The sequence below is a fragment of the Magnolia sinica genome, chromosome 9, assembly GCF_029962835.1.
Source record: "Magnolia sinica isolate HGM2019 chromosome 9, MsV1, whole genome shotgun sequence".
Lineage (NCBI taxonomy): Eukaryota > Viridiplantae > Streptophyta > Magnoliopsida > Magnoliales > Magnoliaceae > Magnolia > Magnolia sinica.
This window is the reverse complement of record NC_080581.1, coordinates 17,187,098-17,259,186: the sequence shown is the minus strand read 5'-3', so window position 1 is coordinate 17,259,186 and position 72,089 is coordinate 17,187,098. Positions and strand designations below refer to the sequence as shown.

The 72,089-nt window shown below is 38.9% G+C and overlaps 1 protein-coding gene across 7 annotated transcripts; it reads right to left on the bottom strand.

The window, feature by feature from the left end:
• Window positions 1–29,623: 29,623 nt before the first annotated feature.
• LOC131256985 (uncharacterized) lies at window positions 29,624–45,154 on the bottom strand. 7 transcript variants are annotated; one of them, XR_009177034.1, is made up of 3 exons: window positions 43,905–45,154; window positions 32,142–32,359; window positions 29,624–29,901 (listed from the first exon to the last, which is right to left on the bottom strand). XR_009177034.1 is itself a non-coding variant. In XM_058258124.1 (2 exons), exon 1 carries the CDS (start codon window positions 45,071–45,073, stop codon window positions 43,913–43,915), a length of 1,161 nt encoding a protein of 386 aa, XP_058114107.1. In that variant the 5' UTR covers window positions 45,074–45,154; the 3' UTR covers window positions 29,624–29,910; window positions 43,905–43,912. The 7 variants fall into 7 exon arrangements, 5 of the variants coding, with proteins under 5 accessions (XP_058114107.1, XP_058114105.1, XP_058114106.1 ...); XR_009177033.1 differs by having other exon boundaries at window positions 43,911–45,153; XM_058258124.1 differs by lacking the exon at window positions 32,142–32,359 and having other exon boundaries at window positions 29,624–29,910.
• Between the last annotated feature and the right edge of the window lie 26,935 nt (window positions 45,155–72,089).

The window sequence follows — 72,089 nt, the reverse complement described above, 5'->3', positions numbered from 1 at the left end:
TTTAAAAGAAAGACTTTTGATACTACAGCTACGTACTACCATGTCAGACTCATTGCCTGTTTCTGTAAGATTAGCCTGCAGTTTATCTTTATTTTTCTTAAGCCTGCAGGTTTTAACATGATGCTCAGGCTTTCCACAGTTGTAGAATTTCCCTTTTTCTTGAATTGATTGTTTGCATTCTTCTTTTTGAGCCTGCATTTATTTGCGTAATGTCCAGGTTTGCCACGGTTATAACATTTACCCTTTTTCTTATTGTTTTCCCTACTTGATTCCACAAGATTCGCCTTTGAATCTATCTCATTTCTATTTTCTTTTTGGTCCCTGATTCTTTTGACTTTCTCTATTCGTATGTGTACGATAATGGTTTCTAAAGAAATACCGTTCTTTTTATGTTTCATTCTATTCTTATATTCTTTCCAAGAGAGCGGTAACTTTTCTATTAGCGCTCCTAATATAAACACTTCATCCAACTTAATTCCTTCAGTTGATAGTTCGTGAACTAGATTTTGAAAATCATGAATCTATTTTGTGACAGGTTTATCTTCTGTCATTTCATAACGAAGGAAATTAGCGATTGGATGTTTCTTAGCGCCTGCATCTTCCAATATATATTTCTTTTCCAAAGCAGTCCATATATCTTTAGCAGACACGTAAGAAGCATATACATCATATAGTTCATTAGATAAAGAGTTTAGAATATAGTTTTTACAATTATTTTCATCTGTTACTTTAGTTTGATTTGCTGGATCTATAGTAAATGATTAAGATAAAATGCATAAAACTTTAAGGGTGGTCAGTACAAACATCAGTTTCTGTTTCCACCGTTTAAAGTATTGTCCAACGAACGGTTCGATTTTGGTTAACTCAGTAGAAGCATTTACTATTACTGTAGTCATAGTCTATGTAATTTAACAATTCGATTTCAAGATTGTTGGAATATTTGGTTGAATTAAATAGATTATTAAAATCAAGAACCAAAAAAGAAAATAAATTTTTTGAGAAAGAGGTCTTATTGAATTGAGTCGAGGTGTGATTGAGTCACTCGGCTTGAAATCGAATTTGCTCCCCTTAGATAACGTCCTAAGTGCAACAGGTTTCCAGAGCAATCGACCTCCAGGACATAACGACTATGACCCGCTCCCAGCGGTGCACTCACTGTACACGAGCTCGAACCACTTGCAGTTTAATCTGAAAGTACTGAGTTGACTCAGCGATGAACTTAGTAAAATTCTTAAACCAGAATATCAGAGAGAGTTTTATAAAAGAGAAGGATTTTCGTATTCTCAAACATAAATCAGAAATCTTTATATAGACTTCGAAGTGGTGCATAAGCACCCGTTACAAAGGATTAGGTCCATTGGGTTTAAACCTAACAGGTGCGACCAACCGGAACGGATGCATCTCTCTGATTTAAAATGAAAAGGAGCAAGTGCGAGTACACTCTCGCAAATAAAGTCTCGCGAGTATTCATATACATCACCCAAGCGAGTATACTCACACCACGCCCACTTCTAGCCCAGTCCGTCCCGTCCCGTCGCGTCGCACACGTGCACGTGCACACGGACTCGGACTCTGCTCGGCGCGAGCGCGTGTGGTCAATGACATAGATTAGAGCTATTGGCATAGCCCTCCCACAGGACCAAATTCACATGCCCTCTGAAAGGGGTTCAAGCTCAAGGCAAAAAGCCTATCTTATATACAAAAGGATTTCTTTGTCAAATCCGATGTGGGACAAAAACCCACAACTCAAAAATACCAACAATTCCAAAAGTGGAGGGAAACCAAAAATTTGAAAATCAAATTTTAGTATTATTTTAAAACAAAATACAACAAGTATCATACTATATCTTCAACCTGTAGTGAGATTTTTTGGTTTCATGGACTTCTTTCAGATTTTAGAATTACTCTTGTAACCCAACTCCTCTTCATGTTGATAACATCAGTGCCATTCATATTGCTTCTAATTCAGTATTTCATGAACGGACAAAACACATTAAAGTGGATTATCACTTTATTTGAGAAAATTTTCAATTTGGGATCATTTTACTTTCACACATGGGCTCTCAGGATCAGATTGCTAATATTCTCACCAATACTATGACGACTGCTCGCCATTATTTCCTAATTAATAAACTATTTTTGGTAAATCCCCCATAAAGCTAGGCATTGGACCAAGTCGGACTGGATTCGGTCCAACTTGATTCGGTCCGAAATCTGCATATTGCAGATTCGAACCCGATCGGATCCGGGACCGAGTCTGAAACATCTTACTCGAACCGATCTGATGCACGTTTGGCCTAACCTGAACCGAGCCCGACTCGGTCAGGAAAACCGAGTCGGATCGGATTGGGTACAATCCTTATCGAATTTTTTAATGGTGAAAATCAGTATCCTCATTGCTATTTTCGGTGTGGTGCATTCGAGCTTTAGATATGATTCATTTTTTTCCAAATGCTCTAAAATGATCATGAAAAATGGAAAACCAGTATGGATATAATAAATACATCATTGTGGGACCCATGTTGATCTCATTTGAGCCGTTCATATAAATCGGATCTCGAGGCGCATACAGCTGTTTACGTGTTGTGAACGGCGTGCACCGTGACGTGTTGTGCACGAAAGTGCCGTGCGCACTGGTGGTGTATAATGTATTAATGTTAGCAAGTTACGTGGGTCTAATCATGGTGTATGTGTTATAGTAAAACCATCCATCCATTTAGCGAGCTTGTTTTAAGGCTTGAGACAAAAAATAAGATAGATCTAACTATCAAGTGGGCCACACTGAAAAAAGCAGTAGGGATTGAACGTCTATCATTGAAACCCTTTTTGGGGTCACAGTCTCACAGAAAATTTGGATCGATTTCAAATTTGTTTTTCCTCTTAACTCAAGTCTTTGCGACCTTATGAACAAATTGGATGAAAAATAAACGTTATGGTGGGCCCTACGAATTGTTTAAAGGTGAAAATCATTTTATGTTTCTATTTGTGGTGTGGTCCAGATGATCTTTGGATATGATCCATTTTTTTGGATAATGCTCTAGAATGATCTCTAAATATATATGAACGGTGTAGATATAATAAATATATCGCTGTTGGGCCATATAACTTTGATCTCCTTTGCATCGTTCGTACAACTCGCAGATCGAGGAGCGTCAGTGCTCGTCTTGGCACGAAATCGGATTGTGTATTGAGTTACTCAGTGCGCTCTTATCGTACTGAGTAAACTCAGTTGGCCTCACCATGAATGTATGCAGTCTATCCACGCCGTCCATTCGTTTTTCCATATAATTTAAGGCGTTGAGCCCAAAATTGAAGAACATCCAAAGATCATGCATATCATACTACAGGAAACAGTGGGAATAATGATTTCCACTGTTGAAACCTTGTTAGGCCCCACAATGATGTTTGTTTGTCATCCAAACTGTTCAAAAACTCTTACAGACATGGATGAAGGGAAAACATAAAAATAAGCTTGATCCAAAACTTCTGTGGCTCCCAAGAAATTTTCAACCGTAGATCTTCAATTCACACTGTTTCCTGTGGTGTGGCCCATTTGAGCATTGGATATACTTTATTTTTGGGCTAGAACTCTAAAATTATTCCATAAAATGGATGAACTGAGTGGATAAAATATATAAGTCATGATGAACCTCACAAAGTTTACTGTAACGACCTTAGAATTTTTGTGCTAATCTTTCCTTAAGTAGTTGTTTTGGGGTAATTAGCGCTTTACTCAATTGCTTGTGAAATTCGCATCAATCACTTTAAATTGTATCTGCATGGCTCTAATCGTGTAGATTAGTGAGCGTTACGTTACTCTGAAATCTGGGATCCATCGCTAAATCCAGTTGTTCTGGGAAATTTTTGGAAGATCTGGATCGGACCTGGACCGTCCGTCGAAAGTCCGATGGCGATGATCTTAGGCTGTTGCGGTCACCGAGTTGGGCTTGATCTTCACCTCAAAAATCAAGTCGATCCGATGTTCTGGGTCGATTTGATTGAGTTCGGAGTGAAGAGTGTGAGAACGGTTGGAATTTATTAAGCTTTTAATGAAATCTGAGTCGTTCGCGATGATTTTAAGCTATCGACCGTTGGATTCGACCCAATTTCACCCTCCGATCGGATAGTTGGCCCAGGCATATCCTAAGTGCTTGTGGACCTGATCAGTTTCAGTGACCGTTGAATGGAGTGTGGTCCGCCACGGTTGATCCAGAGCTGGTCGGTATGAAAACTCGCTTAACCTGGATCCATGGTCAAGGAGCTTAAGTCCGACCTTTCGTGGTTATAGGCCCACCAGAAGGGCTTCGTTGGATCGAGAAAGGCTTACTTTGGTTATAACCTAAGTATACCTTGTCCCTAGGGTTATTTTCATCAAGAAAAGGCCTATTTATAGTCCTTAAACCCTAGCCCTCTTTTCCATACGATTTTCTCTAACCCTAGCTTGGAAAGAGAGTGGAAAAGAGAGAGAAAGTGAGAGAGATAAGTTGGTGAATCATCTTGATTTCTTCCTTGTTTTTCTTCATCTTCGAACCTTCACTTTGAATCGTTCTTCTGACGATTCTGAGTTCCTTTGGGGTAAGTTAACCTAACCCTAACCTGTGTTAGAGCTTAGATTAGACTTGGTGTTGTTGTATCTCATTTCTATCCTTATTTTAGGGTATTCTAGCGCCGTTGACGAAGACAACTCGTCTAAATCAGCTCGGCGGTTCTTTCTTTGCTTAAGGTGCGGACTTTAAGTGTATAGGTTATGGTTTTCAAGGCTTTCAATCCCAGTTAGTGATTTATTCTTGTTATGGATGACATTTCACATGCCAAATGTTGTGTTTATATTGCTTTCCTGATATGCATGTGCTAGATTGAGATTTGTGTATTCTAAGTGTATTTATAAAGTACCGTATACATATAAAATACGCACTTATGGTTGCCATGATTATTTGTCATGTATGTATGCTAGATGCATGTATGACAACTCCTTGGTAAAAGGAATTGTCTAAGTGCATGTATTCCAACATACGTCATGTATGATGTTCCATGTATGCTAAGTGTTTGTAGAAATGCATGAATGATCTCAGTGTAACTGATTACACTTATTGTGGGCGTTGAGAAGTGATTCTCAATACTCCTATTGATGCGCATGATTTCCTCTATGCAGTTACATTCCAAGTTATTTAAATTCAAGCATTACCTATGCTTACATGTATGTTAAGTTGTTATTTCTTCAAGTGATGATGTACCATGATTTGAGTTATTGTTCCATTACTGTTTTACATTCCATATGAATATCTGTAGTAGTGTAGGATGTTTGGGACTATGCCTTAGTCTAGGAGATCGGTAATTGACCCTATATTCGTGGTTGAGATTGCTTTCGCCACGTAGGACGTATTAGACGAACCCGAGCCGTATTAGAGTTGGCGGCAGTGGTTTGGCCACGGGGAGTGTTTGCGCACTCTATGTCGTTCAATTCAACGTGCGCTCGTGCTAGTCGAGTTCGTTAAATAACCCGATTATCCGATGTATGTTAACCATGTATGGACGCTACTGCTTGAATCTAGGGTACCGAACTTACCAGTGAAATCTTAATAACTATGGTACCTGATCTGCTAAGACTCATGAGCCGGACATGGTGGTATGGGACACCGTGGTCGAGCTGTCGGCCTACGCTGGGGTGACAAGCCTCCCCGTAGTGACCAGTGAGCAACTAAACTCGTGAGCCGATTATGGTGGTATGGGACACTATATTCGTGCTGTCGGCCTACATTGATTGGTGACGAGCCCTTTGCTATGACCTCAAATATAAAATCGTATGAGATGTCTAGGATTGACGACCCTAGTATGGATCATCGTTTGGATAGTGATATGAGGAAGGTATCTTAGCTTCCCAATCCTGTTGTGTGAAATGGACTAATAACAACTTGGTAATCATATCCATGCACCGCATTTGCATGTGCTTTGTAGATGTGGCGCACTTTGAGGCGATGTCATGCGTAACGTAAGATGAAGATGCTGAGGGTGTACGCGTGAGGGCATGCATCATGTTGCATTCATACCTGCATTAACAAGAGTACTTAGGATTTATTTAATTATTCTGCTTTATCATTACTGTTTGATTGAACTGATAACATGTTAACCAGTGCCTTATTGTTCCACTGAGTTGATCACTCACTCCCACGTTTCTGGGACGGTGTTACACACCCACCAGACTCTGTCTTAGGCCCTGATGTTGCAGATGTGGATGCGACGTCTGAGGCAGAGCGGGAGCTGGATGACGACGAGGCTACCTTCTCCTATATGCAGTTTTTAGACGGGTTCTAGTGAGCCTCGGTCTGTTGCGCGGGATCTCTGGGATTATTTTTGGGAACTGAAATGATGTAATTTGATACTTATAATTTTGTTAAATAACACTTTTACACGATCTGGTTGTATATGTAATTCAGGGATTTACACTTGTACACATTTTACTATAAGTCTTCCGCTTGCTTTATTCACTTATCCCTGAATCATATCTGTGTTTTTGGGCTTAATCTGTTCCATGTTTTATGTACTAATACAGTCAACATACATTCATCATTAAATATGTTGCATAAGTGATGTTTTGGAACTCGGGAGCTGAGTTATGCTCGACCCCCGAATTTCAGGGCGTTACATTTACTTAGTATCCTAATCGTACCGAGTTACTCAGTACGCAATCCACTTCCCCTTGGCACAACACGTACCTACAGCTAGGCTCCTACAGCCAGCTACATAGCTATGTGTGGTACACCAGCAAATCCTCTTCTTATGGTACACCCTAAACTATATTGGGGCCCACCTTGAATGAATGTAGTTTATCCACGCCGTCCATTCGTTTTTGCATATCATTTTAGTGGTTGAACCCAAAATTGATGCATGTCCAAAGCTCAAGCAGACTATACCACAGGAAAAAGTAGAAGCATCGATAAGAACTACTCTGAATCGGGTAGGATCGGATCGGTCCGGATCTATTTGGATCGAGTTTTCGGATTGGGTGGGATCGGATCAGGGCCAATCCGAACTCGACCTGAAAAGATTTCGGATCTGAATGGGGTTACTCGATCCGCACCGATCCAGACCGTCGGTTCGATTCTGATCGGGTCGGATCCATCGGATCGGGTCTGTTTTGCTTAGCTCTAATCCCCCACATCAACTTGAGGGGAGTGATAGCGTATCATTTCCTTTTATGTATAGTTAGATATTACATTTATTTTTTGTCTATGTATAAAGTAGTTCTTTTCTAGATATAGGATGTGCATCTTTATAAATGCCCCCTTATGACTAAAATAATATATAAAAAAACTCAGAAAAATTCTTCAAATATTCTAAAATGATCACACATCATGAGATGGTCTAGTGATTTTGAACCGTCCAAATCTTCGTTCCTATCATGAATAAGTTAATATCCCATAATCACTCCCTGTGATAATCCTACCTTTTGATTTTTAGAGTTGAATGAGAGCCATTGAAAATCTTCTCATTGTTCTAAATTCAGCTACATACGGCAATGATCACAATAATTTGTTCATTGCACATGGCATCCCGTTTACACTACATGCCTCCGTATGTCCCAGGGTAGCATGTCGGAGCAAGATCCAAGTCATCCATCAGATGGATCTGACCATGTAGACCATCTGGCCCAAAAATCATATCAGTCTACTCTTCAGATGTTTTTCAAGTTCAAAAACAGGCAGACAGCCGAGGGAATCTTTTTCCAACATTATTACCAGCTACTGATTTGTCTCGGACTGGCCTTATAGGTGGGACCCACGATGTTAGAGGAAGAAGAAATGGGACTTAGGAATCGTACCTGATTAGATTGATGACCCCATCCAAACATCCCCTCAATCTTTTGTACAAGAGTGGCGTGGGATTGGAAACGGATTGGCTACTCCCCCTGCCACTGGCCCGGTGGCTTATGGTCGGTGCTCTGTGGGCCCTACCATGATGTATGCGTTTCATCCACGCCGTTCATCCATTTTTACATATCATTTTAGGGCTGTATCCCAAAAATGAGAGGGATATAGATTTCAGTTGGACCACAACACAGGAAAACAATATTGATTGGATATCCACAATTAAAATCCTCTTAAGGAACACTACTGTTTATTTGACATCCAATCTTTTGATTAGGTTATACAGACCTAGATGAAGGGAAAAAAATAGATCAGCTCGATCCAAAACTTTTATGGCCCCCAAAAAGTTTTTAATGGTTGAGGTTCAATCAACACTGTTTCCTGTAATGTGGTCCACTTGAGATTGGTATATAACTCATTTTTGGTATCATTCCATAAAATGATCTATAAAAATAGATGGACGGCATGGATGAAACACATACAACATGGTAGGCCCACAGAGCACCGACCATTAACCATTGGCCGGTGGCAGGGGGAGTAGCCAATCCGTTCCCCGTGGGAATCCATCTTTCACCATGTTACACGTATCATATATTTATATTAGTCCAAACGGATCAAATCATAGGGCCCACTATCAGTTGAAAATAACCCAGAAATTGAACTTATCAAATAATTTTAACTGCCCAATTGGGTAAAAATGAAATGGTCCATGATCAAATCCAATGTAGGAAATCATAAGGCTGAGATCATTTGATAAATGTGAACCTGGGCCATGCTCCCATCCATAATGGGGCATTGATTTGGAAGTTTTGATTAGGACCCCATTGTGCTATGAAAATATCCTATGTAAAAATCAAGCCGGTGCACTCATGAGGTGGGTCACAATATAAAATATAGTGACGGTTGATGGCCTGGTTTGAGGTGATTTTTTTTTTCACTATCCTAATGGGTTGATCGTCCTGATTTTTCAACACGATAACCTTCATGATGGGCCCCAACTTTTGAACGGCTCAGATTCCTACATAGGTCACACGTGAGTGGAAAAATACGCATGCATGATGGGTCCTCACTAAAAAAAAGCTCCTATTATTTTAATATCTTTCGCCTCTTATACCAGCTGATTATTCTTGTGTAGTATTTGTGGATATCCAAGCCATCCAAACAGTGAGCTGAGGTAGAGCGGTCGTGGACCATTTCATAGCCAAGATAGACTAGAAAAGACCTGGTCAGCGATAGAATTGATTTGGACCGTTAGAACCTTAAAACGGGCATATCTTGCAAATTGGAATGAGTTATCCCGACGTGCCATGTATGATTTTGGGGCAGGAGAAGCTACTTTAGCCACCCAACCCGGTATGCCAGCTGGTTGACTGCTCCGAATTTGCGAGATTCTATCAAATCTATGGTTGAAAATCAATTTTAGTTCCATTTTTACTATTTATATTTGATGGTAACTCTTCATCAGTTGGGCTTTCGGAATTGTATTCAACATGAAAAGTGATTAAAAAATTGAGTAGAATAATATGGTTGAGCCAAATAAGATACTACTTTTGACCGAAAACCATGAGGTCAAGTGGAAAGCATGACCATCTATAAATAATAAGTTTAGTACTATTTATAATAAGTCACAATTTATGGGAGTTTTAGTTGTATTTTGGTTCCAGAACTTCTCCTTGGAGTTGATGTCTTTATTTAAGAGGTTGTAAACTTGTTTTTGATCATCTCCATGAGGAGTCTAGAGAAGCTCTCTTCATTGGGAGTAGTTATCACCCCGTGGAAGATTGTGCTCGACCGCATCACATGTATCTCTCCTCATGAACCCCATCTTAAAATTAATCTTTGTAAAAAATTAAGCCAGCTCACTCATAGGGTGGGCTCCACTCCTTAAAAGATGTGAATGCCGGTGGTTTGATCTGGTGTATGCATTTTCGGCCCATCTAACGACATGGTCGGTGTTGATTTTTCAGACAGATGATTTTCATGGTGCCCAACATTTGAATGATTTAGATGTTTTACACCGGCCAAACATGGGTGGGAAAATACATGTGCATGACGGCTCCCCACCGGCCAAAATGCTTTGTTTAGTATTTAATTTGCAGTTTTTTTTTTTTTAAAATGTTGTATTTTGTCGACAGCCGAGCCATTCAAACAGTGGGCCCCACCATTATCAAGATTATTTGCATAAAAAATCAAGCTGGTCCAGAGTTTCCAAAAGAAGTGATGGCCACCGTATATGATCGGATGTACATTTTGCCGATCTAATGGCTTCATCTCACTGATTTTTTGGGCGAATGGACTACATGATGAGGCCCAGCTTTTGAACGGTTCAGATGACCTACAATAGCCGCATGGGAGTTGGAAAACACATGTACATGGTGGATCCCATCTCAACAAAGGCTCTGGGTATTATTCAATTCTGAAAAACTCTTGACCAGGATGTCACCGAGGATAAAAAATACTGTGAGAAATGCTCCAGTGATCTTGAAGCAGTGCAAGTTCTAGTGCTCATTATGGCATTGTGGCACTAGGACATTCCAATCAATTAATCTAGACTGCTCATCCGGTCCAGCGCATATTTCATAGGCCAGCATGCAAATATCATGTCAATCCAGCTAATATAACCATTTGATCAACAGTCTTTAATATAAATGGTTAAGATTGCTGAAGTTTAATCTATATGTTTATTACGCCAATCATGGATTGGTCATGGTTCTAATGAATCACGATCATTAGGTGACTGTAGCCATCCCATCCATGGATTTGAAAAAAGAATGGATATAACAAAAGGAAGGTGAAATCAAGGATGGATTGAATCATTTTGTTGTTCTTCAATTAGACATAAGGCTATGATGAACGGTTTGTATTTGATTAAAAGTATGTAATTAAAATTAGTATTGGGTGTGCCAGAGTCGTAATTGAATTGATTTGTAAATCTCAGGTGCCAAATTAAGTAGATTAAGATTAGACATGTGAAGGTTGGTTTAATTGTTCAACCATCGATGTTATAGCGGTTAGGCAATTTACAATGGGAAGGTTGGTACTTCAATGGGATCGCCAATGGGAACCTTTTGCCTTATGCTAAGAAATTTTCTTTCAACAGTGATGACTGTGGCTATCAGGTTTTTCAATAAGGTGATGATGGACAATTAAGATTAAAAAACTAAAAGTTGGATTGTCAATTTTATTAATTTGCATAGGATAGTACAATCAGCAAATAAAATAAAATTAAGTAGAGAAAATGAAAAAATAAAAACCTATAAATGCCTATTCGTAAAGAATAACCTAAGTGTAAAATTTGCGGGATGTCACTGATATAATTTACTTAGTAAAGACTTGTCACTGATATAATCTACTTAGTAAAGACTCGGATATCGGTGGGATTCAACGAAGGAGGTCGTGGATATTTATTTACTTCTAAGGCGTACTACAACAATGGTGCTAGAATATAGCATATTTAAACTAACTTAAAGATTTTGGACTTTCTACAACTGGTTGGACAAAAGTAGAATGTCTAAGTTAAAATTAAGAAATACAGTGCTGTGATGTAGGGATTCATTGGTTGTGTGTGGGTAGGGCCTAGAGCTCTTCATCAAGTGCTATTTATATAGATTTGAAAAGGCAGTGGTTGAGTTGATATTTCCTTACTAATCCTCAAAAGTTTCCCCGCCATGTCCCAACGGAATTCAAATTCTTTATGCCATCACGTCCTGATCTTATTCTAATGCTAGAAGAAATTGTTTCTTAACTTTTTGTAGTCTTCTTGAAAGCATCAATCATATATGGAAAGTTTTCCTTTTAGGTATGGTTATGCGAGATGGCTTTGCCATGCGTATCCTGGATTGCAAAATATCTGGTATTGATAGGTCTTTATGTAGCTGATTGTGTATGCTGCTGCTTAGTCGCACATATATATCCTCCACATAGGGTCCATTTCTCGGCTGTAGACTTTTTGGTAAGCTACGTGTCACCGATAATATAGATTAAAGATTTCTTAAAGCGTAAGTATGATATACCTATGTCACTCGCTCTTACGATAGTGTTGACATATGGTGACGTCTCATGGGACATGGTGCCATGCTAGGTGTAAACACATTTTATTAGTGTAATTTTGCTTGGTACCCCATGAAATGTGCTTCGGACTTAATGGATAGTTTAGATGGACTGATTTTACTGTTCAACCAAACCAATGCAACTAGGAGCACTATAACTTACCTTAGTAATGAAAGATAGACAGCACTTCTGAATTATTTAGAAATGCAAGCTTCATATACAAGTAGTTCATATTGAACCGTCCGAATTATGGGTCTTAATTTAGATATATCATTATTCAATTGTTTAGATTACGTGATCATTACAATATAAGATTGGTGGATATTTATTGGACACTTAAAACGAAAGCGTACAAGGGTTCTATTTTAATTGAAAAATGTTCTCAAATCACTGTCCAGGATAGTTTAATCAATCTGATTTTGGATTTGTGACTTGGCAAGTGCTTTACATAATTTAGCTGATTTAGTTCAAACTGATGTATGACATGTGTACAACTTCTAGCCCTTGGCATATCAAGCCTCACTGATCATGTCAAAGTATATCAAATGACTACTAATTTAAATTAATTTTTTTTGTCTTGCATAATCTGATTTTTTTGGTTGTATTTCTTGTAATCTGAGCATTCAAACAGTGGGCCCCACCATCAGAAGGGCCTATGCAAAAAAACAGTCCCGTCCACTCATCAGAACAACAAAACTTTCTAAAAGAAGTGATGGCCGAAAGTCTGATCAGTATCGACCTGGAGGGGTTACTACCGAATCCGAATTTCCCCAGTTACATGTGGATTCTGACGACATCCCATCACCAATTTGGACCGTCCATTAGCTACAGTAGCCTTCTTCCACTATTGTGCAAAAGTCATGACAATAAGATGGTCCTGAACATCCGTGACTGGACTTATCTTCTGCGGCTATCTTAACCATCCAAATTTTCGTGCCATTGATAGGATGGTTTTAATCCTCCAATTCGCAGTAAGCATTTTGAATTTTAGCACATAAATGCTGTTGGAATATTTAAGAAGTAAAGAAGAGAAAAAGAAACTCATAAAAAATAGGTTTTTTTTTTCTTCATCTTTTCAAGTATAGTCGACCGAGTTGACCGAGCTAGTACGGTTTATGTTTGTGTCCAGCTTTACTTGTAATAAGCTAGCCAATTATATCATAGGGATAGCGAATTGGGAGTTTGATGTACCAGAATATCTTACCAAGAGATGAGAACTATGAACTATCTTAAAAAGAGTGATTGACTCTGCACCTCGTACTAATTAGAAAACAGATTTGTTAACGATTGTGTCATTGTGTTTGCAATCGACTGATGTTCCATATTTCTCTAATTTATTATTATTCAAATATTTCCCATACCCTTGTTTATAACAAAAGTAAATGGAGAGTAAATGAGTTTATTTTATAAATTGAAAATGTTCAAATCTGAGCATTAAAATGTACAAACCAAAAATTAAGAATCACATTACAGCCTGCATCAATAATAGTCATCCTAGTACTAACAAGCTAACACTGAGGTCTTGGTATGGATCGCTAGTGGGGGTGGCTAACAGTGAAGTGTGAGCTAACCGTGGGGTGTACCAACCAGCTAACAAAAAAATAAAATAAAAATCCTAGTACCATACACTTGCATGAAAGTATTAGTGTTAACCATTGTTCAAAAATTAGGAACATGAGTCAAGACTCAGACAAGTTAACTGAGTGATTTGGACGGGTTTCATGAATTTTGATTAGGTCTAACATATCTTTAATTCTGGCAATATAATTTTGGCACTTGCTTGAACCCTCATGTCCAAGTTCTATAAAAATGTTACATTGACCGGTTAAGAAAAGGTGAGGATTAACCAGTTGAGAGAATAATGGAATGGGTCCAAACCTATGATTTTTTATTTTTAATTTCTTCTATAAGAATGTCAATTAGTTAAAAAGCTCAATAAGGTACATATCTCTTTGAATATCCATTATCCAAATAATACACATGGCATATATGCATTAGATTTGAAATAATCATTAGGGGTGGATCCTACTATAGAGTGGCCATAGCTCAGAAACTCAAACTCACACTAATTAAATGATCCTAACTATTTGATTGACGACCTACCAATTAATACAGAAAAGGAATAAAAACCATTCACATTCACATTCACATTCAGTAGGAAAAGAAAAAGTTCTTTTTGAACAGAAAATCAACTATTCACACTATCTTTTATTTTTCTTTTTCTCTCAAAATATTGCAAGAACTCCATTTCTCTAAGCCAAAAGTCATTTTCCTCTCATTTTTAACTTAAAAAAACGAAAGAAAATAAAGCCCAAAAAATCAGAACACCCTTAAACACTTGGTAAAAAAGATCACTTAAGCAGACGTACACATATGTGGGTCCCACCTCCACATGAGGAGGGACCCCCAACAAAAATTTCTTTGGCGTATGTGGAGGCTTTTCTAGCTAACAGTAATCATATATCTCATGGCATCCTTATTAAAATGGGCCACTAGGTAAATTAATGCTACGCGGTAGTTCCAATGCATAAAAATATAGTAAATGCGTCGTGTACAGGTATACTTGCTTATTTTTTGTTTTGACCAGTTCCACCTTATCCAATGGTGAAAACATTTTATTTTCCACCTTGGTGTAAACTCCAAAGAAAAGATAGAAAGGCACTTGATAATAATTGGCTTATTTAAAGGCTAGACTCCCATGATAGTCCAACACCATTTAAAAATTGGCATTGACTCTTTGGCCGCCACATGGCCTAGTTGTATGGCTATACGGGCCGTCCAAATCTCTGTGGATGGATCACAATCCAAAAATTTGCACAAATAACATGATGATGACCATATGAATTTTCTCTTTTAATTTGGACCCCTCCCTATTTTGGTTTTCACGGTTCAAAGGATATCTAAAGGTTTCGGATTTCCTGATCACTTTAATTTTAGAGACATGCTCCTTCCAACAGTGTGCCCCACAATTTCGATGATATGGATAGCAGTACATGAGTCTCACATATGAGGATGACAAGTCACCACCATTTTAAAAATGTTGGTAAACTATCATAAGAAGTCAAGCCCCTTATTTAAAAAATAAAATAATAATAACATTATTATATTGTATGTTCTTGAATATTTTAAATGTTCTCCTTGTTTCATGCAAGTGACAAGTCAATTAATGCTCTCAAATGTGCACAAAACATGCCAAGTACCACATTACCATTGAAATAATTAATGGATGACCAATTTCCTTGTTGGGTCGTGTTATTTTGTATACGTTGTCATTATTTGACTGGCTAAGATGGTCCTACCGGCCCCAGCCAATTCAATTGACATGACTGCAATCATGGGGACAATTATGGTCGAGATCTTGAAAATATTGCGATATTTTCTTGAGAAGTGAGCTATTAATGTCACGAGATTTTCAAAATATCTGTAGTTTTGATTTTTTCACAATATTATTCAAATATAAAAAAGTATTTCCAAGTTTAAGTAACTCATCACACACACATATATAGCGAGAGAGAGCCACACTCGCCTACACACCTTTGCACACATGTCTTGGGCACAAAATCTGAATTTGGTCTATGTGATATGGCTTTGCCAAGGCCCACCAGAGTTTTGGATTAGAGTGAAAGTTCGGGTTCAAATTTTATGCTCATATAATGTGAAATGAGTTTTCAAAAATTTTTCACAAGTTCTCGTGTGCATGTGAGCATTTCAATAAACACACACACACACACACACATATACATATACATATATATATATAATTTAATTTAGAATTATTTTATTAATTTATAAGAAACATTTTAAATTTTTAACAAGATTTTTTTGATGATATAGTAAGGAAAATCTCAAAACTAAATAATCTCCTAAAAGAGAAATGACCAGCTAAGAGTTTTCCCACAAGGAGATTTGTTGTTATGATTGGAATGTCAATGCAGGCCCAGGGACTTTACTCCATTCAATGGCTTTGGATGAAGAGAGTCTTTAAAATTATGTCGTGCAGGAAAGATTAAAGTTAGACTCTTTGTCCTCTTTCTCTATTAATAATTTAAAAAAACTATACGATGGCATGCACGACCAGCCAAGTCCATGTACTCACACACTCCAGTTTCAATGGGATGGTACATGCAATGCAAGTGGATGATTGTCCTTACTGGCACATGATTGTATGGCATGTGCCTTGCACTTGGAGAGGGAAAGAGAACATAGAAAAAGGTACAGGCTCATATACGGAGTGAGAGAGAGAAGGTGAGGGAGAGAGAGAGGAGAAGAGGAAGAGGACGAGAAGAGGCGGTATACAAACAAGAAGAGGGTTGTGGGTGAGAGAGAGAGAGAGAGAGAGAGAGAGAGAGGCCTATTTGTATTAAAAAAAAAAGAAAAAAAAGAGTAAAATCAACATTACTCATGGAGCAAAGCGGGTAAAATTTGAACCATTGTTTATTAAACGGCCACAAACCTCTAAATTATCTTTATTTGGAATCTCTTTCCGTACCCTTTGAAAATCCAAAATTTAGTGCTTTGCAGAAACTAATTGTAACGATGAAATTATCCCGGCTGCTAGCCATATGTATATTAGTGATGAGGCAATTCCTTTGCAATGCTTTGTAAAATAAGCTTATTCTTAAAGTGTTTCACGTGTGACCAACAGATAGTGTGTAGTAGTGTTACCCCACCATTAAGGTTGGACGCCTAAAAAATGAGGACAATCCAACCATCATTTGGGACACCACTTGAATTCAAAGGTTTTTGGATGGTTGTCCGTAGTTTTTTTTTAATGGTTCACATAAATAGCCATCTAAAAACCCTTGAATTCACATGGGGGCCTAATGATGGACAGATTAGAAAAAGCTTATGGGGAGTCTGATTTTCACCGTTGGATGATGTTGTAGATGGGTTGGATGCTAGAAATGTTAACTCAATTTGCAGAATAAATGATCACAGTATGCATCAATCATAGAGATTATATGTACTTAATTAGAATCATATAAAAATATTCTCAATTTGTGGAATAAAGAATTGCACTGTGCATCAATCATGAAGATTTTATGTATTTAATCATAATCATATAAAAAATATTAACTCAATTTGTGAAATAAAGAATCACGCTATGTATCAATCAAGAAGATTATATGTACTTAATTAAAATCTCATACTTGAATGGGAAGCCATTCTTGTTGATGAGGATGTACCTTGATCTTCCACACCTTCCCCCCTGCTAGAACATGCAATGGGGATGATTGATTTTTTCTTATGTGTAAGGGAATTAAGGGACTAAGACTTTGTTATAAGAATTAAGGTTGGAGTAGTTTAATACATCACAACTGCTCCTCTGAAAGTCTTTCCACCGTAAGAATTCATATTTTTCTAAAAAACCGTGCATACTAGTATAATCTTAATGCACTGCCCTTTGCATATTTAAATTGATCACAACTAATATGGGCCCATCGATATGCTAAATCCAAATAATCCAACAATAAAAATCCAAACTATTGATTATGTAGGGCCCACCTAATAGAAGAGTTACATTTTCTTACTTGAGCCACATTGATCAATTTTTTTTGTATATGTCTACAAAAATGCTTTCATGGGAACCGGTTCTCATGGAAACCTCATAAGAACTTTTGACACGTGATATGGGTACAAAATCTAGACAGTCCAATAAATGAGTCACTTTATAAACTAAAGGCTAACTTTTTACCCCGATCCCAAAATTTGGTGGGTTATAGCAAAGTAAATACCCCCTAGGCCCTTAATTTGCGTTTCACTTTGTTATAGCCCACCATATTTTTAGACCAGGTCATGTAACACCCCAAAATTTTCGCAGCCCAAGTGCATACTTGTGCCCGAAAATTTCTAGTGTTAATAATGTATAAATTGAATGCTTTAAAAATTATACTACATATATATATATATATATATATATCATATCCAGTTACCTTGAAGGTAACCATTCACGAGAATAAAATCGATTGTATTTATTATTTCATTAGAATAAAAGAGTTCAACAAATTATCAAATGTCCTCTCAATGGAGATTATCACATTATCGAGTTTGCAGCAGAAATATAAAACTAAATTATAAAACTATCTTCTTATTCATTCAGTATAAGCTTTCATAGGGAGATGGTCCTCTGGGTCTTCAATCTGTATATCATCTGCATCATATGTACGGTTGGAGAAGGTCAACGCCCTACTCATAGTGATGGTTATCCTTTAAGATTATCATTAATTCAAGAGATTCATAAAAGTAATGCAAGGGTTTTGATACGTCCCTTACTCCACCACTACGAGGGGTATCACTATGCGCAACAATTTTATATATGGATGCATGCCTAGTAAAGTATGTGCGGCTCATCATACGTAGTGATCATTATCATAATGTGGAAAATAGTTCAAAATATCCAACTCGCCCCGCATTCTCACACTACGGAGATTTATCGGCATGTCCAACATTAAAGTGGATTTATGCAAACATCTCAAGGTGACATAACAACGCGATTAAGAGATTTACGTAACATGATGTGTTCATGGAGCGGCTATTTGCGACATCCAATCTCGAAAAGTGAGGTAACATGCATGACGATTTACTTACATCGATTGTGCACCACGTCAACTAACCGACGGAATTACGTGCCGACCAAGAGGGCCGCTACTCGTAATTCATTACGTCCACGATAAATATTTGAATCACTAGTTGTGATATCTCTAACACATCACTTGCATTGATAAAGAAATAATTCAAATCATGAGGGTTTTGAAATTCCAAGGTACATACTCAAGCCATAAGGTTAGATAGCACACGACTAATAAAATAAGAAGGGAGTAGCAATGACTAACTTAACAAAGAAGAGAGTGGCAATGGCCAACTCAACAAAGAAGAGAGTAGCGATGACTAACTCAAGAAAGATGAGAGTAGCAATGACTAACTCAACAAAGAGAAGAGTGACAATGGCCAACTCAATAAAGAGGAGAGTAGCAATGACCAACTCAATAAAGAGAAGAGTAGCAAGGGCTAACTCAACAAAGTTGGTAAAGGCTAGGGCAAAGCTTGTATCCATCGCCCTACATAAAATAATGAAAATCACTCATAATTAACATCATAACATAATCCCAAAGGGTAAATAATTATTGACGGTAAATTAAACAATTACAGAGAGAGAATCATAATAACATGAGAACAGGTAAAAGATAAGATAATTCGTATCAACTTAAATTAAAGTAAGCTTAAAGAAAAAATCCTCACCTCGGGTAGTGGTGTAGTCTATTACTTAGTTAAATGATTAGGGGCGTATAATTAGGTTCTATTATAATTTGCCTATTTTGAATTAATTTAGATGCCAGATTAGAGTTGAGGAAAACTCGACCAAAACCATTCATAAGTTGATAAGTTTTCAACTTATCGTGTTTAGGCCCTTCATATCATTGATTTGATTTGGTTTTAATGTAAACGGAATTTCATTGTGGAGGGATAGATTATATTTGGGAAAGGGAAGATAATGATAGAAAGGAAAGGAAGTTAGGAGTCGACCTAGGCCTTGGTGGTAGCTCGGCATGCAACTATCATCTGCCTTCATGTCTTCTTCTCTCTCCCATTTCCTTTCTTTCTCTCTTTCTTGTTTTCTTTTTATTTATTTCTCTCTCTCTCTCTCTCTCTCTCTCTCTCTCTCCTTGGATGTTTGAGAGGTGAGCGTGTAAGTGGAGAGGGGAACGCACGCCCCCTTTTTAAAATGGAGTGGGCGTATGAGAGGGGCGTGTTTTACATCACGTTTGGATTGAGTTTTCATAATTTTTCATTTTCCTACGATTTTTCTTTAAATCTAATTTATTCATTGTATCAGGTTCGTCAAATAGAGCCGAGGTATATAATTTTCTTGGTGATTTGAAATTTAAATAGGCCAATCTTGAAAATTCTTCTAACGGGTGCCAAAATGAACTTGATCATAATTAACGGTCCACACTTAATGATCAGGGTCCAATTTTGGAGAAAATGTGTAGTCAAGATAGGCAAATAGTTGAAAAAATTTTGGTGGTTGATCGATGGTGAAAAATGCATAGATCTAAAATATCACTTTTTGCATAAAAAACAAGGAACTGACTTTAGCGTTCAACAGTGCAGGATCATAAATCAAGGTATAAATTTTGTAAAACCTCGTAGTCATATGAGACCAGAGTATGGTCCAAATTTGAGTTGCGATGAATGGAAGGAAGTGGTTAAATCAGAAGATCCAGATTTATAAGGAATTGATAGGCCCTGAAAGAATAATTTTACGCATAAGGAAAATCCTACCAAAGTGGGATCTTCATATTTCACATTTGGTCCATATTATGGACAATCTAAGTCGTTCATATGATGGAAAATATCCTACTACGACTGCTCATGGGGTTTTTTCACTCGATGGACACCAAAATCAACGGTTAAGGGGCTGATTTGTCAATTGGGTCACTTTTACAATGATATAAGGGCTAAAATTTGACATGTATGGTTAATTTATGATACATATGCATGACATAAAATTTTACATCAAACGGATCATGTGAACCATGTGATCTAGAATTCAAGGGTCTAGGTTAATGACATTTTCGTAATTATTACTGATATGAGAGTTTTGGAAAATCTAATAGTTTTACATTGTTATAGGCACGTTTCTAAGTAATTCTTATAAAAGGACTTATATCTAAATTATTATGAATAAATAGTTATTCACCAAATTAATTAAGGAATGTAGATATATCAAACCATACAATAGATGGACATATGACATGTTTAAAATAGAAAAACTTGACGGTTGGTACTTTAACAGTGTATATAAGAATATGTATGACCAATTTTGTAAATGAAAGAACATAAGGTCGGTTTCTGGAGTGATTAGGTGGTAGGACATGTGCATCGTTAGATTCGAGTGTCCTGTTCACATGTGTAAGTTTTTCAGATTGTAGTTCTAATGGTGAGTTAAGCATATTTATAGGTGATGAAAAAGATGAATGGATTGGAATGTCAACTTGATGTGTGTACGAGTAAATGTAAAGATCAAGTAGCTAGTTTACTATGATCGGGTGGTCCAAAATTAAAGTGAACGGTTAGATGTCGCTATCTAGCAGTGCATACTTGACTGAGTGGTTGGTTATGATGAACAAGTAATAATATTTAGGTATATAATGATTCTATCTTAAAATCAACGGTCAGATAGCTTGATCTATGAATGGAGATTATTCTCAATGGTCAGATTCGTGTTGAAAAATAGATGTAAGGTTAGGATAGCTAGACTGGTATTATACATATGTACATAATAAGTTAAATTTCATGATAACACTCAAGAACTTTCAATACAAGGGTATTGAAAAGTTCGGGGTGTTACTGGCCAAAAATTTTGAGGTTTCATAAAGTGACTCATTTAGTGACCGCCTACATTTTGTGCCCAAATCACATGTCAAAAGCTCTCATGAAGGTCCCATAAGAATCGGTTCTTGGGAGAGCAATTTTTTTTTTCCTCAAGAACTGAAAATTCATTATAATAAACAGAATTTACAACGCAGGAGACTTTCGGGCTCGCCCAGAAGAAAAAGGACCTGGGCGAAGCCTATCATAACAATCTACAAAAGGAATACAAAACAACAGGGAAAACAGAAGAAGTTATATCACACTCCAGCGGGGCTCACTGGGAGAGCATTACTATATATATATATATATATATATATATATATATATATATATATATATATATATATATATATATAACCCTTAGTGTGGTCCACTTGAATCACAAATGGGCTTGATTTTTGGGCTCTAGGCCAATACGTTGGTATGAAATGTAATAGTTGGAATATATTTCATATAATCATCATAGTGGGTGTTATAAAAATCAAGGGTGGACATTTCTCTCCCAACTATTTCCTTTAATATGGTCCACTTGAATAAGAGGTCAACCTTGATTATTTTTTTTTGTCCTTAGGCATAACGTGTGATTACACATTAAATGTTTGTAATGAATTTCACACATCACGATGGGCCTCCTAAAAATCAATGGTACATGTCTGTCACCTAGTTGTTTAAAAAATGGACTTGGATTGCGCAATGTACCACACAACACTATATCGATATTATGTGATGTTGGAAAAACTCCATGGGCCCCACCATGATGTATGCATTTTATCCATGCCATCTTCCATTTTTCCAGCTCATTTTAGGGCTTGAGTAAAAAAATAGGGAAAATCCAAATCTCAAGTGGACCACACCATAGGAAATAGTGGTGATTGAATGCCCACTACTAAAAACTTCTTGGGGCTTGCTAAAGTTTTGGATCTAGATAATATTTGTATTTTCCCTTCATTTAGGTCTATGTGACCTAATCAAAATCTTAGATGAAAAATGAACATTACATTGGGCCATAGGAAGTTTTTAATGGTGGGCGTTCCATCTCCGATCTTTCTCGTGGCATGGTTTACTTAAGATTTGGATTTGCCTCATGTTTGTGCTCATGCCCTCAAATGAAATGGGAAAAAGTGGAAGGATGGTGTGGATAAAATACACACTTCTTGGTGGGATCCATAGAGCTTTTCCAACAGCACACGTGACCAAATTTCAAAGTTATGTGCTACGCTACATAATTTGAGTCCTAAAAAGAAAATTTAGGGGACGCCAACCCTTATATTTGACAGTGCTTACTGTGATGTATATGTGAAATTCACTCCGACCATTAAATATGCAATCCCACCTTAGAGCCAATGACAAAAATTAGGCCAACGTGTTATTTAATACCACATTAAGGATGAGAGTTTAGATAGTGACATCCACCCTTAATTTTTATAGGGTGCACCATGATAACTATATGAAATCCACTCCAACCATTAGATGTCATATCAAAATATAGGCATAAAACCCAAAAATCAAGCCCATCTGTGATTCAAGTGGGCCACATTAAGGGTTAAAGTTTTGAGTATGTAGACTCTTTCCAATCACGTGGTCCATGTGAATTACAATTGAGGTTGATTTTTGTACCTTAACCCTAACATGGAGTGATACACGTAGTGAACAGGGTATATTTCATATAAACACTATGGTGGGCCTACTTTAGCCACCGACCCTTTTTCCTTCCATTCCCTTATTTATTATCACATTAATTATCACCTATTACTAAAGTAGAATTGTATAGTTAACTAGTTAGACTCACATGTTTATATGTATAATATTTATAAAATATATTTATTTAAAACATTTTAATGAGTATTTATTAAAATTTAAAATTACTACCATTAGATAATATCAACAACACTTCTTAGATCTTATTCTTTAAGACCATCAATAATGAATCATGATAGTCATCATAACATTTAAATTTTTAAAGTGAGATGAATTGTAGTCACAAATACTAGTAATCTCAATGACTTAGATGTATAGAAGTATGCTATGGAGATTGTAAGCCTAATTCGATCACATGTTTTTATTTCTAAGTAATTCTACTATATTTATTAAGAGCTTTATGTTTCTAATGAGATTTAAAAATTCCACTTACTTATAATATATGTATATACTAAAAGTTAATCAAGACATAAACTATATAACAGAATCGTCAATAATAAATAAATAAGATTTTTAGATATCTGTATATAAACCAAATAAAACTAGCCTCTCACTAAATAAATACATCCTTAGAATCGATAAATCTTATAAAAATCACATCTCTTAAATTACATAATAGGTAGGCTTTAGTGAGTGCATCCGTTATCACCTGCTTTATGTTGATAAATCTTATAGATACTTAATGATTTTGTACTCTTTCCATTACGAAAAGGTACTTTATTTCAATATGCTTTGATATAAATGAGTGCTTCTTGTTATTGAAGAAGTTAATTGTAGCTGAATGATCACATAGCTCCACCAACCATTATAAAAATGTAGATAGATGTAGATAGATGTAGACTTCTTATTATTGAAGCAACTAGGAAAATCTATGTTTGTATATCTAATAAATTTTAAATGGTTGAATCTTCAATATGTGAGATCGAAGACCTTTGTTCATTATAAATAACATAACACATTTTATTTTGTTCATCGTAAATAAAATAATACATTTTTCGTGACTATCTAATTTCTTAGATTTTTTTTTTTTTTAAAAAAAACTACCCAATATTCTAATTATTAAAGTAATATCTAAATATATACAGATTTGAGCATATATGATGTTCCTTACTATTGACGTGTAAGGAATATCTTTCATTTGATTTTTCCTATGTCATTTTTAGGGCACTGAAATTGAACCAAGTTATCCCCTTTTATAACATGTGCTTAACCAGGAGCACAATCTTATATGTTGAACTTTTCGAGAATCTTATTGATATAGGTTATCTGTGATAAGCCAAGAAGTCCACACGATTTGTCATGGTGTATCTCAATATCGATGACAAATGAGGCATTAATAAGATTTTTCATCTCAAAATTTTGAGATATATATATATATATATATATATATATATATATAGTTTCGTGAAACACTCTAATGTCATTACTGGCCACCAAAATTTCATCAATGTACAAGACCAATACTATAAGTTTGTTCCCACTGATTATTTTTTTATTTTATTTTTTTAAAATACATTCATTAACAATGTTTTCTACAGAACTAAATAAGAAAATTACTTTAATTTTAGGTACTATTGTTGTGGTGCCTGTTTCATCGCATAAATGAACTTCTTAATATTATAGACTAGAAGTTTTGAGCCATTGGGTGTAAAAATTTTTGGTTTCTTTATTATACACTCTTATTTAGGTTCCATTAAGAAACAAACTTTTAACGTTCATTTCAGGTAGCACTAAGTCTGTATGAGCCACAAAGGCTATTATAATATTTAAGGAGTCTTTATTTGATACTGAAAAAAAAGTCAGTTTCCTTAAAAAACAATATTTTCTTATTAGTTTAAATCTTTAACAAATAATCTAGCTTTGTATCTTTCATTATTACTCTTAAAATTCTGCTTGATTTAAAATACACATTTATAATTAATTAGCTTATTATCCTTTAGGCAATTTAACAATATTTCGAAATTTGTAGTCCTCTGGATTTTAACTCATCTTTCATAATATTAATCCATTAAGGAGAATTAGAACTTTTTTTTTTTTTGACTTATAAAAATGATACAAAATCTTTTTTTATACCCCAATGTCTGTAATAACATAACTTTTTTTACTATGTTTATGATAACCTTTTTTTTTTTTTTCGCCCACGTGTGACCATCTGACCGTATACTTATTGATTTCCCATACTCGATCATCTAACTCACATGTGATCACTCACTCATTCATTCATTTTATAATTTACGTGATCGTCCAACAAAATACATGTCACTCATCCATCTACTTGACCACGCATTCCACGTATGGTATAACTCACTAATGCATTACATCTTAAACGTGCATAGCATAGGCAATATTTAAATTTTAACATTTTTTAAAGAGTTAATAGCATATGTTAAATGCAAAATTTTTAATTATAAAAATATTGAAGTATATATATATTAATTAGTAGTAAAATTATTATTACGTGAGTGTTGGATTTTAGGAAACAAAAGGTGCATGACTATGATTAGAGATCAATAATCTTGACAATCCATTATAATTAGAAACTTGACCATTTCAAATCGTCCAAATTTTATTACAGATTGACCAAGTTTTATTACAAGATTAGCCAATCACTCATTCATTAACTTAAACCAACTGCATGTAACCATTAAAATTATATACAAAACCAATTGTGCCCATGAAACTTCTCAACTTGCCTTCAAAATCTATCTGTTACCCAAATTCTTACATCCATTTGATCCATCAACCCACCTACTTGATCTACCATCCATCGTACATCCATGATGGTACATATACGTAAGCACCATGCATACGCTATTGTGCACCATAAGCATTACTTCATACACACGTGAGGCATTTTTATAATAAAGTAAACTAATGCATGGTAGGTGTTTCATTTACATGAGATGTCATTTAAAAAAAATATTTTGATTATATGTGTGTGTGTGCGCGCGCATTATGGATTGTAGGACCCCCTCTATTATAAATAGGGTAGTGGGTTTGGGAAATGAAGCGTGAGGAAAAAAGAAAAAAAGAAAGAGAAAAATGAATAAAATTAAAATTAAAAAGAGAGAAAAAATGAAAGTAAAAAGAAAAAAATCATGAATCTTTTGTCAATATAGGTGTTCTCAACCTTATGTTTAAAATTTTTAGATTATTATTTATGTTATTCAAAATTTAATAATGGTATTGCTTAAATTAATTTAAGATTATTTATAAGAATTTTTATATGGTTAATCCTTTTCAATTGAAAATTTTATAATTGTTTAGTTTAAATTTATAATTGTTTTAAAATAATTACTGAATTCTATAGGTTTTGTTCATATTATAATCCTGAATTAATATTCAAAAATATTAATTAATCTTATTTAGTTTAGAATATAACATGTTTTTATCAATTAATTATTGAGAGTAGTTGTAGTTAAGATGATATCTGAATTAAATGTTAAAATAATAATAAATTGAAAGTTTGATTTTAATTATGAATTTTTAGAAATTTAAAAAAATAAATTATTATAATTTAATTTAATTTTTGCATTAGAATATTTTATTGATTGATTTAATCAATTTCGCCAAAATTTAAATTTAAATATGATTTAATTCCTTAATTGTATAAATGCTTGGTTTATGTAAATTTGTTAAATTTAGATTTGATGTCCGAATATTCGTGAATATATTTGTTAAGTTTATATTATAATTTAAAATTTTAAAATTTAATAAAATAAAAAATAATTTTGTTAATGGTAATATGAATTATAATTATTTTTTATTTTTTAAAATTATTAATGACAAAATGAATTTTATGAAAAGATGATTTAATCAGAAATAGAATTAAAATCAAACTATTCTTATACATTTTCAAAGTATATATTTTTTTAAATCTTATATTTTTAATTTTTTTAATTAAATAAAAATATTATATTTAAGATTTTTTTCATTAAAGTTTAAATAAAATTACCTCTAGAATTATTAATTAGAAATAAAATTTTATGTTATTAATATTTTGAGAAATTTGGTTAAGTAATTATTAATACTTATGATAAAGTGAGAGTATTATTTTAACTGTAACTAAAGCATGCAATTAAATTTATGATAACTTTGTATTTATATTTGGAATTTTTTATTACTAAATAACAATTTATCTTACATGCATGTTAATATTTATTGAGCTTCGAGATTAATATGTTGGGTGTATTATAAGTTAGTAAGGTATTCGTGTCCCTTGGATGAAAGACCATTAAGCTAGTGAATAGAGCGATCATGTCCCTAGGGTAAAAGACCTTAAAATTTACTAATCCTTTGGAGTTTTCTTTATGTACAATGTAAAAGTGAAAGTGTGCATATGGACATACATCAGAAGTACAACTAGAGTAGTAGTCTAATTAATTAATGTCTAAATTAGTACTTCAACTCGAGGTATAGGTGCGTGGGTGTTAATGTAACGTGGCCATCTAATTAGATACAGTGTTGTAAGATATGATGGATATTGTTTATGAGAATTTATAAAAGATATCACATTCATAACATATTTTTATAATATTTAAATTAATGTTATTTTACTTTCCGTATTTAAATTCCATTATCTCTTTAAAATTTTTGATATAATTTAAACACTTCAAATTTTAAGTAAAAAATTATCCCACTTGGCTGTTATGCTCACACTATTACAGCAATCCATAGTTAGGATTTACTTGAATAATGTTGATGAACCATCAATTTTTTGATGCGGTTGAAGGTCACGCATTTTGGGAACACGCTTCAATGATCCAAACCACTCAATTGGTGTGACCCACTATGGATGGAGAAGCCTGGATGATCTTGATAATCTGGAGATCCTAAGCCAATGATCATTGGACTATTTTCCATTGATTGTGGATCATTGCTTTACTTTTACTTCTTCTTATTTCTCTCACTTTAACCATTTATATGTGGCCATTGGTTGAGGGTTAAGGTCATCTCCAATCATTTCAAGGCATCTCTCATTCATGGATGGTTCCATCAGGTCAATGACTTTGAATAATGAAGCATAGGTCCACATGCTCCAAATGGAGCATAACAATATAAATGCATGACTAATAGTTTACCGTTCTCATGGTTGAGATGAGGACTGGCCTATTTCAAAGTGGGCTGTGTTTTCAACTCCATCTCAAAGAAATGAATGTTGAGAGGAACGACCGATCAAAATTGGCCTAACATGACGACCCATTCATTTACAAGCATTAATAAAATAAGATTGTTAGCATCATCGGGTCAAACTAATTATTTAGAGGCATTATTAATCAAAGGTAGGCCAACATGTTGGGCAATCCAGATCAATAATTGAAAAATATCTTAACAGAGATTTATAGGGTTAAAAGAAATAAAATTGTATTTTTGAAAAACATTTATTTTCCATTATATTTCGAAAATCCCAACAATAATATCAGTGGCAGATATTCATGTCACGCATCAGATCCGATAATTCATAATCGATGACAAGTTGGGGCCACATCTTATTCACCATCACGCATTAGAATCTGTAATTCCTCAACCATGGCCTGATGGGGCCCACATCTTGTTAGCCATTGCACCAAATTGCATACTAAATGTAATTTGTTTTTAATTTTTAATTATTATTATTTTTCATGATAAGATTTCTATCCCGAGGAATATTTATTTCAAAGCAACTTAAGTGAAAAAGAGCTTTTCTGAGCCCGCACGAGATGTGCAAGCCGCATCATGTACACACCGTACATGTGCAAGATCCAATCCATCCATCAGAGGTGTACCACAATCATACATGGCCTAGACCAAGAATTAGGTTAGCTCCATGAGTTGGCCATATTTCCAAAACAAATGCACAGCTGAAAGAAATTAGCCAAAATTTTCTAGCCCATCCACCTGCTTAGTGGGCCACCTTTAGTTTTTGGCAAAGACATCTACACGTTCGAACCCACATGATGGACGGCTTGGATGGCATATCACTTCATGGAAACGCCTAAGCAGATGTTATACACATCCATGCTGCCAAAACTTGGGCTCAATCACACCTAATGAATGGTTCAGATCTATCAATGCACACACCAGTTGGCAGTGCTGAGAATCATGTTTCCAAATATGCTAAATTTTTTATAATAAAACATTTGGCCTGTTTGGTAGACACCTAAATATGGGTTGATCTCATTTTGGTTAACACTAATTATGTATTAGAGATCTTGATCTAATACATGATAATTATTAATATGAATTTATTGTGTATTAGAGAATATGCAATTACTCTTAATTCTTTCATTGCGAAAATTATTTTTCATATCCACAATTAAGTATTGTGAGGCACCACATGCAAGGTCTTTTGACTTCTAGAAAGTCAGAATGAGAAAACGAGGTGGTCCACATTCATTGCATTCATATACTCACGACCGATGCGTACTTGATTCTCTTTCCGATAGAGTCCTGAAAAGAGAAGGCTGGAATGCCAACAGACGTGGAATGAAATCAACTCAATTTTAAGCCTCCACCAGACAGGCCTTGAGAACATAAATTACAACAATTATATATATAAAAGAGATTTGTGAATGAGGGAGGATGTTTTTATGCACCTCAAATGGATGGACCTAATGTCGTGTGTGTGTGTATTTAGAGAGATTGTTATATGTATATGTCATTGCAGTCATGGAAAAATCAATGGAAATAAATATCAGGCCAATATTCCACTGAATATACAACATTTGCTGCTTCTTTTTTTTTTTATACATGACCAAACATTCCATGTGAAACAAGCAGCCCAGAAATGTTCTGAATTCCTGTCCGTCAACATATGCTCTTCATTCACAACTGGAAGCAAACCAATGATTCCAACCATACCATCAAACGGTTCCAATCCAAACCTAAATGAGCATGTCCTCCGCCAATCACATGAATTCCAGCATATCTCAACCTGCAAAAACTATATCAAAATCAAATTCCCAATCCTAAACCTCATTTAACAAGTACTATGAGCAAATCTCCATTTTAAACTCCATATTTAAAAAAAAACATAATAATCACGCAATTGATTCAACATTTAAAACTCCGTATTAAAAAAATTCATTTTTTGGGGCAAGCTGAATTAAACATGTTTTATTTTTAAAAAAAAAAACACTTTTCAGAGCAATTTCTTCATTTATATGTCAATTACTTGAAAAGAAAATATTAGAAAGAGGCAATGAACACCATTCATTAATCTATGTCAATGATAATTTATCAATATAGAAATTCTAATTATTTTAATTAAAGTTTTCTATTTTAACCTCATTTATATAATATGGACTAATTATTGTTATTGTTATTATTATCATCTTTTAAAAGTTTTATTGACAAGCCAAAAGGCCAAAAGTTTTAAGGGCCTGTTTGGCTTTTGCTAAAAAGAGTTTTTTATTTTTATTTTTATTTTTATTTTCATTTTTTAATATTCTGAAAATATTTTTTTTTGAGGCTTTATGTGTGCTTGGTTAGCCAATTAATTAATCAATTTTAGAAGAAAAAAAAAACAATCCCCCACTGTGCTAGCCCCTGTTTCCTACAGATGTTTCCGCCTATACAAAATTGCCAAAAGATCTAAAATTGATTTTCTCTTTCTTGCTATAAGGTTTATTAATTGACACGAGTGTAGAGCCATATATGCTTCCACACGTGCCACCATGGCAAGTAGAACCAAGATCAAATCCATCCACAAGCTGATCCGACCATGTTTTCCCTATAATTAATCTAGTCCACTCATGGTGGGCTCCAATATTGAAAATAGGTAGATGGGTTGGAAGACTTCAACTGTGTGTTGTATTTTAGAACCGTACATTTGTTTTGAAAACTGTGGCCCACCTGACTAGTGGATCAACCTTAATCTTGAACTAAGCCATTAATATAGTGGTGCCTTTCTAATGGATGGATTGGATCTTAGACCTACGTGCCATGATGGCAACCCTGTGGCATCTACATGAATTGTGTTGCACACGCATGTGGGCTTAACAAATATTATCTCTGGAGAAGCTAGACAGATCCCAACTTTCTTATAATACCCACTTGCAGTACAGTAGGGCCCACCACAATGAATCTGCAACATCCACTCCAACTATCCATTTGGCGATATCATGTTAGGATTCAAGACTTAAGTGGACCACACCATAGGAAACTGGGGACTCCACACTCACCACTGAAACCTTCTTGGGAAAAAATGTTTTTCTTATGGATGATTACCGAACATGCACTTCTTCACATAAGAAATTCTCAAGAAACAATTCTCTGAAATTGTTTCATTGGTTCCTGAGAATCAATTCTGTAGTTGCTCTAAACAGCACCGAACAGGCCTAAGGGCCACGCCCAAGCTTGAAACTGAGGCTCAGTGTCTGGCCCAGCTGGCTTGGTGTAATGACGAATGACCCAGCCCAACTCAAGAAGGCTAACATTTAAGGAATGGAGATTAAATACTCGTGGTGGATGGATGGGATACTGCTAAAAAGGTTCTTATATCCGACTATTTTAAACACCTGATCATTTCACACTGTTCTAGGCCAGGTCCTATAGTGCCAGCGCCTTTTTAGCCCAGAGGGGGGGAGGGAGGGGGAGATTGGTCTACTTTCTTAAACAACCTTTCAACCGTTCAAACAAAGAATGATATTTGATGTGCTCTCCTCTAGAGTCAAGAAATAGCACTCCTAAAGCACCATGCAACCAAACACCAATAAAATAAAAAATAATAAAAAAAGGCATGAGAAATCGCATTCCTAAAACTAAATAAAATATCAATGTCAAATGCTCCCAAAAGCATTAAAGTTTGCACATGGTAAGAGCAGTTTTGATGATTTCTTGATTTAAGGACATCTCAAATAGAATTTTAAGAGCTTTCCTGAATAACATTATGGAATAGCCCGGGAGAGTTTGATTCTAATCAATCCACTTCTATTTTCAAACATTAGAAGACATTTTATTTTCTCCAACTTTGATGCGAGAAAATACACTAGCACACTGTTCTTGTCCAATGATTTCTTTATGTCTTCTTATTCTATAGAACGATTCATCATCTGTACCGAGTCTTCTTCAGAATCATGACTACGAATCTTCTCCTCCGGAAGAACATATTCTTGTAACAAAAGAATAGTAGCTTACAAAAGAAAACGATGAATAATGTGAGGATGGAATCACCTTTGAGGAGATTATATCTCGGGTTCATCAGAACCACTGAGAAGAGGGAGGTCACTGCTCTATCTGATGATTTCTCAGCCCAGTCTAACTTCTTCATTTCCAAGAATAACAACTATATTAACTCCTCTCACGTGCGCCCCACATAGGATCACATGTGTGACCATTTAGAACCCGAATATGTGATCAAGAGGAGTCCACTAGCGGCATCGTCAATCCACCTGTATCAGATCGACATCAAAATTTCAAATCCAAAAAGGAAAAACATTTGAAAAAATATATATATAAATCTTGGTAGATTTTCCCATAAGTAATCAAAATATCCTATACGCAGAGCCGAGTGCCTTGTTGGGCCCACAGTCCACATGCATGAAAGTACCACAATTGGCTACATCTGGGCTTCGATCAGATAGTAGGGGTGGCCGAGGTGCATCAAAGAGTTTCGTATCAATAAGCATGCCATTTTTTACCATATCACCAAGGAAGGGAATTTAAGGTGCCAGGAGTTTCTAGATCGTCCCTTGTTTATGGGGATAACATCCCCCTTTTTGTAACCTCTTTTCCTCTCTGCTTCTAATAGGATCTTCAGAACATTTGAAAGCAAATAAGGGAACTTTAACAAGGCTTAAGAACTTAAAAGAGTTGATTTAGACCCGTCCAAGTCAATTCAACACTTGTTGCACTTGGAATATTCACTTACTGGCCTCTTAAAGAGGAGCCAACTCAAGTCACACGCATGACATCAACTTTTTAGTAGCTTCTAGATGGGCCATCCGATGATGCCAACCAGAGCAACACAATATTTTTCTCTCTAGCATTATGTTTCCACTTACAACTCTGCATGGTAGCAATGTGCCAACCGTCCCAAGGCCCAGTGAAGGAGGAGAGTTGATTTCAGGTAGGCAGCAGTCATTGAACTTTTTGCCAATCAACCTTGAGAATTAAGCCAGCCCCAAATAACAGAGACAAGAATACTTAAACAAATGGGATACCTCCTTGGATAGACATCATCATCCCTATATCTGCATGCGTGTTTGCATAGACTTGCTACTTTGTACTTAAGAGGGTAATTGAATTTTTATAGCTCCCTTCGTAGACTTCTCACACCTACTTTCATTGGAGATGAGATAACCCCTTCCATCAAGGATAAAAGACTAACGTTATCATCTATGTCCACCTCTCACAAATTCTCCGACACAAATTGAGCATCCATACCAGTCACTTACCCGATCGGGTGTAACATTGGTCAACCTTCACATCCTTTACCACAACCATCTCACCCTTCGGCATACCAAGTATACTCCTAGAATCCAATCCCAATCTCTCTGTATGAAACAACTTATTGAGGGGAAGTGATTTTTGAGCCACTGGTCTCTTTCCAAATCCGAAAAGCCTAATATCCAAAAATTGCATGTGTAAAGACCTCAACGCATGCCATACTTACGAGTGCTTCCACAAGCCATCATTCTCCTCCTAGAATCTCCATGCCATTTACCTAGGAGAGCAATGTTTATGTATTTCAATGCTTCCCTCCCCACAACCTTCCATGATTTTTTACTCCATATATTTCCAAAAGAAATCCCTCAGAAGCCTTTCAAGTATATTTAACAATCTAAAAAAAAATAAAAATAAAAAAATAAAATAGAAGAAGAAGAAAGGAAGGAAGAAAAAAGAGGGTATATTTAACAATCTCACTGAACAGAAGGAAATTGACATAAGACATTTCGTAAATCAAAGATGCACATCAATAAGGGTCGAAGACCCCTAAATAACAGGAACTTACTCCAAAACAATAGCTTCCTCCTCCTCTCCTCAATCAAGAAGGTCCTAAAGGCAATTTGCTAGATTTCCAACAAGCAAAACAAGGCTCAAATTAGAAGCAGGCAGCTTTCCTACCCACCGACCTGACACCACCAATAGCCCCTCAACACCATTGTCCTCCAGGCCCCCCTAGAAGATTGCTTATAGTAGATTTAACTTCCGATTGGACTCAACTTCAAAGCACCTAAGAAACTTCTCAAGTTTGAGATTTGAATTGCTATTGATTAGAATCATAGAAAAGAAATGTACAATTTGTAAACTATGAATAAGAAAAATGGGAATTGCCTTTTGGTTAGAAGATAACAAAAATTATATAGACTACAGAAGGAGAAGAAAATTCGAAATACTAAGGGTTGGGTTGCCCCACGCTCAGCTAAATTAGAATCAACGACAAAATCAGCAGTAGTAGACAGAGCAAATGGTATGTTTAGCCCCACTTCCTGAGATCTGAATTGCTGGAAAGGATGAGTAAAAGCTAAGGTATATTTAAATTCCCCATTAACTGATTTGATGATATCAGGGTGACTCCCGACAATGAATATTAGCTTATTCTGAAATCTGCCCTGAATAACTCTAACAGCCTCTCTGAGAGCTATTGCCACCACCCATAGAATAGGACATCTCTAAGGTAGGCCACAAAGAAACACAGGAGGTGGCTCCACTTTCATCATAAAAGACTCCTCACACACCTGCTGATTCAGAATCCCTTGTCGCAAAGCCCTCGAATAGGAAGTGACATAAACCCACAGAAGCTTGGTGGCCAATAATAGCACCAAAAATGTGCTCCAGACCTTCCATTTTCAGGCATTTGATAGAGTCATCAACTGATACACCTCGAAAAGGTTTCTAATTTTGGGTGACAGAATCAAAATTCCATTAACTTTGTTGAGGCTCCTCGAAATTATTTAAAATTTGCCTATTCCGTTCCAGCCACGGCTCCCAGCACAAGGGGGAGCAGACACCAAAGGATCTGACTTCTAGTCCTGAAAGGGGGAAATGGGTGTTAGAATATCTTCTGATGAATCCTAACCTCTGGTCTGAAGTGCCTCTGTATTCTAAGTGCTTGTCTTCCTCTGTTGCAATCTTGATTTCCACTGGGAGGGAAGAAAATCTTTTTGTCTGACCTCTCTGTTTGTCTTGTCATCAAGAATGACTTCTCATCCTCTTGATCGATCAGCCTCTCAATCTCCAGCTCCCACCTCTCGTGTTGCCTCTCGAGGGAGCAGGGGGAATGGGTTTGGAGGGAGGAGAATGAGGATGGACTGGAAGTCAGGATTCATCGAAAGATATTGGAGAATTCATGGAATTCTTTCCAATATAGTTTCATAGCTTCAGTCAGGCCGGGAGTTTCAGTGGAAGAAGTGGGAGACTGATTAAGACAGAACTGCAGCTTGGAAGAAGAAGATCAGGTGCTGAAACATGACTCTACTGTGTGGATTTCTCTCAGACCTCAGACAAATATCGACTGATTCCTATTTGCATGTAACCTATTTTGAGATGATAGGGTAAAGGGGATTCAAAGATGGGAAGATGGGTCGACATTTGGCTGGAAGGAAGTATGGTACCAAATCTGGGATCTCCCTTTGGAGTTCTGGATAGACGAGGTATCCATGCAGGTTGGGGCTTGCGTCAGCATGGTGGTGTTGATCAATCCAATGTCAGAAGGCTGTAAGAAGTTGCGATTTGTGAGAATTGTTACGAAGAAAAGGAAGCTCAATTCAGCTCCAGAGAAGATTTGCATAAGAGTGGGGGGTGACAAAATTTCAGTGAAGGTGTTAAGGGAAACCCAGGAGCAGAGCACTGTTGCTATGACAGTGAGTTCAAAGAGGTCAACAAATGGTAGATCAGGCTCTAGATGCATAAGGAGAACAAGCAAGGTGCTCCCGCGGAGTAGCAGGAAAGGGAAGGCTAGCATGGACAGACCTGATTGGCCAGCAGGAAACAGATGGGGTGGGATAAGAAAAAGATGCATCGATGTGTGTCCTGCCTGTCAGAAACAGCAGCAGTAAGTCAACAGTGGCAGAGAGCTGTTGCTCGAGAGGGCGTTATGCAGCGGGTGACAAAATGAGGGTTTGGCACATGGTTGTATGGTCTGTAGAGGGAGTAAAAACACAGAGAAATGAGACGACAACTGGGTGGATGACATCAGTTCAAGCAATAAAAGTTGACATGTGGCTCAATGAAAGAAGGAAATGAAGCAACCTTCTCAACATGTGGGAAGAAGGATACACATGCGCCTTTTCTTTATATTTTAACATGTGTGGGGGGAAATAATGAAGACGTGTGGGTTTTTCCTATAAAGAATCCTGCAGAACTCTCTCCTTCTTATTCTTCAAGACCTCACAGCAAGGAGTAGGAGGAGGAGTCAATGGGTGATCGGGCGTCTCAATTTCGGAAGTTGATGAGAAGCAGGATGAGGAAGGGGAGATCCAGATGGGTAGAGAGGAGAATCTTACAGTAGGAGCTGCTGATAAAGAGGTGAAGCAAGAAGGTTTCAACAGTATGGCAATGGAAGAAGATAGGAACCAAGCTAAAAAGCATGTGAGATCAACAAAACTCTCTGCAGAGCATGAGATAGATCTGGTGGCTATTGAAAGGCAGACAGTTTCTGTTGAGAAAGGGACGATGACCAGGGTTATTTCACGTTCAGATTTAAATGAAGGTTCGTGTTCACCTAAAGGTAAGATAGATAAAGTATCCATGGCTTAAGGGTTATTTCACGTTCAGATTTAAATGAAGGTTCATGTTCACCTAAATGTAAGATAAAGTATCAATGGCTCAAGGGATGAAACAAGTAAAGGAGGTAATGGGGCAGATAGCGCACTTCGTGGGGATATCCTTTCGAGGCAGGGATGACGATTATGTCTCACAAGAATGAAATTCAAAGGAATTGACACCCTGTTTGAATGTGGAGGGTAGGGGCAGACAATACCTTCAACAAGAATTGACCAGTCAGATTCCTAGAGAAATTAAAGGAAGTAGGGAGCTGGTGAAGTTGAGGCCTAATATCAATTATGAGTCGTGGTCTCCTCCGAGAAGCACAACAAGGGAGAAAAAGGTTAGATCAGTTATCCAATGAAGAATATTAGTTGGAATATGCGAGGTTTGGGGTGCCCAAAAAAGAGAGTGAAGATTAGGGACGTGTAAGAGATATAAAGCTCAAATGGTAGCTTTTCAAGAAACAAAGTTACAATTAATAAACCAGAGGGTAGTTAACTCATTGTTGATGGGGTGGGTGATGTTAGATGCAATATGTTCAGCAGGAGGGAATTTTAGTAATTTGGGATTCAAAGATATAGATTAAAGAGGAATGCGGGAATGGTCTTTTTTCAATTTCATTGTTGTTAAGGGAAATTCCATCAGGTTTTTGATGGGTATTCTTGGTAGTATATGCACCTAACAGTCCGAAGCGCAGGCCACAGTTCATAAGGTTTATGTTTGAGAAATCAAGTGGGGGTCAGATAAATCACAACATGATTTATTTATTATTTTCTTTTTTTTCAGAATGGATAGTAAAAGATGAAATAGTTGACTTGCTAACGAGAGGTGAATGTGGTCTAATGGGCTATCAAGTCAAAGTTGGATCGCTTTTTTGCTTTCTTCGGATTGGATAGAGAAATTCCCATTAATGCATCAATGGGGCCCTCCTAGGCCAATTTCCAACCATTGTTGATCATTTAGTGAGGGGAGTGCAGGATTGAGACCCTCATCCTTTTAAATTCGAGCTTGCATGGTAAGAAGTGGAGAGATTTTCAAAAAGGGGTAAGGAGTGGTGGCCATCCTTCTTGGTCCATGGTTTTGCAAGTTTCTCTCCTTTTCAGAAATTAAAGCTTCTAAAAGGGAAGATTAATGTCTAGATAAAAAAAAGTCTTGGATAGCAATGATGAGAAAACATAAAAATAAATAAATAAATAAATAAATAAAAATTACAAGATATTCAGGAGCTCAATGTTAAAGAGGAGGAAAATGAGCTATTGGAAGAAGAAAGAGCATGATGGGAAATTTATAGTGCCAAGTACAATGCTAGACTAGGAGAGGAGGAAATTAAATGGAGGCATCAGTCTAGGACAATTTGGCTAAAGAAAGAGACAAGAACCCAAATTTTTTTCATGCCATGGCAAGTGCTCGAGATAAGCTAACAAAATCAACAGTGTACCGGTGGAGAGGGAAAGAGTTGACAATAAGGCTAAAGGCCTGTTTGGGAGCGTGGATTTGGAACCCCCTGGATTATAAACCCCCTAGATTTGCAATCCTCCCAATGTGTTTGGCACCCTGGAGTGTGAATCAACTTTAATCCAGAAGTACCTATCCATGGTATATTTACAGGGGTTTGAATTTAATTACTAAATCAACTTTAATATCTCTAATTAGTGAGATACGTAATTTTTGACACAATAGTTGTGATAAGCCCGCTGAAATATATGCTTTGCCCAAAAATGATGAAATTCCAAGTCTCGGATGGGCCACAAGCACAAGATCATGTCTGAGTGACTAACCAACAATTTTTAATCGTTGATTTACATGGACAATGTTTGGACGGTGCTGATTTACATGGACAATGTTTGGACGGTGTTGATCATCATTAGTGGGCCATGTGCCCAATAGAATGATAGTGTATAGTGACACACATGTTACACCTGCAATTATTGAAATGATTTTAGGTGTAATCCAAGCTCTCATCTTAGATTACAAACCCCCTCAAAGAGGGGATTGGAAACCCCCAATTACTTTATGTTGCCAAACAACCAGGGGATTTGAAACCTCCTCAAATCCCCTCCAATCCACGGTACCTAACGACCCCTAAGGTGCGTGCACCAATAGTAAATTTCTATAAGGATCCTCAGGCAAAGGAGAAAATTAACAACTCATGAATGCATTGATTCTTGCAACAGGAAAGGAAAGAGAGGTGCTATTTGTGGATCAGATATTGCTAAGGCATATGGTCACATGGACTGGAATTTCCTCGATTACTTGTTGGGGTGGTTGGAATGCGAGGAAAAGTGGCGGTCATTTGAGTATGTGTTAAATTGGCAAAATTTTGGTTTTAGTAAATGGCTCACCAAAATGTTATTTTTCAACTTTTAGAGGGTTGCGGCAAGGGGATCCCCTCTTATCATATTTGTTTGTGGTGGTAGAGGCTTTAAGTAGGATGCTTGATGGAGTAGAGGTGGGATTGGTTGAAGGATTTTAGGTTGATAATTCAAAAGTTCAAATCTGACATTTACAGCATGTAGATGATACATTACTCTTATGCGATGCGGATGAATTGAAAGTGGACAATCTTCGAGAGATTGTAGGGATCTTTAAAAGTTAACATCAGTAAAAGTGTCCTAGTGGAGGTGGGCCTCTCAAAGGAAGAAGTGTCAATTTTGCTAATATCTTCGGATGTAAGGTGGGTTCTTTTGCTTCCTCATACCTTGGTCTTCCCCTATGCATAGGAAACCAGCTAAACATTTGCAAGATAGAGTCATAGAAAGATAGAAGTGCAGGCATCTTTCTTGGGGCAGAAATTTAACATTAATCAAGGCGGCAATGTCCAATCTACCAATTCACTTTATGTCTACTTTCCAGTGCTCGAAATCAGTATTGGATAAATTGGAGAAGATTAGGCGGTTTCTTGAGAAAAGGGGCGGAAGAAAAGCAAAAATTTCATCTAATGAAGTGAGAAGTATGCAAACCCTCGTATCAGTGGGGGAGCTCATTTAAGAAGTCTGGAGGCTATGAATTCGACACTGCTAGGGGATTTGGAGGTTTTGAGTGTAAAAGGTAGCCTTTGAAGAGAAGTGGTGGGTAGGAAGTATGGGGTTCAAAAAGGAAGTTGATGGATAAGACCCTCATCGATGTATAAAGCATTGTCACTTTTCAATCAGTGGCTTTGATGGGAAAAAAAAAAGTTTTAGGAAGGGGTGGGCTTTTCTTTGGGAGATGGAAATGACATAAGGTTTTGGGAAGATGTTTGGTCGGGCGATAAAAAATTAAGTGTGGTATTCCCCCGATTAGCTGGAATCTCGGTAGAGGTTAATATTTTGGTAGCTCGCTGCTTCTCATACCTTAGAGTGGAAGGTATTTGAGCTACTCCCTATAAAAGGAATTTGAATGATGAAGAGATAGAAGATTTGGTTAAATGGCTTGATATGTTGAATAAGTAGAGTTGTACACGAACCGAGTTAGCTCGCTTGACTCGACTTGAAAAAGCTTGATTCAACTTGGTTCGAAAATGAGTTCGAGCCGAGTCAAGCTGATTTTTCTAGCTCGAAAAAATTTTAAGCCGAGTTCGAGCTTGCCCAAACTCAACTCGACTCGACTCGGATCGAACCCCAACTCAAATCGAACTAGTTCGGTGACTCAGTTATTTTAATATTGATGTTGCTCAGCAAGTATTTGATGAAATGACTCAACGGAGTGTTGGCTAGTGGCGAGGAAGGTATGTATATGAAACAAATACCCTTGCATCTTGATTTTTATGTTGCCTACTGAGTGTTTGATGAAATACCTATAAACCAATGCTGTTGTGTTACATTCCGTGAGAATTTGAAGGTGCACTCCATGTGTTTGAGAAAATGCCGCAGAGGCTCGAATTGGCCCAAGCTGCTGACTAAACCGAGCTGAGCTAGCCAGTCAGGCTTGAGGACCGAGCCGAGCCAAGTTCGAGCTTGGGTCAACTAGTGGCTAAGCCGAGTCAAGTTGTGCCAAGCTTGACTCTTGTACATCTCTATGAATAAGGTGCAACTTTCAATGTTAGAAAAGGATTCTATGAGATGTTTAAAAGAAAGGTCCAATAAATGTTTGGTTGAATCTTCCTATACTATCATAAGCGAGTGGTCTTGTGTGGGTGGTTTAAGCCATATAACTCATGTGTGGTGATATGGTGCTACTCAAGGTATTTGTATCGGTAATGCTGGCCGTAACGGTCACCACCATTACCGATACGGGTATCGGCTGTAACGGCTGATACGGAGGCATAACGACTATTACGACCACCGTAGTAGTTGAAAATTTTCTTTTGCCCGAAAAATTCTGAAAAAATATTTAGAAAATCAAGAATAATGTAAATATTCCAAATATGTATTCATTTTTTGTTTTGAACATGTTTATGGTAGTGTAACGGTCCACTCTTTGGTGAGTGTTGTATCAGGTTGTCTAGTGAATTTGTGAACATGATTATATGTATCTAATGTTTACACCTCACAATCAAGCATTAAAACTAGAAATAATAAAATTTGCATAAATACTACTGTTCAATTTTTTGAAAAAAAAAAAAAAGGGCCATCAGAGCTTCTATTTGCTCAAATCACTTCAATATACGATTTTAATATTAAAAACTATAGTAAGAGTGGTCAAAATCTATTCTAAAATGATTTAGGAGAGTTTTTGGAATGAGAAAAGTTTTTTTTTTTTTTAATTTTTTAAGAGAGGAGAAAAATGGATTTAAATAGAAAAAAAATGGCCGTTTTACGGCCGATACGGTCCCAAAAAATCAATTGCCCCGTTACACCCCTGTATCGCATAATGGTCATGGCCGTTACCTATACATATCTACCTTTACAGGCGTATCATAACAGATACGGAACATCTTGGTACTCCTCCAAAGGTAGCAACTCTAGCTTGGTTAGTGGGAAAAAATAAAGTTCTCACGATTGATAACTTGCACAAGAAGAAGATGGCTATCTTGAATGTGTGTTTGATGTGTTATCAAAATGAGGAATCTGTAGATCATCTTTTTATTCACTGCTCTTTTGCCAAAAGGGTGTGGGAGTGCTTTAATTTGTTTGGAATAGCATGGGTTTCACCGAGATCCATTGAGCATTTCCTCTTGGCTTTGGCATGGTGGAGGTAAATGAAAATTTGCAAAGAAAATTTAGCGTCTTTGTTTATTAGCAAGAATATAGTTTCTTTGGTTAGAAAGGAACAACCAATGTTTTAAGAATCAGAAGGGGCAAATTTCAAAGGTCTTCAATATGGCTAAACTTATGGGCGATAGCATCAAATTCTATTGCTATTGTCCATTTCTGTGATATATGGTCAGATCAATAATTTTTCTTTTCCTCTTCTTTATTTTCAGCTTCTCTTGTAATTCTTTAAGTTTCATCCTCTATTCAATAAGATTATCATCTTCTTTTTAAAAAAGCACCTTTTCTCTCAGCAGCCACTATGTCAAAAAGGCAGAAGAAAGCGTCCCAGATAGCCTCAGTAAATGGATCAGTGAAGTTATCCATGCTGCACAGATCCCCCTTAAACATGACACGTCTGATCCATTTTCCATATAGATCGTCTCCTTCACATTTGGGCCTCTGCCTTCTCCCCAACTAAGTGGATTTTTCCTAGCCTCATATCTGCCCTCCCACAAAAGCTTGTTGGAGTTTTTCAAACCTTTTTGCCACTGAGATTGGAATCTTAAAGAGAGAGAAATACATAAGCAAGATGGATAATGCTGCTCTTATAGCATAATTTGGCCATCAAAAGACATAATTTTTATTCATTAAGGCCAGCCTTTTCTTCTTTTTTTTTCTTTTGAACTTTTTGATCACCGGAGTCCACATCATGACATCAGAAACTTTAGCACCAGCTGACATGAGGCAATCCCAGATAAAGAATTAGGAACTCTCCATGCTTGTTCCTCTGCCTGCTCCCCAACTAAGTGGATTTTTCCTAGCCTCATATCTGCCCTCCCACGAAATCGCACTGGAGTTTTTCAAACCTTTCTACCACTGAGATTGGAATCTTAAAGAGAGAGAAATACATCAGCAAGATGGATAAGAATGCTCTTATAGCATAATTCGGTCAACAAAAGACATAATTTTTCTTCATTAAAGCCAGTCTTTAAAAAAAAAAAAAAAAAAACTTTTCAATCACTGGAGTCCACATCACAACATCAGAAACTTTAGCAATAGCTGACATGAGGCAATCCCAGATAAAGAATTAGGAACTCCCCATGCTTGTTCCTCCTTGAAGCTGCTACTCAACCCTTTTGTGATTGCTTCTTTTACCATCCGACTAAGGACTAGCCATCATCACACAAAAAACGAGAATTACAGTTACAGGTCCATGCCATAGACCTCTTGAGCACTTGAAGAAACCATTAATAATCCATTTTTGAGAACCGAGACTGTATTTCATCATCCATTTCCTTCAAAATCCAACCTCCCCAACATATATTCTAGAAACTTCTAGTTGGCATGGTTGTAGACTACTTTCATGTCAAATTCATAAATGATCTGCAGCATCCCTCACTATATCTGGAAATTACAGAATCATCAGCCACAAGAGCCCCATCCAGATCTGTTTGCCCGAGATAAATGCCCCTTGGTCTTTCAAAATGACCAACATAAACACCCTTTCAACTGTGCACTGCAATGTTTTTGCAAGTCTCAAGTCTAGTATAAGGTCCTTTGGTACAATTTCTTATTTTGAGGTGAAATAAATGCAAGAAATTTATATTAAAAATAAAATTAAATTTGTGTTTGTGAAATATTTTGATTTTCTACCCTGGGAGAATCTGTTTTGTTAATGAGAGAGAGAGAGAGAGAGAGAGAGAGAGAGAGAGAGAGAGAGAGAGTTCATTATTCATCAAAGTTGAATTTGATTCAATGACCAGAGTTAGACAAGGATACACAGATCCGTGATGTTGAAAAGAAATCCATTTATTTGCATCAACCTTTCAAAGGACTCATTCAAGACTTACTTGAATTACTAATTAACTGAAAATAAGAGCTTTGGTTTTCACTCATTAGGATAGCTGCAGTTTAAATATGTTGCAAACCAGGCCTCCGTTCATGTTTAAACACAATTGGAACTATACATGTAAGAAGCAAAGATGTAAACATTCATCATTGAATTCCATGACATAACCAGGAAGTTCAACCATAGATCCACCAATGCAGCACAAATTACAACAGAAATGAACAATCTATATAAAAGAAGCACCACAGTAAAGGCATCACATACCCTTACCATCAATTTCTGCCGAGTGGAAGAGACCTACACATGTAGGTCTCTTTAAACTCCTTTTTCTTCGATGATGTGAAAATCGAAGCATACACTTCTTTCGTAGCATTTGCAGGCACTATATCCGTGGCTTTGAACCGTTTCGCACTCACCCCATTTCCTGCCTTCCCCAAATTCAAATTCTTCTTCCCTTTTTCTTCATCTTTAACCCCTGTTGCCATCAGCAAGGCCCCGCCCTTTTCATCCACCCCATGCTTCGTTCCACTCAACTGAGCCAAATCTGAACAAACGGTTTCAGACCCACCAACCGTCTCCCCATTCCTTGCCTTCTTCTCCTTTTTCTTCCCCAATTTTACCCTCTCCTCTTCCAATCTCTCCCTCAATGCTGCAGCCTCTTCCCCACTCGGATTTATCACGATCATATCCAACTCCGAGAACTCACGGTGGCAGACAAGGCACGCCGACGTCTTAACCTCCTTCAATGCCTTTGCGCTCAAGACATGTCCACACCCGCGGAGGGCGTAGAACCTATACTTTCCATTGAATTCAAGGCCCGTGATCGGGCACTGGAACCTCGTGTCAAAGCTGATGCGTTCATCGGACTCCTGGCCTGAGATCAGCGAGAGCTCGATCGGGATCATGTCCTTCAGACCCCTGATGTGCCCAAACCCCCTTGGGAGTTTCTTGGAGAGAAGGGCCTCGACGAGGGCCTCCTTGTTGAAGAGATTGCCAAGGCGGTCAACGACAGCGGGCCTTCGGAGGGGCTCGGACGAGAGGGCGCAAGCCATCCATCTCGACAGCCTGGCCTCGTTGGGGTCCACCTTGTCGGGCTTCTTCTCGGCGTACATGTTGAGGTAGCAGTCTCGGGATTCAGCGCCGGTGGCACCGCCATCGCCGCCGCCGCCGGGGAGGCGGAGGTGGAGGGTTAGGGTTAGGGTTTGCGTTTGGGTAGAGGAGGGTGGGAGCAGGGAATGGAGTGGTGCGGAGGAGTACGGTAGGAGTTTCCCATTGAAGGAGAGGAAGGGGGAAGAAGAAGGGGGGAGGGAGGGAGAGAGGGAGAGGAGGAAGTGGGGCAGGGAGACGGTGGGGCCCACCGAGAGGAAACGGGAAGGGAATTGATGGACGGTGGATTGGAGGAAGATCTGGAGGTCGGATTTGCTGGGTTCCATTGTGATTTTCCTTCTTTCACGGGGGTATTTTGGGGAATAAGGAGAGATCGAGGTGTGAAGATTTTGGGAGAAAGGAACAGGAACTGTTCGTGTTTTAAAAGGAGAAGAACTTTTGATACTCTGGCAGTGTGTTGGATGACGCACGGGCACTTCGAAATTACTTAAAAAATTGTAGATCTTGTATACAAGTAATTCAAATTAAACTGTTCACATTTTGTGTACGACTTTAGATGTATCCTGAACCAAAAATTACTGTTATTTATTGATATGACAATCAGATTGACGGAAATTTATTGGACGGTTAAGAATGAAAAATATCTAATTATCTTATTTCCACTAACAAGTGTTCAAGGATCAGAGGTTATAATTGTCGAGATAATCTGATTTTTTCTATTGTAACTTAATGAACGTAGGTTCTACAACTTAGTCGGTCTCATTTGATTTAGTATATGCCACGCATACTATTTACACGTGGATGTGTATCAAGTTCCATTGGCAGGCAGAGTATCAAATAACTCTCCCTTCGACACCGACTAGGAAGCGGATTGGCTGGTGTGCTAGACACGACCGACCTCAGCGGTGTATTGACGTCACTATCTTATGTGGGCTCCAGCATGATGTATGTGTTATATAAGTTACAAATTAATTATAATAGTGTGGATTGTTTGTGTTGAAGAAGGCATAGGAAATTCTAATTTTGTTGGGTTTCATTAGTCAACATCATTTTTTATGACTTACACAAATAAGATATGTTAGATTTTTCTCTCCCAAATAGATTGCGTGCTACATAGCATGACTTTTAAATAAATAGTTGTCTTATATTGTAACTTGTTTGTTTAGAAAAAAATGAAGTCTTATACTATAAATAACTACCTATATAATTAATAAAATTATAGATACAAAAAATAAGACATGTATTGAAATACAATAAACTAATGTAATAATAAAAATATTATCATGTATTCACCCGATCAACCCGATCTACTTGAGTTTTAGATCCGCGTTTTGTTTTGGCACATTCCTTAAAATGGTCTCTAAAAATTGATGGACGGTGTGGATATAACACATACATTATAATGTGCCTCAAAAAACTTGGCAATCTCGACACACCACTAAAGTCCCACCCCGGCATGGACTGATGGAGCTACACACATGTCGAAACGAGGCGATCATGTTGGTTTAGCTCGGCCCGTTGGGCTATCTAAGCTCAAACTGGCTTGACTCGGTCCATAAACCTATTAGTCAACTTGGCTTGGCTAGGTCAATAGCTCAGGTCACCTTAAGCCCAATTAGAGCTCGATCTTTCAAGTTGAGTTGAATTTGAGCATACCAGTTGTATTCGAGTTTAAGTTTTAGAGTTTTTAATATATATATATATATATACACACACACACACACACAAAAAAAAATATTTATATTAAGTGAATTTCATTTGAGTTGAATCGATTCGAATTGAGTTACATTATGAGCCAAGTCGAGTCTCCTTGAAATCTTTTCGAGCTAAAAAAATCAGCTAAACTCGGCTCAAACCCAATTTTGAGTCAAGTGAAGTCAAGCTTTTTCAAGTGTCCAACTAGTCAATCCAGCTAACTCCATTCATGTACCTTGTGCTTGGCTGTGTGGGGTCCACATAAGTGTCCGTGACAAATCCACTCCAACAATCTATTTTTAAAAATCATAATAAGATAAAAATTTAAAAATCAAGCAAATCCAAAACTTACGTTGGCTACACCAAGCTAAACAATAGGAATGAAAATGTCTATCATTGGAACCTTCTTAGAGCTGACCATGACGTTTATATTCCATCCAAACCGGTCAAAGGGTTATTACCACTCAGATAAATTGTAGGTACAAATATTATCCTGGTACAAAAATTCTATCTCCCCAAGCATTCAATCCCCACTATTTCGTATGGTGTGGCCTACATGAGTTTTGTATATGCCTGATTTTTACTTTACTGTCCTATCATGGTCTTTCAAAACTGATGGAAGGAATGGATTTGTCACAAACATATCTTTGGGCCCCACAAAGCTCGCTTCCTATTTCCACATGTCAAGGGTAGGAGTCAACTGGTCCGGTTAAGGCCGAGCCAAGCTTTGTCCAAGGCCAGCCAATCTTTTTTAATGTAAGCCCAAATCAGGCCCAAGCTCATGACAAACCAAAAATGTCTAGCCCAAGCCCAACCTAGCCCAGATTGTTCATATAGGGTCCGGCCTGAGCTTGAGCCCGAAAATTGTTTTGTCAAATAAACGGCCCACTTATTAGATCCTATGTAGTTGCAGCCCCTCCCCAGCCCACTTAATTATTGGGTCCAAACTAAGGGACTTGGGGCTCAACCTATACAAGTGGGCCCATCAAGAACTAGTAAAACAAACTATAGAAGTGGGCCCAAGGTTAGGTTTTTTCAGTTAGGCCCAGGAATTTTGCCCGAGAAAGCCCCAATGTTAAACGAGATTGATTCCTATGTAAGAGATTGCGTTTCATATACAAACAAAACGTAGTATGGTGGGGCTCACATAACGTAAGAGAATGCGCCTCATATGCAAACAAAATGTTAAACTGGCTTTTACTAGAATGCTTTCTTCACCGTCCATTCATCAAAAGATATCAATGGACTTGTCCAGTTTTTGCCACTGACAGCCGTTGCCAACCCTTGGGATGTTTTGGATGTTCCACACGAGTGACGCATCAACAGGAAACCGAGTCTTATATATGTAAGTTCACTCAGAAAAGGGCGGGAGGATTTATTTCAATTAAGAAATATTATAATATATAATCTTTATTCATCATGCTTCCCCAAAATAAGAAAAAAAATAAAATTAAATAAGGATGTGTTTGGTTGCAGAAAATATCGAGTTTCATGATTTTCATTCTAATTCGTGTTATAAAATATTGATTTTATAAAATATATTTTAATAATAAAATATAATATTATATATAAAAAGAGTTTGAAAAATAGCCTTTTCACGGGTTTGAGAATAGTCCCACGTGAAAAGAGGAAGAGAAGAAATGTTAGTTTAAATGAAAAAGTGAAGTATTATAATATTTGTCTACCTAGTTCATAGATTATGGAGCTTACGCCTGCGCTTGGGCATGGGATCAAGCTCGGTGCGAGGGCGTGGGCATGTGAGGCAGTGTGGCTGTAGAGGTGCTAGTGACGCAATTTGTACTTTGCATGCTGGATGGAGGGAAGGATGAAAAAAGAGCTGTTGCAGCAGAGGTGTAACTCCTCTAACTATTTATAACAGAGCCATACTGAAACTGTTGCATGGCTAGCCTAATAACTAGAAAACGGCTAGCCAGCTTTCACAACAGTCAGCATGCAGCTACTATAATAGCCCATACACAACAGTAAGAAACAACCAATAATGGCTAGTTTCTCAACAACTAGAAATTGTTTAATAGGGATTTATGTCCCTAGACCATAACCTCCAGCCACCATAGCTTATATAAAGATAGTCTGGATGGGTTTCCAAACCATCTCACAACTTATTCTAGCAATCTCATACGAGTCAGAGCCATAACCTCTCATCTCACACTGACTAGATAATCTAGCAAGAAAAAACAAGGTTCATTAGAACTTTGCCTGAAGATTAGACCAATTGTGTGGTCTATGAACGGTTCATTTGAACCAGTAGCTGAAGAACAGACAACCAATGTAGTGGTCTAACTCCAAAATTCTTCTCTTTTTCTGGGATTGTTCCTTGTATTTTTGTCAGACTGTGTAACAGAGTTCCATTAGTGGGCCTTCGTGTTTGCTGAACATAGACCCACACCAGGCTTATCGTATCCTAGAAGCAGTTTGGTTGTAATATATCAGTATACTCAATTTATTTGAGTAGGGGCAAATAACGCTTTAAGGACAACGTTCGTAGATGTGCTTCAGCCTGTCCTTATCAAATTTATTGATTTCCATAATTTTATAGAAAGTCATTTTATCTGTAATTTTTTCAACAATCTTAAAACGCTATTTTCATGGAAGCCGACAGTGTATCGTCCATCAAGTTAATGAATCAGGACTTGATTCATCTTGATCGGTTCGATGAAACCAATTTTACAAGATGGAAAAATAAGTTCAAATTTCTTTTGACGGTGCTGAAGATCTACTACATCCTAGATCTAAATTTGTCGCCGTTACCCGAAACAACTGAAGCTGACACACTTGAACAGGTAGGTGCCCGCACCAAATGAGCTGAAGACGAACTCCTGTGTCATGGACACATTCTAAATGCGCTCTCCGACTGACTGTATGATCTATACACATAGACGTCATCAGCGAAAGAAATCTGGGCCGCCCTAGAATTTAAATACAAGGCTGAAGAAGAAGATACCAACAAGTTTCTTATTATCAGGTATTTTGACTACGACATAGTAAATAACAAACCACTGATACGCTAAATCTAAGAACTGCACCTAATAGTAAACAAAATCAAAACCATTAAAATTGATCTTCCTGGATCATTCCAAGTTGGGGCCATTATTTCTAAATTGCTACCGATGTGAAAAGACTATAGAAAGAAGTTGCTATATAAGACTGCGGATTACACACTGGAATAAATTCAGAAACACCTCAGAATTGAGAAAGAATCACATAACCGCGACAGAAAGAATGATAATGGGAATTCCTCGTCCAAGGTATACGCGGTTGAAAATACTAATAACAAGAATCTCGAAAAGGGTGATTCACTGAAACCCAATAAAGGGAAAGTCAAGAAAAATGCCTTAAAGAAGAACGGAAAGTTCAAAGGCCCATGTCATATCTATGGGAAAATCGGGCACAATGCTCAAGTATGTCAATATCGCTAGTCTAAAAAAGAGGCAAGTGCAATAGAAGAAGGCGATATTGTGGCCATAATCACTAAGGTGAATACTATCCAAGAAAAGGTTCCCAGTTGGTGGTATGATACCGCTGCTACCATACATGTGTGTTACGATAGATCAGCCTTTAAAACATATGAGGAATTGACCGATGGTCAAGAAGTCCAAATGGGTAATGAAGTCCGATCGAAGGTTATTGGCAAAGGAACCGTCAAACTAATATTCACCTCTGGAAAAGAAAGTGATTTTGACAAATGTTCTGCACGTCCTAGACATGAGGCGAAACTTAGTCTGGGGACCTTTTGGGTAAATTAGGAATAAGGGTGGTATATAAATCAGGAAAACTGATTCTGTCTAAAAAGGAGAATTTTGTCGGAAAGGGATATACTTGTAACGGTATGGTCAAGTTTTCTCTGAATGGAAGTAGCACTTCTGTGTATAACAGTATAGTCAAGTTCATGGCTAAGAATTGTTTAATCTTATACACAGATAATAAAATCGATATGTGTGAAGTGTGCATACGATCCAAAAATGACGAAGAAACCTTTTCTAAGTATTGAAAGATCGTCTCAAGTATTGGATCTTGTGTACAGTGATATTTGTGAGTTAAATGACATTCTTACCTGTGAAGGCAAAGATATTTCATAACCTTTATTGATGATTGCTCTAGATATGTGTATGTGTACCTATTAAAGAGCAATGATGAAGCATTGAACATGTTTAAAATATATAAAGCAGAAGTAGAGAATCAACTAAATAAGAAGATAAAAATTCTCCATAGCGATAGAAGAGAATATTTTTGTAATGAATTCGATAACTTCAGTGAAGAATGTGGTCTAATACACCAATGTACTGCTGTACACACCTCAACAAAATGGAATAGCTGAAAGAAAGAATAGAACATTAGTAGAAATGGTCAACTCAATGCTAATCAAAGCAAAGTTGCCACTAAGTCTATAGGGTGAGGCACTGCTTGCAGCGTGTCATATTCTAAATAGAATTCCGTCTAAAAAATATATAACATCTTCATATGAAACATGGAAATGTAGAAAACCTAACCTAAGATATCTAAAAGTGTGGGGGTGTTTTGCATATTGCAGAATCCCTGATCTAAAAAGAACTAAGTTAGGACCCAGATCTATTAAGTGCGCTTTCGTGGGGTATGCATAAAATAGTAAAGCTTATAGACTTCTAGATCTAGAGTCTAATACTATAATAGAATCAAGATACGTTGAGTTATTTGAAGACTCACTATCCTTGGAGTCAAAGGATAATGAAGTCCAAACTTCTAATAGAGAACTAGATAGTATAGCTCCACAAATAGTAAAAGCTCCTGTTGAACCTCACAGGAGTCAAAGGACAAGAATAAAGAATAGTCTAGGAGATAACTATATAGACTCTCAGCGTATCTTTTTCCATCTTGTAGAATGAGATAAAGAAAATGTTATAAGAAAAATACATATAATAATAATTATAGAAGATGATCCTAAAACATATAAAGAGGTCGTATCCTCTAGAGACTCAACTTTCTGGAAAAAAGCTATAAACGATGAAATGGAATCCATAATGTCAAATCAAACATGGGAACTAGTAGACTTACCTCCAGGTTCTAGACCCATAAGTTATAAGTGAGTATTTAGGAAGAAATATCACACTGATGGGACTATCCAAACATTTAAAGCTCGACTAGTAGCTAAGGATTTAGATAAAAAAGGGATAAATTATTTTGACACATACTCTCCTGTAGCTAGGATAATGTCCATTAGGATATTATTTGCGCTAGCTTTTATATATCATTTTTACATCCATTAAATGGATGTAAAGACAACATTTCTGAATGGTGACCTTAATGATAAGATATACATGGAATAACTCGAAGGATTCGTTTTACCAGGAAATGAAAACAAAGTGTGTGGATTAATCAAATTTTTCTATGGACTAAAACAAGCACCAAAATAATGGCATGAGAAATTTGATTCCAAAATACTATCTTATGGTTTCATGCATAATGTGGTTGATAAATGCATATATTCTAAAGTAGATAGTAGCGCTGCATGATTATTATTTGTCTGTATGTTGATGACATGTTAATAATAAGTAATAAAATAGAAGGTGTGACTGAAATGAAGAGATTTTTATTTTCTGTATTCAAAATGAAGGATCTTAGACAAGTTGATACCATCGTAGGTATCAAAGTTAAAAAATATTATGGGGGTTATTCTTTGTGTTAATCTCATTATATTGAGAAGATACTAAACAAGTTTAACCATCTAAATATAAAAGAAGTAAAAACCTCATTTGATCAAAGTATTAAGCTAAAAGAGAATAACGGAAGAACAGTTGCACAATTGGAATATGCAAGTACTATAGGGAGTCTTATGTATGATATGCAATGCACTAGACCTGATATTGCATATGCTGTGAGTAAACTTAGTAGGTTTACTAGTAACCCCATTACTAAATACTGGAATGCATTCAGTGGAGTCCTTGACTACTTAAAAGCAACTAAAGATTTATGACTATTTTATGTAGAGTTTCCTACCGTATTAGAAGAATATACCGATGCGAGCTGGATATCGAGTGCAAGGGACAACAAGTCTACTACAGGGTGGGTGTTCACCCCAAGAGGTGCAGCTGTATCTTAAGAATCCAAGAAACAAACCTGCATAACGCATTCAACAATGAAGTCTGAATTTATAGCCCTAGCTGCAACAAGCAAAGAAGCAGAGTGGCTGATGGATCTTCTTTTAGAAATTCTTTTTTGTGTAAAGCCTATATCGACTGTATCACTACATTGTGATAGTGAAGCCACATTAGTTGGATCCTATAGCAGTATATATAATGATAAGTCTAGACATATAAGTCTTCAACATGATTATGTCAGAGAGTTTATTCGAGATGAAATCATTGATATTTCCTATATGAAATCAAATCATAACCTAGCAGACCCTTTTACCAAACCTATATCGAGAAAGGTAGTAAAGGCAACATTTAGAGGGATGGGGTTGAAATTCTTCAACCAAAGTTCCACCAGTGATGGTAACCCAACCTAAAGTTAGAAAATCTCTGATTTCGGGTTTAATGGGTAAAAATAAATTATTGATATGTGGAAAGTTTTTCAGCACTAAAATTATTTAGACCTTATGCATAATATATAAGTGTTGAGCGTTACGAAAGACGGTTGAGTTTTAGAACTTTTAATAAAATCTAGTCTAAAATACAAGTGTCTTATAGTAACGAAGACACTAGAAGAATTTCATCTATATGAATGTAGAGATGGTGCCGTCTTTCATGAGAGTTGGGAATTTTTTCTTGGGATCGTTTACGAAATAGGATAATCACATGATCATTAATTGTGTTGAGCAAGATTGTGGGAACTCTAATTAACACATAGCGAATATGTATGTGGTTTCTCCGACTCCGTTATCTAGGAATAATTGGTTCAATGCTTCAGTTATCAATCATTTCAATAGAGTTTTGAGATACTTACACTAAGAGAAGATTAAAATCGAAAGATATATTTTTTTATGCATATAAGCTGATTATTTTGGTAGAAATATTTTTTCAATAAAATATATTTTAAAAAAAAATCAGTGGGGGATTGTTATAAAATATTAATTTTATAAAATATATTTTCATAATAAAATATAATATTATATATAAAAAAGTTTGAAAAATAACTTTTTCATAGGTTTAGGAATAGTCCCACATGAAAAAGGGAAGAGAAGAAATGTTGGTTTAAATGAAAAAAGTGGAGTATTATAATATTTGCCTACCTAGTCCATGGACTTTGGAGCTTGTATGTTCCAATGCTACGCATTAGAACACCCACGTGAGCACGAGTTCTCGATCTCGGTCTCGGGATCGGTGTGAGGGCGTGGGCATGTGAGGCAGTGTGGCTGTAGAGGTGCTAGTAGCGTACTTTGCACTTCACACGTTCGCATCGTGTCACAGAGGGTCGCACCTTCGTGACCTTATGCGAACCAGAGCGAGACGGGTGCGAGTCTCGGTGCGACTAAGTGGCTAAGTCGGATGGCTGGATGGAAGGAAGACTAGAGGACTGAATGAGGTCCCTTGGTATATATAGAGGATGAGAAAAGAGCTGTTGCAGAAGAGGTGTAACTCCTCTAGCTATTGATTGCATAGCCATGCTGAAACTGTTGCATAGCTAGCCCAACAGCTAGAAAACGGCTAGCCAGCTCTCACAACAGTCAACATGCAGCTGTTGTAATAGCCCATGCACAACAGTCAGCAATAGTTAATAACGACTAGTTTCTCAATAGCTAGAAATTGTTTAATAGAGATTTATGTCCCTGGACCATAACCCTTAGCCACCATAGCCTATATAAAGAGGGCCTGGATGGGTTTCCAAACCATCTCATAACTTATTCCAGCAATCATATACGAGTCAGAGCCATAGCCTCTCATCTCATACTGACTAGATAATCCAGTAAAAAAAACAAGGTTCATCAGAACTTTGCCTGAAGATCAGACCAATTGTGTGGTCTATAAACGGTTCATTTGAACCAGTAGCTGAAGAACAGACGACCAGTGCAGTAGTCTAACTTCAAATTTCTTCTCTCTTTTTATGGAATTGTTCATTTTATTTCTGCCAGACTATATAACAGAGTTTCATTGGTGGGCCTTCGTGTTTGCTGAACACAGACCCACACCAGGCTTGTCGTATCGTAGAAGCAGTTTGCCTATAACCTATCAACATGCTCAATTTATTTGAGTAGGGGCAAGTAATGCTTTAAGGACATCGTTCCTAAACATGAATCAGCCTCTCCTTATCAGATTTATCGGTTTCTATAATTTTACAGAAAGTCATTTTATCTGTAATTTTTTTAACAATTTGGTGCCTATTATCATGAAAATTTTAGGATATTTGTTGTAACCAAACACACCTAACAAAAGATTTCACATTATAAAAACTTCATTGTGAAGCCAACGAAAAATCATTCATACTTAGAAGCTGACACAACACATCATTTTCACTAGGTCAAATTCTAAACACATGCTTATTATCAACTTGCTCTATATATCTAAATATTGTATGAAAAGGCTACATTCAAGATAACCCACATTATAAATTGAGAGTTTGATAACCATGACAATAATTTGAAAAAAACCAAAGACAATAATAGTTAAAGAGTCAATATGATGGTGATGAAAGGAATGGTGCATTGGCGCTCCCCCTCTTTTGTTGGTGATGAGAAGCCTGTGGTGGTGCTGGTAATAATGCTTGTGAACAAATTAATATAATCCTGTAGGTGAGTAGGTCTGGTATTGGGAAGGGTAGAATGGCAATGTGGTGGTGGGGGTGGTAAGAAAGGAGATGGGGGGATGGAGAAGATGAAGGTGTGATAGATGATGGAGGAGATGAAAGCAATGAGGGATTTATTGGTAACGGGGTAGAGGATGAATGATCTAAAAAGGGTATAGGAGTGACATAAGAGCATGATGAAGGAATTAAGGACTTTGGAGAGAAGAAATTCAGAGACTAAAAAAAAGAAGCATGCATCAAGGTGACATAACGTCAGCCAATATCAGGATTAACAAGTTGTAACCCTTTTGGGTGGGATAATACCTAACAAATATGCATGTGATGGAGTGATGAGACAACTTTGTGCTGTAAGGAGAAAATTCATGCACATAAGCGGTGCATCCAAACACCCTAAGAGGGATATCGGTGACATGATGCACTTTCATAAATAAAGAAATAGGAGTTTAAAAATTAAGAGCAAAGTGAGGCAGTAGATTGGCCAGGTAGCATGCAGTAAGAACGACATCTCCCCAATATCGCTTGGGAACTTGCATCTCAGTAAGGAGACACCGAGTAATATTTAGCAATTGTTGATTTTTCCTCTCGGCTACCTCATTCTAATGAGGAGTAGAAGTGCATGTAGTGTTTGACTCAATGCCATGTTGGTGAAAATAGGTAAGAAAATCAGTACAGAGATATTCTCCGCCATTGTCACAGTAGAGCATCTTGACTGTGGCGCTAAATTGATTTATCAACCAAACATGGAAGGACTTAAAATTTTCAAAAACTTCGCTTTTATTTTTGAGGAGATAGATCCAGGTCATTTTGGTTGTGGCGTCTATAAAAGAGATAAAATAACAAAACCCCATGGAAGAGGTAATAGGAGAGGGTTCCCACACATCGGATTGAATAAAAAAAAATATATGAACAAATTCTTTATTCAAAACTAAAGGAAAAGAAACCCGTCTTTGTTTTGACAAAACACAGGTACTACATTGAAATTTCTTAATGTTATACTGAGAACATAAAGAGGGAAACAAATTGTGTAAAACCGAAAAAGAATGATAGCCATAACGATAATAACATAGATAAATATTCTCATGATTAACAGAAATGAGATGAGCAACAATATTGGGTTGAACACCCCCATCAAATCGGTAGAGGCAGCACTTTCACATCCACCACCAATCATCTTCCGCATTCTGAGATTCTAAAACATACAATGAGAAGGAAGAAATATGGCATCATAATTAAGTTTTTCAGTAAGGGTGCCCACATAAAGTAAACTAGAAGCAAGACCTGGGACAAGAAGGATCTTGTCAAGAGTCATAGTAGAAGTTAGAGGAACGGTACCTAACCTAGTAATAGGGGTAAGGTTTCCGCTTGCTAACTTAACAGAACCTAAGGTAGAACTGGGAGTAAAGGAGAAGAAAATGTGAGACATACCAATCATATGGTCAGTGGCCCACATGTCAATGACCCAGGGCTGGGAAGATGGAGTAATGATGGATGTACCTTGCATGGCAGAACTAAAAGTAGTTGAAGATTTTGAAACAAATAGACCAGCCATCTAAGCGACAAGACTGTCATATTCTTCTTGAGAAATTTGGACCATACTAAGAGATGAATCAGATGGAGTTTCTGTAGATTTAGTAGCAAAAAAATATGCACCACAACCACCAGACGAGCGACCTTGTCCATGAGAAAAACCTCCATGCATTGGAGATATGCCATGAAGGATCCAACAGATATCAACCATATGATTGGTGTGTTTGCAATGAGTGCAAAAAAGAGAATTGTGACCACGACCTTGGACTCCAAAAACACGTCCCCAATCAACAGAAGTACAAACATCAGCCTGTAGGGTAGACTGAGTGATCAAGATGGATGGAGTCATAACCTGCTTCCTCTTCTCTTCTCCGACAAGAATAGCATACGCCTGATTTAATGTCATGTACTCATCATTATGGATAATTTGTTGCTTGAGTGTATCATATTCATCATTCAGACCGTCTAAAAACTTGAAGATCTGTTGTCGCTGCTACTATTTCTTGATAAGAACCACATCGCGAGTACAATAAGTATCATCCTCGTCATGGTAGGTGAGTTCCTCTCATAAACTGTGGAGTTTAACATAATACTCTATGAGGCTCTTGTTATTCTATTAGAGAGATGCAATCTCCTTCTCCAACTAAAAGATGCAAGCCATGTTGTGCGCATCGCTATAGATTTCGCTGACATTGTTCCAAATTTCTTTTATCGTCATTAAGAAGTGAAGGTCACTTTGGATATTGTCGTCCATGGAATTCCATAGCCATGACATGACAATCATGTTATCTGATTTCCACTTCGCCTATTTCAGGTCTCCATCATCAAGACGAGGAAAGGTCCCAGTGATGTAGTCGAGTTTACGCTTGCCGCTAAAAAAGATACGGATAGCCTGTTGCCATGGTAGAAAGTTGGGACCAGCAAGAGGAGATGATGTGATCTTCAAACTTGGATTCTCAGAGTGCATGAGATTAACATTAAGAGGAGACGAAGTAGAATCATTGGAGTCCTTCGATGGAGCCATGAAGAGAAAAATGGGCAGAAGGTTTAGGGAGAGGAAGTAAAAAAAAGTAAAAATAATAATAATAATTTGAGTACCTTTTTTTCTTGGTTCAAGGAACCGCTATGCTGGTTGTATCTTATATGTCTAGCTAAACTATAAAAAGCACAAAATAAAAGTGGGGGGTGCGCAAGAGGTAAGGGCGGTGGGGAAGGGAGGTGGTGGTGGGGCGGTTGTGGTGGTGATGAAGGTTAAGAGATTAGGGTTTAGGAAGAGAGGGATCAAAATTTCTCTAATACCAGATTGATAGTTCGAATGAAGAGAGAAAAGAGAGAGATGAGTGATGCCCTCAAATATCTATATTATTTTATACTAAAATTATAACAAGAAAAAAGATAATATAGACCTTGTCCAAAAAGGAAATAGACTAAGAAAAGAAACTCTAATAAATGAGAGATAAGGACCAGCTATATCCCTGACAGATGATGTGTATGTTGTGATCCTTTGACCGCTTCTCCTTCAACAATGTTAGCATCCCTCACTTCCCTGGAGATTGTGTTGGATTTGATTATTTTTAAGTTGAATTATTTTCGGTTTCAAACAAATTAGGGTTTCACAATGATCAAGGGTACATATGATGATATGGTGCAAATTAAGGCTTCTTTTTTTTTTTGGGTGAAATTGTGGTTATAGGGAGGAATCATGTGATGTTTATTTATTTATTTATTTTTTAATACTTGGCATGTAGTTTTGAAAAACAATGGATAAATGGATTTAACAATTCACTTGAAAAATTAAGGTTTTTTCAGCTGATTTCATATTGTTTACCATAATCAGTTATTTATGTTCCTTAGCATAACTAGTAGCCTAATCTCACATTAGGAGTGACAGTAATCCAGTAGCCGTAATCCAAGTCTACGCTTATGCACTGGATGTGGATGAATTTTCTTTGCAATATAAGCGGTTCTTTCGAAAAGGTGCTTTTGCAATTACTCTCTAAAGTTGACTATAAGTGTTTTCTTTTTATTTGCTTTTGTATTTGAAAGTCCTTTTGTGCGGGAGGCAAGGTGCAACTTATTCTCGGAGGATAAACCACACCATCTAATAATCACATGATCATTTTAAACAACATCTTGCAAGTGGTTGAATAAGTGACCGGTCTTCTTAGATTTCGGTCATATATTGGCAATTTTGATATATTTACCTATCTTAACGCCCGCAAATATTACACGTGATTGAATTCTGCATCCGAGGTAGCAACAAGACCAACCTGACCCACTTCAAATTCATCAAGCCCAAGCCTAACTTGACCAAACCCGATCTAGTAGAACCACACTAGGGTGTAAGAATGAAAAATGGAGCTAAAGGTATACCTAGCCCAGCCCAATTAGCAAATACACAAAAATGTCCATAACCCATGTGGACTCATCTTTTATTAATTTGTTTTAAGTTTTTGGCCGGGTCAAGTCGAGTCATCTAGCTATTGATAAGCTATGTGGGTGGGTTGGGTTCAACCTGAGCTCTCAATAGCTATGTGGGTGGGTTGGGTTCAACTTGAGCTGGATCCATTTGGGTAGGGTTGGGTAGCATTTAGCTTGGCCCAAACCCATCTCAGAAGCGGGTTAGGCCAGTTGACCTGCGGATCGACCCACCCATTACCATCCCTACACTCAACCACTTGTTGCTTACTATGGCACATGTCTGCAAGATCCAGGCCATCTATTACTGGCCCGACGGCATACGCTCCTTACAGAGACTACTGTTACAACTGGGCTGGGTTGGCCCAAGGTTTCCTTCTTCAGCTCTGTTCAATGTATTGATTTTACTAGGCCGAAAGTAGTTCCATCTTCCATTTTGTTATTTTATAAGTCATAAGATAGCAAGTCAGACTCACCAGCACATGTCTGCCAATATGGCCCATATGGAAAGCTGTTCAGATGAGGCCAATATGATAAGGGCCTATTTGTTAACTCTGAAAAATATTACTTAATGCGGAATTGAGAAAATGATCCCAGTGTTGTTTGTTAACGCCAGATTTGAAAAGCCGTGAGGGATTTTGTTGGGGGCAAAAATACAAGTCCGAAGACTCGGACTTAATGCCTCGGGACTCGGACTTGATACCTCGGGTCGCCGAAGGATGCGTCAAATCCGAGGCATGGTTCGCTAAACCGAGATGATGGTTGAGTCGGTTCGAACGACTTATCAGCGTTCCGGGCATGTGTCGGGCGGACCGCCTTGCAAGACCGACCGTCGCTAGGTCAGATCTCATCCCGGATATCTTGGGATAAGATCTCCGACCCCGAAGCTCACGGGATCGGATGATGGCTCAAGATGGGCACGATCCTATCTCCGTGATACCAGGAGAAGATCCCGCGCTCAATATCAGGAGGACCCGAGAAGACCCAGCAGCTATAAAAGGAGGACCCTTGTCACCTTGAGAGGTACGAAACAAATCCCTCCTAAAAACCTTCCAATACTTTGAGACCCCGAGTCCAGGCCTGACTTTGGCATCGGAGGGTCCCCTGCTCGAGCCAGGGTCTCCTTTGTTTTCTTTCTGTGCAGGCATACAAGGGTCTAGGAGGACGAACCAGATAATCGCATCAACAGTTTGGCGCCGTCTGTGGGAACGTGCAAAAAGCCATCCCGTACCTCTATACTGAGTCCAATGGTGATGACTAGAAGGACGGTCCCAGAAGAAGATTTGAATGAGAACGCGATTACAGGGCCACCCGGTCCAATCGCCGTTCCCCCAGCCCAGAACGCACCTAACAACCGCCGACGAGGGGCGACCGGAACAAGCAATAATCAGCGGGGTCGCGACGATGGGCGGTTGGACAAGGAGGTTCAAGAAATCCGTTCTGATATGAATACGATGAAGCAGATGCTGGAACGAATGTATCAGCAGCAAATGCAGCCACTCCCGCATCTTCAAGGGGAGACAGCGCGCGTACCGACGGCGGCGGTTGATCCTCAACCTTCTGCGCCGCAGTCTTTCCGGCCGAGCCAACCCCAAGGCGGGTCAGAACCATCTCCAGCGCATTCAGCCAATGCCTCCCTCCCCCCGACTGATCTTCGGCACGAAATAGAACGAAGAAGGCGCAATCGCCCTTCCATGGAAGGCACGGCAGAAAGCAGCGAACCTTGGAAAGCCGACATTCAAAATTTCAAAAAAGAAGTGCGGGAAGAGATGGCAAAAGAGATGGCAGACATAAAGCACGGCCGGAACGTATATTCAACCGGGTCCGAAGCAAAAGCGTCCCCCTTTGTGGACTCGGTAATGAAAGCCCGATTGCCCGAGAGATTTCGATTACCTCAAATCACTCCTTTCACCGGCAAGACTGACCCGACCGAGCATATTGAGTGCTTCAGAACCTATATGGAACTCCATGATGCCTCGGATGCAGTAATGTGTCGGGCCTTTTCTCTTACATTGACTGATGTAGCTCGACTGTGGTTCAAACAGCTGAAGCCAAAGTCCATCAGTTCATTCGTTGAGCTGAGCGACGCCTTCCTCACCAACTTCATCGGCGGAAAGAAAAAATTAAAGCCCCCTGCACATCTGAATAACCTAGTCCAGAAGCAGGGAGAGCTATTGAAAGATTACATCAAGCGTTTTAATTTCGAATCCCTTCAAGTTCGAAAACATTCGGAAGAAACGGCCCTCAATGCACTCATGCAAGGAGTTAGGGATAAGCCATTCCTGGCATCTCTAGACAAAACTCCGCCCGATATTCTGGCAGAGTTTATGGCACGGTCCGATAAATATGCCAACGCCGAGGAAGCGCGAATCCTGCGTGAAACTAAAACCTCGGCCAAAGAGTCGGCCAAAAAAGAAGGTCAGGAAAACGGCCGGATCGAAAATTTTCCATATACACTCCCCTGAATAAGACTCGGGAAGAGGTACTGATGGAAATAAAACACGAAGGCTTTGTTAGCTGGCCCAGTAAGCTCAGGAGTAATCCTAATCGGCGGGATAAGGATAAGTACTGCCATTATCACCGCGATCACGGGCATAACACAAGTGATTGCCGTCACTTAAAAGAAGAAATCGAACGACTCATAAAAGACGGCTGACTCAGAGAACATATGGTCAAAGCTGGGGCATCCGAGGCGCGCCCGACCGAGAGTCAGCCTATGGAAGAAATCCGGACGCCGCTAGCATGGAGGTCACGCACCTAAGCGTTTTCAGCGACTCTCAGTTGGTTGTTAACCAAGTTACCGGTGTATACCAGACACGGAAAGACCGGCTAAGGGCTTACATGGAGAAAGCGAAAGAACTTATCAACAGATTTCAATTCTGTCGTGTAACTCGGATACCTCGTACGGAAAACAGCAAAGCCGATTTGCTAGCAAAGCTCGCCTCGGCCGAAGAAGACGATATACCCAGGTCCGTCCCTGTCGAATACGTCGATAAACCAAGTATAGACGAGCCAATTAGTGAGGCCGTCAATACAATCGACTCGGAACCATCCTGGATTGATCCAATCCGCCAATTCCTTGACGAAGGAAAGTTGCCAGAGGATCGCACCGAGGCCCGACGAATTAAGATCCGAGCTTCCCGTTACACCACACTCAACGGGACCCTTTATAAGAAAGGATACTACGCCCCGTTGCTGCGGTGCCTCAAACCCAGCGATGCAAACTATGTGTTACGGGAAATTCATGAAGGAATCTGCGGAAACCACTCTGGAGGGCGATCCCTCGCCTACAAGGTCTTACGACAGGGATACTACTGGCCCACTATCCAACACGACGCTCGTGAGCTCGTTCAAAAATGCGACAGATGCCAACGGTTTGCGGCAATTCCGAGGCAAGCACCCGAGGCACTGACGCCGATGACTGGTCCCTGGCCTTTCGCACAATGGGGCATCGACCTCATAGGACCGCTCCCTATGGGAAAAGGGCAGACCAAGTTTGCTGTGGTAGCAGTGGACTATTTTACGAAGTGGGCCGAGGCAGAACCATTAGCCAAAATAACCGAGCAGAAGATCACCGAGTTTGTATGGAAAAACATTATCTGCCGATTCGGAGTACCCCGTACCATTGTCACAGACAATGGAAGGCAATTTGATAATAGGAGCTTTCGTGAGATGTGCGACAACCTCGGAATCAGAAACGTTTATTCTTCACCTCATCATCCTCAAACCAACGGACAAGTCGAGGCGGTTAACAAGATTATCAAGCAACATCTTCGGACCAAGCTTGGTCGGGCCAAAGGAGCATGGGCCGAAGAGCTCCCGAAAATTCTTTGGGCTTACCGAACTACAACCCGAACGGCCACAGGAGAAACTCCGTTTTCACTCGCTTACGGCTAAGCAGTCACTCCCGTCGAAATCGGATTACCTTCGGCTCGAATCACCTTATTCAATGCAGAAGAGAATGAAGAACTCCTTGCACTCGGACTCGACCTTCTGGACGAACAAAGGGAAAGGGCGAGGCTACGCACGGAGGCTCGACAACGACAAGTGACTCGGTTCTACAATACCCGAGTTAAGATTAGAAGATTCCGAAGGGGAGATATGGTTCTTCGGAAAGTGTTTTCCAACACTAAAGAGTTTGGGTCGGGTACACTGGGACCCAATTGGGAAGGACCCTATATCGTCTCGGGCACCATTAGACCAGGAACATATCGGCTAGAAGACCTAAACGGACAGTCATTGCCTCATCCATGGAACGCTGAACACCTCAAGGTCTACTATCCTTAGCTTGCTATTTGATGTTTAAAGACCCTGAGGAAGAGTAAAGCCGAGTCAAATGAATAAAGACATGCTTTTCTTTTTCATTCGTCCGAATATGTGTAAGTACAAAAGCAACCGAATACATCGGAGCCAAAAAAAATATATACATATAAAAAAAACCAAAGTCTTCATGCGTCGGCCCCATCCCCGGCAGTTGTGCCTTCAGCGGCGGCGTCCGGATTCTCGGACTCTGAGGCTGCCCCGCCTTCGATTTCTGAAAGGTCAAGGTCAGGAAAAGACTTCTTTATATCCTTGACGCATTCCAGATATCTGCTCTGGAACAGGCGATCCCTCTCGTCCTCAAACTCGGCCGACTCAAGGAATGCTTGGACGGCTTGGTCCCTAGCCGTCTCGGCCTCCCGAGTCTTCTCCTCGGCCTGCTGAATGCGCTCCGCCGCCTCAAGCTTAGCCCGAGCTAAGTCATCCGCGCACGAAGCATGGACTGCCAGAACTCGTTGATTCTCCTCTTCGGCTTTGGAGAGTCGAACCAGTGCCTGAGCGACCTCTGCCTTCGCTTCGTCCAGGGCCCTTCTGGAAGAAGCCGCCTCTGCCCTCGCGTCTTCGGCAGCTTTCCGAGCAAGGGACGCCTCGCCTGTCAGGACGCCGACCCGGATCTCGGCCTCAGACAGAAGAGCCTGCAGCCGATGAGTTGAGGATAGCTCCTTGCTGGCCTTGATTAAGCAAGGAGCGAGTTCAAAAAGCATCCGGGCAGCGTGGCCGACGGTCTGCGACGACGGGGCGTTGTAGAGTTTCACGAACTCTCTTTCACACCCATGGGCCAGGGCCCAAGGAATCATCCCCGACACCACTTGCTGCAGGATTGACGGCCCCTCCTGGTTCGTCTCTTCCCCTCGGGAGGACGCAGTCCTCGTCTCTTCCTCCCCCCTTGAGGTCGCGGCCCCGGTCTCTTCTTCCCGACTCGGCACCGTCGTCTCAACGCGTGCCGAGTCAGGTGCCGCCTGAGGATCCGAAGCAGCAATCGCCGTCTCTTCCGCCCTTTCGTCCGGGTCGGGAATCACGACGACCGGAGGGGCAGAAGAGCTCGCTGGCTCTTTCTCCTTCCGCGGCACCCTTTGCCTCTTCGGTGGCCGAGGCTCTGAAAGAAGAACTGACCGCGGAGGGGCCTTCAACTTCGTGACTGGTCTAAGGGCAGGACGAGCTCCAGTCATCTCCGGTTCGGGGACAATCCTTAGGTTGGGACGAGCTTCGGGCAGATCTGCAAAAACAAAAAAAGGAGGGGGAGAGTAAGGCGAAGTAAGTCGGGGGAAATTTGAAAAATTCAGAAGATTCGTTCTTAATTACCTGTAACTTCCGAGTCCAGACCTGCAAGGTGAAGGCGCTCCGGCTGTAGAAGCACCTTCCAAGACCTGTCCCCCGGATCCAACGACTTCAACTCTTTGATCCGAGCCGAGGCAGTGCTGCCGAGCTTCGGCTTCTTCTTCGGAATATCTGCCGAACATAAGTTCGTCAACTTCAGGGTATTATAATAATAAAAAAAAAAAAAAAAAAAACCCAAGTCACCTGCCTTTGGAAAGCCCGAGGGACACGAGCCTCGTGGGACCCGGACTCATCCGTCTCCCAGCGACCACATGCCCAAAACCAACGCTCTCTCCAGTGTTTGTTGGAAGTGGGAGGGTCAGTTATCAGGGAACCGTCTCCGCCTCGCCAAGCGCCAAGACGTAGGCCGGGTAGTTCGGATTTACTCAAGACTGATATGTGGAGAAATTGCCGATCGTAAGTGGTGGTCTGCTCCATCTCAGCCCACAACACTGCACATCCGAGTAAGTTCCTCCACCCATTCGGGACTATCTGCCCCGGGGCAATCTTTATGCGAGACAAAACTCCCCGGACTATGGTCTGAAGGGGCAGACGCAAGCCGCATTGCATCGACACTTGGTAAATCGCAACTGCCCCGGCAGGAGGGTGATCCGGTAAATCATTCGGACGGGGAAGATAGGTGATGACCGACTCGGGAATATGGTATCCGACTCGGATTCTGTCCAAGTCCGTCTCAGTCAAGACTGAGGGAACCGGACCGCTTAAATCTTCCCCCGATCCTTCTTCTTCAGATTCGGCCTGCGCCGACTCACTAACAGGAGCAAGATCAGGGGTTCCTTCGGCGATTAAAACTTCATCTTCTTCCTCCTCATTCTCCTCCATATCCCTTGGCAAGTTAGGCCTTCCCGGGCGGGTTAATAGAGACGACCCGCCCCGAGAAGGAACGACGGAAGCTGGGCGCTCCGCCGGAGCTTTGGTGACTCTCTCCGGTAGACAAGCAGCGTTGGCGTCCACTGCTATCTCCGTCAGTAAGGAAGGCGATTCCGCAACGTTCCAAAAACGTTGCGCTTCGCCTTCGTCTCCGGAAGCTCCCCCCTGGGGACTTTGAGAACTCCTATCCGCCATTATTACCAAATAAAGAGGAAGGAGAAACTCACCGGAGGGAGAAAGGAAAACGGAGATGGCGGAAAGAGGCACCGACGGTAAAGAGAAAAAAAAAAAAGGAAGGAGACGAAAGGCTATGTAAACCCTAAAGAAAATGCGGAGCGGGAATGGCAAGAGCAGTAAAAGTTTAAAGTGCGGGGCCCCTGACGTTATATAAGGTCGCCATACGGCGGAGACAATTAATGAGGAAATGATTCGACGCCTGCATCGATTCCCTCGCTCGACACGTGGCGCACGTCAACTGGTAATAATAATACCTTCGCTACGTGTCCAATCCCCATTGGCGGGATGTGTGATTTGACGGCTGACGGCGCATGCGAAGCTGAACCGGCCCCCATCAAAGGCCTCATGGAATGCATTTAATGATCACGACTCATCTCGGACTGAGTTACGAACCGACTCCAAACTCGCTACTCCTCAGTGTCATATGAAACACACGGAGTAAGGGGGCTTACTGTTGGGGGCAAAAATACAAGTCCGAAGACTCGGACTTAATGCCTCGGGACTCGGACTTGATACCTCGGGTCGCCGAAGGATGCGTCAAATCCGAGGCATGGTTCGCTAAACCGAGACGATGGTTGAGTCGGTTCGAACGACTTATCAGCGTTCCGGGCATGTGTCGGGCGGACCGCCTTGCAAGACCGACCGTCGCTAGGTCAGATCTCATCCCGGATATCTTGGGATAAGATCTCCGACCCCGAAGCTCACGGGATCGGATGATGGCTCAAGATGGGCACGATCCTATCTCCGTGATACCAGGAGAAGATCCCGCGCTCAATATCAGGAGGACCCGAGAAGACCCAGCAGCTATAAAAGGAGGACCCTTGTCACCTTGAGAGGTACGAAACAAATCCCTCCTAAAAACCTTCCAATACTTTGAGACCCCGAGTCCAGGCCTGACTTTGGCATCGGAGGGTCCCCTGCTCGAGCCAGGGTCTCCTTTGTTTTCTTTCTGTGCAGGCATACAAGGGTCTAGGAGGACGAACCTGATAATCGCATCAACAGATTTTTCATTGATTTTTTTTTTTTCTGCCACATGGGTCTGGATTAACAGTGAATATGAAATAAGCTTCGTGAATTCTTGTATATTAAAAAAAAAAAATTGCTTCCAGAATTACCCATCATCAACTTACTAGGGAGATTTTTTCTTTTCTGAGTAGTTTTCAGACATTCCCAACATGTTCTTGCATGGAATGTAAGGTAGGTTTCACCGTGATGTTTAAGAGAAATCCAACCCGTCCATCGATTTTTCGAGCTTATTTTAGGACATGCGACCAAAACTAAGGAGGATCCAATACTCATGTGGGCCATATACGAGATGAAACAGTGGAAAAGAAATGCCTCCTGTTGAAACCTTCTTATGCTCCACCTTGATGTTTATATCCCATCCAAAGCATTTATAAGGTTGTTTTTACTGAGATGAAGTGACAACACAAAAAGCATATATATATATATATATATATATATATATATATATATATATATATATATATATATATATATATATATAAAACCTTTGTGGCCATATAAATATTTCAATGGTTGTCACTAAATCCCCACAGTTTCCTCTCATGTGGCCCATTTGAGTTTCAGATCCACTTTATTTTTGGTCGCATGTCCTAAAATGAGCTCAAAAAATGGATGTACTAGTTGGATTTCTCACAAATATCACAGTGGGCCCACCTAAAATCCTTGCGCAAAAACTTATTGGAAAGGCTTCTGCATGAAATCTGCATCATGCAAATTGCTCACCGACGCTGCCAATGGTGGGAGGGATCGGGCAATGTTTTTTGTGGCATACCATAATATATGTCTTTTATCTGCACCATTTATCCCTTTTTTTTAAAAATAAAATAAAATCATTTTAATGTATTGGCTTAAAAATGAGATAGATCCAAATTTAATGTGGACCACACCACAAGAAAATAATGGTGATTGAATGCACACCATTAAAAACTTCCTATGCCCACTGTAATGTTTATTTACCATCTAACTTATGGATTTAGTCACACAGATATAGATGAAGGAAAAACACAAACATTAGGTTCATCCACAACTGTTTATGTCTATGCAGAGCTTTTAATAGGGGGCATTCAATCTCCAATATTTCCTATGGTCCCGATCCATATTAAATCTGAATCTTTTTCATTTTTTGGAACATTTCCTAAAATGATATGAAAAAATGGATGGGTGGCATGGATAGAATGAAACATGTACATTATGGTTGGACCGCACAACACTGTTTAATAGCCACCGCAGTGGGGCAACGTCTTTAAACAATTCCCAATCCAGTTACACTATGCTGTTGGGGCGAGCTAGATTTCCTGCTAAAGCCTTTTTCAGAAGTTACTGCGCTAGAAACGTAGGTGGGGCCCACCTTGATGTTAGTGAAAAATCCGTCCCTCCCATCCTTAGGACATGGGACCAATGTTTCGAGACTGTGGGACCACCGTGATGCATATGTTTTATATCCCACCGTCCATTCATTTTACCAGATCAGTTTAGCTCATTACCTTAAAATAAAATAGATCTAAATCTCACGTGGACCACAGTACATTAAACAATGATGATTAAATGCCCACCTTTAAAAACTTTCTAGGGCCACTGTAATATTTATTTGCCATCTAACCTGATGATAAGGTACAAAGACCTGAATGAAGTGAAAACTTTTGTTTTTAATGATAGGCATTTATCAGTTTGGTCTAAAAACTTTTGTTTCTCCTGAGAAGTTTTTAATGATAGGCATTTATCACTAGCGTTTCCCGTGGTGTGGTCCACTTGAGATTTATAACTGCTTCTGTGTCATGCTCATGCCATAAAATGAGCTGCTAAAACAGATGGTGAGCTGCTAAAACAGATGGGCGGCATGGGTATAAAACACATACGGTGGCTCTGGATCGATTGAAGCCGTGTCCGTCCTTACCCACCTCCGATTGCGTGCGCCCCTGGCCACGTGAAGCTCCTGTAGTTAGAAGTTACGTGGGGCTATAGAGATGGCCGTGAGAAATCCACTCTATTAAAAAGTTTCTCAATATCATAATAGGTCAGGAATCCAAAGGCAGGGATTGAATTCCTGCCATTGGAAAATTTATGGAGGCCAAACAAATTTTGGACCAGGATGATATTTCTGCCTACAGTTTTTCCAGTGTTAATAAACTCGTCAACGGTTTGGATGTCATATATCATGGTCGGCTCCAAGAAGGTTTCAACGTTGGACATTTCACTCTTCACTGTTTCCTGTTGTGTGGATTACATACGTTTTGGATCTCCCTGATTTCTGGATTCATATCTTATTTTGAGGTTAAGAAACTATTGAACGGACTGGATTCTAATGGAAATCTCTGCGTCCGCACATAGCTGGGGCACAGGCAATCCATGTCGGTTATTCCCTACCATGTCCTCTTCGTACTCTGCCAGAGTACCACGTCACGCGATTCCTCCGAGAGCGGACTGCATGTGCCCCGGGCACACAGATATCCGTGTGCTGGGGCTTTGTGGGGCCCACAGAGATTCCGCGACAAATCTACTCCTTCCACCTGTTTTTAAAGATCACGATAGATTAGGATTCTAAAAATAAAAAAGGCACATCGAAAACTTATGTGGGCCACAAAAATGAGACAGTGGAAACGTAAACGTCCGCCGTTGAAACCTTCCTGGATCTGACCAGGATGTTTATATGCTGTCCAAACCGTTCATATGGTTATTACCACTCAAATAAACTGTGGGAACGAAACTTCTGTCTTACCGGGCATTCAGTCCCCACTGTTTCAAATGTTATTGCCAACATGAGTTTTGGATCTCCATTATTTTAGAATCCCATCTTATCGTGGCCTTTAAAAACAGATGGGCGGAGTGGATGTTTTTAAGGAAATCCCTGTGTGAACCACACAGCCCCATGCATTAGAGCTCGGCATCCGTCCGGATTGGATCGGATTGGGTTCAATACGGACCGATCCGAAATCTCAGTCTCTAAACCCGAAGTCAATCCGATCGGAAACCAAATCCGGATCACCCGACTCGGACCGACCCAAAATGTTTTTTGCCTGATTCGATTCGAGTTCGACTTGGTCAAGAAAACCGAGTCGGATCGGATCGGCCACGGTTCGGATTGGCCCAGATTAAAATAGCCATGAGAAAGACGCCATAGTCCTTTTCTTCCTTTCTGATTGGCTGAAATGCTACGTCTGATAAAAAAAGCTCTCCTACCACGTAAAAGGACTTAACTGCAGAAGTCAGAATTGGTAGGTACCAGACCTATCTATCCTCTTCTGCCATAGTGCTTCCATAATTATGCAAATATTTCTATCAAACTTGCAAATTCATTGATCTCCTTGTCAACAGGATCTCCTTGTCAAGAAGAAAGCTGGATGGGGATGGCGTGAATATAAAATGCTCAGGTTGACAATGGCCAGTTAAAGTAACTGTGATTGAGTTAAAGATATACGTGATTGAGTTAAAGTAACTGTGATTGAGTTAACTATAGCTAGTTAAAGTAACTGTGATTGAGTTAACTATGGCTACTTAGTAACTGTGATTGAGTTAAAGATATACGTCATTGAGTTAAAGTAACTGTGATTGAGTTAAAGTAACTATGGTTTATCACAGCTCAGATAATGCACGCTTAGATTGAAAATCGATACCAATTCATTCGTATTAGATTCTGGAGAGATCTCCACTTGATCTTTCTCCTTTTCGGCCACCAAACAAGTCCTCTTGATTTTAGATTCCTCCGCTTTAGAAACCATCATCTCCCAAACCGAAGTGTAGATTTTGCAGTACTTGGCTGTTTTGGTATGTATTTGGTAGATGGGTTCGATCAGACCAGTCGCGATCAGCATTTTAAAGTAGTCTTTTCCGACTTGCTCTGATGTTCGGCCGTCTCTTGTTGGGGCTACCAGTCCTTCCCCAATCCACCAGTAGATCATCACCCGCCTCTTGATGACTCTGTTTGCAGGGAAGACAGAGAAACAAAGCAGGCAATCTTTTAGTTGAGGTTCAAGATCGTCGTAGCTCACCTGAGGAATGGTATGCCCGGATCTTCTGCAGTAATTTCGTCTGCTTTGAGCTGGATCTCTTCCTTATGCATGGTTGATTCCTCCAACACACATCTTCAGAAGTTAAAGAAGAGGTAGACGTTGTTGAGGATGATTAGAAGCCGTGAGACACTTTTGCTGCTTGGATTTTTAGTTCCATGCACTTGAACGACACCAAACAAATGGTCATTGGTCACGGTCCGGATCGGAGTGGTCCGAATCGAATCCATTCGGATCGGATTCCGGATCGGGTCGGGTCGGATCAGAACTAATCCGAACTCGACCTGAAAAGATTTCGGATCTAAATGGGGCTACCCGATCCACACCAATCTAGATCGTCGGTTCGGTTTTGATCGGGTCTGATCGGGTCGGATCCTCCGGATCGGATCTGTTTTGCCCACCTCTACCAGACATAGGTATTTCTCTGTGCTCGGCGGCACATGCAATCCGCTCTCGTATTCCTCCACCAGAGTAATTTTTAGAGATTTTTCCTACTGCATGACTCACTTATGAACCTTACTAAGCTCTCCCATACTTAATTTTCAAGAGTACTCTCCAGCTGTATGAACGCATATTTACTAGACCAAAATACCCCTACTTTATTAAAAATATGATTTCTAACAGTTGGAGTTCCCTATTGCTATAGATTATAACCATAGTCATTAAAATTGACCGCGAAGTGAAGGAAATTCACCGCGAAGTGAATGGAATTGACCGCGAAGTGAAAGAAATTCACCGCGAAGTGAATGGAATTGACTGCGAAGTGAAGAAAAGTCACTGCGAAGTGAATGAAATTGGCCGCGAAGTGAATGAAATTGACCGCGAAGTAAATGAAATTCACCACGAAGTGAATGGAATTTACCATGAAGTGAAGGAAATTGACTGCGAAGTGAAGAAAGTTCACCACAAAGTGAATGGAGTTGACCGTGAAGTGAAGAAAATTCACCACGAAGTAGATGAATTGAAGGAAATTCATCGCGAATTGAAGGAAATTCAGCGCGAATTGAAGGGAATTGACCGTGAAGTGAAGTAAATTCACCGCGAAATGAATAAAGTTAATGTAATTGATCGCGAAGTGAAGGAAATTCACCGCGAAGTAGGGTTGTACACGAGCCAAGCTAGCTCAAAAAGCTAGCTCGACTTGGCTCGATCTAGCTCGACTTGAACGACG

Excerpts from the sequence above, each read along its gene's own strand:
- LOC131256985 (XM_058258124.1), bottom strand. The coding sequence starts at position 45,073 with ATGGAACCCAGCAAATCCGACCTCCAGATCTTCCTCCAATCCACCGTC.